The sequence below is a fragment of the Ranitomeya imitator genome, chromosome 5 (genome assembly GCF_032444005.1).
Source record: "Ranitomeya imitator isolate aRanImi1 chromosome 5, aRanImi1.pri, whole genome shotgun sequence".
Lineage (NCBI taxonomy): Eukaryota > Metazoa > Chordata > Amphibia > Anura > Dendrobatidae > Ranitomeya > Ranitomeya imitator.
The window spans coordinates 134,316,071-134,388,159 of record NC_091286.1 but is presented as its reverse complement, the minus strand read 5'-3'; the positions used below and the strand labels follow the sequence as shown (position 1 = coordinate 134,388,159).

The window sequence follows — 72,089 nt, the reverse complement described above, 5'->3', positions numbered from 1 at the left end:
CAGGGTGCAGGCGGCAGCAGTTCTGAAGCGGAGGAGGAGGGGCCGCAGCAGGCATCAACATCGCAACAGGTTCCATCTGCCGGGCCCGTATCTTGCCCAAAACGCGTGGCAAAGCCAAAACCTGTTGGAGGACAGCGTGGCCATCCGGTTAAAGCTCAGTCTGCAATGCCTGAAAAGGTATCCGATGCTAGAAAGAGTGCAGTCTGGCATTTTTTTAAACAACATCCAATTGATCAGCGCAAAGTCATCTGTCAAAAATGTTCAACTACCTTAAGCAGAGGACAGAATCTGAAAAGTCTCAATACAAGTTGCATGCATAGACATTTAACCACCATGCATTTGCAAGCCTGGACTAACTACCAAACGTCCCTTAAGGTTGTAGCACCCTCGGCCAATGAAGCTAGTCAGCAACGCAACATCCCTTCCGGCAGTGTAGGGCCACCATTTTCCGCACCACCTGCAGTATCTGTGCAGGTTTCTTTGCCAGGCCAAAGCAGTCAGGGTCAGGGAATCACCAGTTTCGTAGTAGGAAACACTGCATCTAGGGCACCGGCGGCAACAATACCATCTCCCACCGTCTCTCAGTCTGCCATGTCCACCGGCACCCCCGCTAGTTCCACGATCTCCAGCTCTCCAGTCCAGCTCACCCTACATGAGACTATGGTTAGAAAAAGGAAGTACTTAGCCTCGCATCCGCGTACACAGGGTTTGAATGCACACATAGCTAGATTAATCTCGTTAGAGATGATGCCCTACCGGTTAGTTGAAAGCGAAGCTTTCAAAGCCCTGATGAACTACGCTGTACCACGCTACGAGCTACCCAGTCGACACTTTTTTTCCAGAAAAGCCATCCCAGCCCTCCACCAGCATGTTAAAGAGCGCATCGTCCATGCACTCAGGCAATCTGTGAGCACAAAGGTGCACCTGACAACAGATGCATGGACCAGTAGGCATGGCCAGGGACGTTACGTGTCCATCACGGCACACTGGGTAAATGTGGTGGATGCAGGGTCCACAGGGGACAGCAAGTTTGGGACAGTTCTGCCTAGCCCACGGTCTAGGAAACAATTGGCTGTAGCCGTTCGCACCCCCTCCTCCTCCTCTTCGTCCTCCTGCAGAAGCGAGAGCTCGTCCACAGACCGCAGTCGCACAACCACTCCATCCGCAGCTGCCACTGTTGCACACCAGGTCTCCCATTATGGGGCAGCTACTGGCAAACGTCAGCAGGCTGTATTGGCTATGAAGTGTTTGGGCGACAACAGACACACCGCGGAAGTTCTGTCCGAGTTCTTGCAGAAAGAAACGCAGTCGTGGCTGGGCACTGTAGATCTTGAGGCAGGCAAGGTAGTGAGTGATAACGGAAGGAATTTCATGGCTGCCATCTCCCTTTCCCAACTGAAACACATTCCTTGCCTGGCTCACACCTTAAACCTGGTGGTGCAGTGCTTCCTGAAAAGTTATCCGGGGTTATCCGACCTGCTCCTCAAAGTGCGTGGACTTTGCTCACATATCCGCCGTTCGCCCGTACACTCCAGCCGTATGCAGACCTATCAGCGTTCTTTGAACCTTCCCCAGCATCGCCTAATCATAGACGTTGCAACAAGGTGGAACTCAACACTGCACATGCTTCAGAGACTGTGTGAACAGAGGCGGGCTGTTATGTTTTTGTGGGAGGATACACATACACGGGCAGGCAGTAGGATGGCAGACATGGAGTTGTCAGGTGTGCAGTGGTCGAAGATTCAAGACATGTGTCAAGTCCTTCAGTGTTTTGAGGAATGCACACGGCTGGTTAGTGCAGACAACGCCATAATGAGCATGAGCATCCCCCTAATGCGTCTGCTGATGCAAAGTTTGACGCACATAAAGGATCAGGCGTCTGCACCAGAGGAAGAGGAAAGCCTTGATGACAGTCAGCCATTGTCTGGCCAGGGCAGTGTACAGGACGAGGTAGCGGGCGAAGAGGAGGAGGACGAGGAGGATGATGGGGATGATTATATTTTTAATGAGGAAGCTTTTCCGGGGCCACTGGAAATTGGTGGCGCGGCAAGGCCGGGTTCTGGTTTTTTGAGGGACACAAGTGACGTGGATTTGCCTGAAACTGCCCCTCAACCAAGCACAACCGCAGATTTGAGAACTGGAACTTTGGCCCACATGGCGGATTATGCCTTGCGTATCCTCAAAAGGGACACACGCATAACTAAAATGATGAATGATGACGATTACTGGTTGGCCTGCCTCCTTGATCCTCGCTATAAAGGCAAATTGCAAAATATAATGCCACATGAGAACTTGGAACTAATATTAGCAACCAAACAATCAACTCTTGTTGACCGTTTGCTTCTGGCATTCCCTGCACACAGCGCCCGTGATCGTTCTCACACGAGCTGCAGGGGCCAGCAGACCAGAGGAGTTAGAGGGGCAGAAATCAGAAGTGGCGTTGGCCAGAGGGGTTTTCTGACCAGGTTGTGGAGTGATTTTGCTATGACCGCAGACAGGACAGGTACTGCAGCATCAATTCAAAGTGACAGGAGACAACATTTGTCCAGTATGGTTACAAACTATTTTTCATCCCTTATCGATGTTCTCCCTCAACCGTCATTCCCATTTGATTACTGGGCATCAAAATTAGACACCTGGCCAGAATTGGCAGAATATGCATTGCAGGAGCTTGCTTGCCCGGCAGCTAGTGTCCTATCAGAAAGAGTATTCAGTGCTGCAGGTTCAATACTAACAGAAAAAAGGACTCGTCTGGCTACCCAAAATGTAGATGATCTAACCTTCATTAAAATGAACCACAACTGGATTTCGAAATCTTTTGCCCCACCTTGCCCGGCTGACACCTAGCTTTCCTATGAAAAGGTCTTGCCTGTGGACTATTCTGAATGCCTTTTCCAATCTCGTAATTTTCTGCACCTGATTGTCCAGCATACGACATGTTTACACCTCACTAAATGGCCAAACTCCCCACACGGGGTCGTGGTATCGACACTTGGCGACAGCACCCGTGAGAGTGCAGTTTGTCTGAAGAGGTGGGTGAGCCCGCTTTTGGTCGACGGCACTGCCACTCGGTCCCTCCTAGTACAATAAAGTGTCTCTGGCGGTGGTGGTGCGCACCCAACGTCAGACACACCGTTATAATATGAGGGGCCCTGGGCCTGTACCGCCGGCCACAAGACAGTTCCCCCCCCAGCTCAAACAGTGCTCTACCACTTGCAAAATTATCTCACAGCTCCACCAATGTTTAGTCTATGCGCTGACATCCTTCAATGCCTGCCACTGACAATACCATTGTATTGACATTTTTGTTATGTTACGCCTTCGATGCCTGTCTGTGGTCCCTCCTTCCACTAGGCCTCCACTGACCACACCACTGCTGCCCGTGTACCCCTGGAACCAATTTAAAATTGCCTACAGCCATGTGTTATTATTTTAGGCCTTCGATGCCTGTCTGCGGTCACTCCTTCCACTAGGCCTCCACTGACCACACCACTGCTGCCCGTGTACCCCTGGAACCAATTTAAAATTGCCTACAGCCATGTGTTATTATTTTAGGCCTTCGATGCCTGTCTGCGGTCACTCCTTCCACTAGGCCTCCACTGACCACACCACTGCTGCCCGTGTACCCCTGGAACCAATTTAAAATTGCCTACAGCCATGTGTTATTATTTTAGGCCTTCGATGCCTGTCTGCGGTCACTCCTTCCACTAGGCCTCCACTGACCACACCACTGCTGCCCGTGTACCCCTGGAACCAATTTAAAATTGCCTACAGCCATGTGTTATTATTTTAGGCCTTCGATGCCTGTCTGCGGTCACTCCTTCCACTAGGCCTCCACTGACCACACCACTGCTGCCCGTGTACCCCTGGAACCAATTTAAAATTGCCTACAGCCATGTGTTATTATTTTAGGCCTTCGATGCCTGTCTGCGGTCACTCCTTCCACTAGGCCTCCACTGACCACACCACTGCTGCCCGTGTACCCCTGGAACCAATTTAAAATTGCCTACAGCCATGTGTTATTATTTTAGGCCTTCGATGCCTGTCTGCGGTCACTCCTTCCACTAGGCCTCCACTGACCACACCACTGCTGCCCGTGTACCCCTGGAACCAATTTAAAATTGCCTACAGCCATGTGTTATTATTTTAGGCCTTCGATGCCTGTCTGCGGTCACTCCTTCCACTAGGCCTCCACTGACCACACCACTGCTGCCCGTGTACCCCTGGAACCAATTTAAAATTGCCTACAGCCATGTGTTATTATTTTAGGCCTTCGATGCCTGTCTGCGGTCACTCCTTCCACTAGGCCTCCACTGACCACACCACTGCTGCCCGTGTACCCCTGGAACCAATTTAAAATTGCCTACAGCCATGTGTTATTATTTTAGGCCTTCGATGCCTGTCTGCGGTCACTCCTTCCACTAGGCCTCCACTGACCACACCACTGCTGCCCGTGTACCCCTGGAACCAATTTAAAATTGCCTACAGCCATGTGTTATTATTTTAGGCCTTCGATGCCTGTCTGCGGTCACTCCTTCCACTAGGCCTCCACTGACCACACCACTGCTGCCCGTGTACCCCTGGAACCAATTTAAAATTGCCTACAGCCATGTGTTATTATTTTAGGCCTTCGATGCCTGTCTGCGGTCACTCCTTCCACTAGGCCTCCACTGACCACACCACTGCTGCCCGTGTACCCCTGGAACCAATTTAAAATTGCCTACAGCCATGTGTTATTATTTTAGGCCTTCGATGCCTGTCTGCGGTCACTCCTTCCACTAGGCCTCCACTGACCACACCACTGCTGCCCGTGTACCCCTGGAACCAATTTAAAATTGCCTACAGCCATGTGTTATTATTTTAGGCCTTCGATGCCTGTCTGCGGTCACTCCTTCCACTAGGCCTCCACTGACCACACCACTGCTGCCCGTGTACCCCTGGAACCAATTTAAAATTGCCTACAGCCATGTGTTATTATTTTAGGCCTTCGATGCCTGTCTGCGGTCACTCCTTCCACTAGGCCTCCACTGACCACACCACTGCTGCCCGTGTACCCCTGGAACCAATTTAAAATTGCCTACAGCCATGTGTTATTATTTTAGGCCTTCGATGCCTGTCTGCGGTCACTCCTTCCACTAGGCCTCCACTGACCACACCACTGCTGCCCGTGTACCCCTGGAACCAATTTAAAATTGCCTACAGCCATGTGTTATTATTTTAGGCCTTCGATGCCTGTCTGCGGTCACTCCTTCCACTAGGCCTCCACTGACCACACCACTGCTGCCCGTGTACCCCTGGAACCAATTTAAAATTGCCTACAGCCATGTGTTATTATTTTAGGCCTTCGATGCCTGTCTGCGGTCACTCCTTCCACTAGGCCTCCACTGACCACACCACTGCTGCCCGTGTACCCCTGGAACCAATTTAAAATTGCCTACAGCCATGTGTTATTATTTTAGGCCTTCGATGCCTGTCTGCGGTCACTCCTTCCACTAGGCCTCCACTGACCACACCACTGCTGCCCGTGTACCCCTGGAACCAACATCAGAAAATATAAAAATAAGTATTTTGCTTATAAAAAAGAAAATACTGGAGAGATATCAAATGCAGACATTTTAACATTAAAAACAAACACATACAACAAAAATCTGGTACAGTACTAAAAATGGCCACCAGCTACAATAACTTTCTCCTGCAAGTAGTTAACTGAAAGGTTTTTTCAATTTTAAACACAGATATGGCATCCACCGAGTGTTGTCCTGTCGCGTCTTCTTTATATTATTGCCAAGAAGATGCAAAACAATGAAAATAATAAAATCATTATTTACCAAAAAAATAGAGTAAGTCAAAACCACATTGCAAATAAACATTCATTACAAATAAAGAAGCAGGGCGCGTCCGAGGGTGAGTATATACCTAATAAGAATATAATCACCCTCGGACGCGCCCTGCTTCTTTCCGACAGCCTTCCTTCCTAAGAATCAGCCCTTCCGTGGTGTAGAGAGAGGGTTTGTTACACTCCAAGGTGTTCCCCAGGTTGCCTTTCCTGAGCTTCGATCTTCCGGCTCTCGTTTAGTAGTTGTTGGAAACTACGCTGCATTGGGCCTACAAATTGGGTATGGGGTGTAGAGAGATGGTGTGTTCCACTCCAAGGTGTTCCCCAGGTTGCCTTTCCTGAGCTTCGATCTTCCGGCTCTCGTTTAGTAGTTGTTGGAAACTACGCTGCATTAGGCCTACAAATTGGGTATGGGGTGTAGAGAGATGGTGTGTTCCACTGTAGAGAGATGGTGTGTTCCACTCCAAGGTGTTCCCCAGGTTTCCTCGCCAATGCTTCGATCATCATGCTCTCGTTTAGTAGTTGTTGGAAACTACGCTGCATTAGGCCTACAAATTGGGTATGGGGTGTAGAGAGATGGTGTGTTCCACTCCAAGGTGTTCCCCAGGTTTCCTCTCCATTGCTTCGATCTTCATGCTCTCGTTTAGTAGTTGTTGGAAACTACGCTGCATTAGGCCTACAAATTGGGTATGGGGTGTAGAGAGATGGTGTGTTCCACTCCAAGGTGTTCCCTAGGTTTCCTCTCCATTGCTTCGATCTTCATGCTCTCGTTTAGTAGTTGTTGGAAACTACGCTGCATTAGGCCTACAAATTGGGTATGGGGTGTAGAGAGATGGTGTGTTACACTCCAAGGTGTTCCCCAGGTTTCCTCTCCATTGCTTCGATCTTCCGGCTCTCGTTTAGTAGTTGTTGGAAACTACGCTGCATTGGGCCTACAAATTGGGTATGGGGTGTAGAGAGATGGTGTGTTCCACTCCAAGGTGTTCTCCAGGTTGCCTTTCCTGAGCTTCGATCTTCCGGCTCTCGTTTAGTAGTTGTTGGAAACTACGCTGCATTAGGCCTACAAATTGGGTATGGGGTGTAGAGAGATGGTGTGTTCCACTGTAGAGAGATGGTGTGTTCCACTCCAAGGTGTTCCCCAGGTTTCCTCGCCAATGCTTCGATCATCATGCTCTCGTTTAGTAGTTGTTGGAAACTACGCTGCATTAGGCCTACAAATTGGGTATGGGGTGTAGAGAGATGGTGTGTTCCACTCCAAGGTGTTCCCCAGGTTTCCTCGCCAATGCTTCGATCATCATGCTCTCGTTTAGTAGTTGTTGGAAACTACGCTGCATTAGACCTACAAATTGGGTATGGGGTGTAGAGAGATGGTGTGTTCCACTCCAAGGTGTTCTCCAGGTTGCCTTTCCTGAACTTCTATCTTCAGGCTCTCATTAAATTGTGGTTAAACGGAACAACTGCATTTGGCGTACTAGTTGGTTTGGGGCCTACTATCGGTGTCTGCCGCTCCTTGCTGTTCTCCTGGTTTCCTGTCCTGAAATTCCGTTTTCAGGCGCTCGTTAAGTAGTTGTTAATGTTAGACTGCATTTGGCCTACTAGTTGGGTTGGGGCCTACTATCGGTGTCTGCCACTCCTTGCTGTTCTCCTCCACTGAACAAAGCTGTGCCGCCTGTTTACTACTGTTGCCAATTTTGAACTGCATTTCGACTACTTACTGATTTGGGCCTACTCTCTGTGTCAGCCTCTCATTCCAGTTGTCCTCCACTGCAATGCCCCCTGATTAGTCCTGTGTTACCAATTTTGAACTGCATTTAGCCCACTTTATTCTTTGGGCCTATATCTGTGTTTCCTCCTCATCCTGCCCATTGCCCAGCCAGTGATAGATGAGTCTGCTGGTACATTGACCCATAACGCAACATTTCCCGTGCACGCTACACTGCAAGATTGTGACCCTGCTGAAAGTCAGGTCCCCCTTCCCGCATACCATACCACCTTACACGGGGACAAACAGGAAGGTGCAGATGAAAGTGCAGGTTCCTTCATCAGGTGGGGGGAGGAATACTGGTTGGCGACGTCACTGGCACAGGGCCTCTCATGGTACGCAAAAGTGTTGCTGCCGGTGGGAGGCGCCCCCGCCGTGCAAACACACCGCTGTACTTTGAGGGGCCCTGTGCCAGTGCCAATGCCAACGAGTGGGCCCCCCCTGCTTGCTCAGGTTCACAGCACTTGCAAAGTTGAAATACTTACCTCTCCCTGCTCCACTGCCGTGACGTGGTCCAGATTTCCTGGGCCCACTAATTACTTGAACCAGCCCTACCCACCACAACTTTAGCCAAATGAACCCCAATTTCAAATGCCTTCCAATTATTATAAGGTAAATTACGCTTGACAAGCTTCATTAAGAAGAATGGATGGTTTTGACATTAAAATGGGCACTCTAGGTGTTTTCCTGGCCCCCACTCACTGCCGACTATGCTGCCCCATTGACTTGCATTGGGTTTCGTGTTTCGGTCGATCCCGACTTTACGTCATAATCGGCCGATTTCACTCGACCCGACTTTTGAGATAGTCGGGTTTCGCGAAACCCGGCTCGACTCTAAAAAGGTCAAGGTCGCTCAACTCTACTACTCAGTATTCAGGGTGGACAGCAGTGTGAGCAGCCTCTTCTTACCTCAGCTCCCCTGGTATCTCCAGTATTAGATCAGATAAATATATGGTAAACAGCAGTATGAGCAGCCTCTTCTTACCTCAGCTCCCCTGATATCTCCAGTATTAGATCAGATAGGTATATGGTGCACAGAAGTGTGAGCAGTGTCTTATCTCAGCTCCCCTGGTATCTCCAGTATTAGATCAGATAGATATATGGTGGACAGCAGTGCAAGCAGCCTCGTATCTCAGCTCCCCTGGTATCTCCAGTATTAGATCAGATAGATACAGTGGGGCAAAAAAGTATTTAGTCAGTCAGCAATAGTGCAAGTTCCACCACTTAAAAAGATGAGAGGCGTCTGTAATTTACATCATAGGTAGACCTCAACTATGGGAGACAAACTGAGAAAAAAAAATCCAGAAAATCACATTGTCTGTTTTTTTAACATTTTATTTGCATATTATGGTGGAAAATAAGTATTTGGTCAGAAACAAACAATCAAGATTTCTGGCTCTCACAGACCTGTAACTTCTTCTTTAAGAGTCTCCTCTTTCCTCCACTCATTACCTGTAGTAATGGCACCTGTTTAAACTTGTTATCAGTATAAAACGACACCTGTGCACACCCTCAAACAGTCTGACTCCAAACTCCACTATGGGGAAGACCAAAGAGCTGTCAAGGCCAAGAAAGCAAAAATTCTGCTGGGGTATGTAAACTTTTGAGCACAACTGTAATGGTGGCACTCATATTAACTAATCGATTAAAAGTTATGTTTTAATTTATTCTCACTTTTGCCATTTATCTATTTGTTGCTAATAAGTGTTGTCTTATCTAAACTTTTCAAAAATAGAACTAATTCTGCACGATAATGCAGAAGTCAGTGTCACAGGTTTACTGCGACAGAGAGGAGCCAGAAGACGGCAGCGTCTGATTTCTCCTACTCCTGCACTGATTAGAAGCACTTCATCTTCATATTAAATGGTGAAAATTTATTTTGGCAGTGCAGAGGTTAATTTGCTGTGTTTAGAGCTCCTGGAGCATTAAGGCTCTCAGCCATGCACTGTTAGCCACTCCCATCTCCTATATAATCAGGGCCCTGGCTAGCACTCATTTTCAGAGATAGCTTTTTGCTGCATGGCTGGAGGTGGTTGTTGGTGGTTATTGGAGAAGGCGGTTGGTGCGTTTATCTGTGACTGTTGCTAGGTTTTGAGTGTGTGATAATTCCATTTCTTTTCCTACTTTGGTTTAAACCCAACCTCCACTCCCCAATGCATTCCTCTGTTGTATGTGTGAATATATTTGTATGCTTGGGATTTTTCGTTATCTCTGTTCATATTACCTTGTTAGTCTGCTTGGTGTATTACGGTACACTACTACTCCCCTCTTCCCTGTGTGGGGGAAGGGTACAGAGTGAGGGCGAATTCAGGAGCTAAGGCAAGGTACATGACCCTGGCATCTTCACCATCAGAAGTAATATGGGGAACAGGGTGAGCTAGGGCACCCTTAGCGTTAGCGACAGAGACTCTGTTCCCGGGACACCCAAGAACGGTCATGACTGTCACATTGCTACAAATGTATCTGGTTAAAAGGCAAAAACTGCAGACGGTCAAATCCCTCCTACACCCCCACGTTGACACACTATTAGCTCAGACTGCTCCCCACAGATTATCACATTTATTCCATCACACTGGAGATTATTCCACTCCACAGATATCACTGGTGTTTATTCCACAACACACATATCACTGTCGTCTATTCCACCCCACACATATCACACATATCACTAGTATCTATTCCAAAACACACATATAACTCAGGATTATTCTACCACAAAAAATATAATTAGTGCTTATTCCACCACACACATCACCGGTGTTTCTTCAATCGACACATATCACGTATTTACTCCACCGCACAATCTCTGGATTTCATTCCAGCGCACACGTATCACAAGTGTTTATTTCACCTCATACAATTTCTGGAGCTTATTCCTCCACACACAATCGCAGGAGTTTATTCCACCCCAGACGTATCACTAATAATTATTCCACCACACACATCACTGGAGATCATTCCACCACACACATATCACTGGTGTTTTTCCACCACCCGTCATTGGAGTTTATTCCAGCACACACACCACTAGTGTTTATTCCACCACACATATTATCATTGAAGTTTATTCCACCACACACACATCACTGGAGTTTATTCCACCACACACATCACTAGTGTTTATTCCACCACACACACATCACTGGTCGATTCCACCACACACACATCACTGGTGTTTATTCCACCACACACATCACTGTGTTTATTCCACCACACACACATCACTGGTGTTTATTCCACCACACACACATCACTGTTTATTGCACCACACACACATCACTGGTGTTTATTCCACCACACACACATCACTAGTGTTTATTCCACCACACACACACATCACTAGTGTTTATTCCACCACACACACACATCACTAGTGTTTATTCCACCACACACACACATCACTAGTGTTTATTCCACCACACACACACACGTCACTGGTGTTTATTCCACCACACACACACATCACTGGTGTTTATTCCACCATACACACATCACTGGTGTTTATTCCACCACACACACATCACTGGTGTTTATTCCACCACACACACATCACTGTTTATTCCACCACGCACACACATCACTGGTGTTTATTCCACCATACACACATCACTGGTGTTTATTCCACCACACATACATCACTGTTTATTCCACCACACACACATCACTGGTGTTTATTCCACCATACACACATCACTGGTGTTTATTCCACCACACACACATCACTGTTTATACCACCACACACACATCACTGGTGTTTATTCCACCATACACACATCACTGGTGTTTATTCCACCACACACACATCACTGTTTATTCCACCACACACACATCACTGTTTATTCCACCATGCACACATCACTGGTGTTTATTCCACCACACACATCACTGTTTATTCCACCACACACATCACTGGTGTTTATTCCAACACACACATCACTGGTGTTTATTCCACCACACACACATCACTGTGTTTATTCCACCACACACATCACTGTTTATTACCACCACACACACATCACTGGTGTTTATTCCACCACACACACATCACTGTGTTTATTACCACCACACACACATGACTGGTGTTTAATCCACCACACACATCACTGTGTTTATTCTACCAACACACACATCACTGGTGTTTATTCCACCCCACACATATCACACATATCACTAGTATCTATTCCAAAACACACATATAACTCAGGATTATTCTACCTTTTTGGAAGTGCATTTGAACAGCAAGGTTGATTGCTGTTGAGGGGAACTAGGAAAAAAAAAAAAAAAAAAATCTCTATATATCTTCAGCAGAGCGAGTGTGAGCGAGCTGAGTGTGAGCTGAGCGTAAGTGTGGACGGCGGTAAGTGTGACTTGTGATTCAGTGAAGAGGTATTTGGAAAGCCTTTAACAAATACCTGTGTGAATTGGTGTGAGTTGCTGAATTGGGGGTAGCTATATTCATAAGGGTTAACTTAGGGTGGGGGCTCATAGTTAAGGGTTTATAAGGGGCAGCTGTTTGGGGCTCAAGTCCTTTTTGGAAGTGCATTTGAACAGCAAGGTTGATTGCTGTTGAGGGGAACTAGGAAAAAAAAAATAAAAAAAAAATCTCTATATATCTTCAGCAGAGCGAGTGTGAGCGAGCTGAGTGTGGCCTGAGTGTAAGTGTGGACGGCGGTAAGTGTGACTTGTGATTCAGTGACTTTGGAGTCAGGGAGTTTTCAGGGGAGGATTTACTGAATTGCTGTCTGATTTTTATTAATACTTTGTATTTATTTATTTTTTTATTGAACTGTTCTGTCTGGTGCAATCCCCATTAGGAAATGTGCTCCACGATTGTTAATGCCATCCAGTGCACATCTTGCCACATGTATGCAGTCCTTGAGCAGCCGATCGAGGGTGCATACTGCTGTGCGAGATGTGAGCACGTTGTGCATTTGGAAACCCAGATTCTGACTCTAAATGTGCAGCTGGCAACACTGAGATCCATAGACAACATGGAGAGGAGTCTTCTGCTCACGGAGCAGACGCTCAATGGGACAGATGAGGGGGGGGATGGTGGGATGGAGCTGCAGGACAATGAAGTAGCAAGCTGGGTGACAGTTAGGAAGCGGGGTAGAGGGAAGAGTGCCAGGGAGGCTAGTCCTGATCTGGAACACCCCAATAAGTTTGCTAAGTTGGCAGATGAGGGGGGTGCCAGTACAGGGGTAGCACTGCTGCAGCCAGGCATGTCCTCTGAAAGCCGGAGGAGTGACTGCTCCAGTAAGGAGGGAAATAGGAGAGCAGGGCAGGCCAGACAGGTGCTGGTAGTGGGCGACTCAATTATTAGGGGAACAGATAGGGCAATCTGTCACAAAGACAGGGATCGTCGAACGGTGTGCTGCCTACCTGGCGCTCGAGTCCGACACATCGCTGATCGGGTGGACAGATTATTGGGAGGGGCTGGTGAGGACCCAGCGGTCATGGTGCACATTGGCACTAATGACAAAGTTAGAGGTAGGTGGAAGGTCCTTAAAGATGATTTCAGGGAATTAGGCTGCAAGCTGAAAGCAAGGACCTCCAACGTGGTATTTTCCGAAATACTGCCGGTACCACGTGCCACGCCAGAGAGGCAACGGGAGATTAGGGAGGTTAATAAGTGGCTCAAGAATTGGTGTAGGAAAGAGGGGTTTGGGTTCCTGCAGAACTGGGCCGACTTCTCAGTTGGCTACAGGCTCTACGCTAGGGACGGGCTGCACCTCAATGGGGAGGGTGCAGCTGTGCTGGGGGAGAGAATGGCTAGAAGGTTGGAGGAGTGTTTAAACTAGGAATTGGGGGGGAGGGTATTCATTTTATAGGAGGGGAAGATAGTGCAGACAGAGTCCTGGGCACAAATAAGGAAGTTGGGGGTGGCGGTGGCATGGGGGGTGGGGTCAGAACAGTTAATAATTTAAGAAATAGAAGTACAGAGAGGAACATAAAGTGCATGTATACTAATGCCAGAAGCCTCGCCAACAAAATGGACGAATTAGAACTAATGTTGTTGGAGCATAATTATGACATGGTGGGGATATCAGAAACGTGGCTGGATGAGAGCCATGACTGGGCTGTTAACTTGCAGGGCTATAGCCTGTTCAGAAATGACCGTACAGATAAGCGAGGGGGAGGGGTGTGTCTGTATGTAAAATCATCCTTAAAACCCATCCTGCGCGATAATATAGGTGAATTTAATGAAAATGTAGAATCCCTGTGGGTGGAGATAAGGGGAGGGGGAAAAAATAATAAATTACTGATAGGGGTTTGTTATAAATCTCCAAAAATAATGGAAGCAATGGAGAATATCCTCGTAAAGCAAATAGATGAAGCTGCGACTCAAGGAGAAGTCATTATTATGGGGGACTTCAACTACCCTGAAATAGATTGGGGAACAGAAACCTGCAGTTCCAGCAAAGGTAATCGGTTTTTGACAATTATGAGAGACAATTACCTTTCACAACTGGTTCAGGACCCAACAAGAAGGGGGGCACTGCTAGACCTAATATTAACCAACAGGCCAGACCGCATATCAAATATAAGGGTTGGGGGTTACTTGGGAAATAGCGATCACAAAATAATAAGTTTTCATGTATCCTTTAAAAAGATGTGTAGTAGAGGGGTTACAAGGACACTAAACTTCAGGAGGGCAAATTTCCAAAGGATGAGAGAGGATCTTGGTGCAATTAACTGGGACGATATCCTGAGACACAAAAATACACAGAGAAAATGGGAGACGTTTATTAGCATCCTGGATAGGACCTGTGCACAGTATATACCGTATGGGAATAAACATACTAGAAATAGGAGGAAACCAATATGGCTAAATAGAGCTGTAAGGGGCGCAATAAGGGACAAAAAGAAAGCATTTAGAGAATTAAAGGAAGTAGGTAGTGAGGAGGCATTAAATAAATACAGAAAATTAAATAAATTCTGTAAAAAGCAAATCAAGGCAGCAAAGATTGAGACAGAGAGACTCATTGCCAGAGAGAGTAAAAATAATCCTAAAATATTCTTTAACTACATAAATAGTAAGAAACTAAAAAATGATAGTGTTGGCCCCCTTAAAAATAGTCTGGGTGAGATGGTGGATGAGGATGAGGAAAAAGCCAATATGCTAAATGACTTTTTTTCATCAGTATTTACACAAGAAAATCCCATGGCAGACAAAATGTCTAGTGATAAAAATTCCCAATTAAATGTCACCTGCTTAACCCAGCAGGAAGTGCGGCGGCGTCTACAAATCACTAAAATTGACAAATCTCCGGGCCCGGATGGGATACACCCTCGAGTACTGCAGGAATTAAGTACAGTCATTGATAGACCATTATTTTTAATATTTAAAGACTCCATAATAACAGGGTCTGTGCCACAGGACTGGCGTATAGCAAATGTGGTGCCAATATTCAAAAAGGGAACAAAAACTGAACTCGGAAACTATAGGCCAGTAAGCTTAACCTCTACTGTGGGTAAAATCCTGGAGGGCATTCTAAGGGACGCTATACTGGAGTATCTGAAGAGGAATAACCTCATGACCCAGTATCAGCACGGGTTTACTAGGGACCGTTCATGTCAGACTAATTTGATCAGTTTCTATGAAGAGGTAAGTTCCGGATTGGACCAAGGGAACCCAGTGGATGTAGTGTATATGGACTTTTCAAAAGCTTTTGATACGGTGCCACACAAAAGGTTGATACATAAAATGAGAATAATGGGGATAGGGGAAAATATGTGCAAGTGGGTTGAGAGCTGGCTCAGGGATAGGAAACAAAGGGTGGTTATTAATGGAGCACACTCAGACAGGGTAGCGGTTAGCAGTGGGGTACCACAGGGGTCAGTATTGGGCCCTCTTCTTTTTAACATATTTATTAATGACCTTGTAGGGGGCCTTCAGAGTAGAATTTCAATATTTGCAGATGACACTAAACTCTGCAGGGTAATCAATACAGAGGAGGACAATTTTATATTACAGGATGATTTATGTAAACTAGAAGCTTGGGCTGATAAATGGCAAATGAGCTTTAATGGGGATAAATGTAAGGTCATGCACTTGGGTAGAAGTAATAAGATGTATACTTATGTGCTTAATTCTAAAACTCTGGGCAAAACCGTCAATGAAAAAGACCTGGGTGTATGGGTGGATGACAAACTTAAATTCAGTGGCCAGTGTCAGGCAGCTGCTACAAAGGCAAATAAAATAATGGGATGCATTAAAAGAGGCATAGATGCTCATGAGGAGAATATAATTTTACCTCTATACAAGTCACTAGTTCGACCACACTTAGAATACTGTGCACAGTTCTGGTCTCCGGTGTATAAGAAAGACATAGCTGAACTGGAGCGGGTGCAGAGAAGAGCGACCAAGGTTATTAGAGGACTGGGGGGTCTGCAATACCAAGATAGGTTATTACACTTGGGGCTATTTAGTTTGGAAAAACGAAGACTAAGGGGTGATCTCATTTTAATGTATAAATATATGAGGGGACAGTACAAAGACCTTTCTGATGATCTTTTTAATCATAGACCTGAAACAGGGACAAGGGGGCATCCTCTGCGGTTGGAGGAAAAAAGGTTTAAGCATAATAACAGACACGGATTCTTTACTGTAAGAGCAGTGAGACTATGGAACTCTCTGCCGTATGATGTTGTAATGAGTGATTCATTACTTAAATTTAAGAGGGGACTGGATACCTTTCTGGAAAAGTATAATGTTACAGGGTATATACACTAGATTCCTTGATAGGGCGTTGATCCAGGGAACTAGTCTGATTGCCGTATGTGGAGTCGGGAAGGAATTTTTTTCCCCAATGTGGAGCTTACTCTTTGCACATGGGGTTTTTTTGCCTTCCTCTGGATCAACATGTTAGGGCATGTTAGGTTAGGCTATGGGTTGAACTAGATGGACATATAGTCTTCCTTCAACCTTAATAACTATGTAACAAAAAATATAATTAATGCTTATTCCACCACACACATCACCGGTGTTTCTTCAATCGACACATATCACGTATTTACTCCACCGCACAATCTCTGGATTTCATTCCAGCGCACACGTATCACAAGTGTTTATTTCACCTCATACAATTTCTGGAGCTTATTCCTCCACACACAATCGCAGGAGTTTATTCCACCCCAGACGTATCACTAATAATTATTCCACCACACACATCACTGGAGATCATTCCACCACACACATATCACTGGTGTTTTTCCACCACCCGTCATTGGAGTTTATTCCAGCACACACACCACTAGTGTTTATTCCACCACACATATTATCATTGAAGTTTATTCCACCACACACACATCACTGGAGTTTATTCCACCACACACATCACTAGTGTTTATTCCACCACACACACATCACTGGTCGATTCCACCACACACACATCACTGGTGTTTATTCCACCACACACATCACTGTGTTTATTCCACCACACACACATCACTGGTGTTTATTCCACCACACACACATCACTAGTGTTTATTCCACCACACACACACATCACTAGTGTTTATTCCTAATAACTAGAGCGGGGGCACCACAAAGGAAACGGGGATCCAACCTGGTCTATGCTATACTAAGCCATGAAAAAACAACACAAGAAATAGACCATAAAAGGGGATCACCCAAGGCAATGGATTAAATATGAAAATTACAAATTTTATTAGAATAACACTCATGGACATAGGAAACAACCACATGGAGCACACAATTTTAAAGCATTTAAAATTGGTCACACATAGGACCTAGAAACATGAACAAATGGCCCATAATAGAACCCTCCTCCTAGATGCGATCCCTCCCCAAACACACTGTAATGGCTAATAATAATATATAGTACAGTGTAAGATGTCTGCATGAACAGCACTATTGGAATATAGGGTAAAGCAACACAACCTAAGAAGTATAGTTGTGACCATGATATATAATGCACCAGTCTGAATACCTCACACCAGCAGGATTACCTATGTAACACAAATAAGCAGATATCCAAAAAAAAAAAAAAAAAAAAAATAACCTTTTTGCAATAACATAAGACATAGACAAAAGCTTAATAAAGCATACACAGTGAATCAGATTGATCCCAAACCACACATATAGCATGTAGGTCTACTCCATTAAGGTATAGAGTTGTATATAATGCAACGTTAGTTGTGTAGCGCTTCCACTGGTCTAGTCTAACGTGGTATATAACCTGTGCCATTAAGTTGCAAAAGCTCCCATAGTAAGGGAAATAAAAAGATCTGCTGAGGAGTGAGGATTCAGATCACCAATAACAAGAAACCAGTATGCAAACCCAGGAGCTGTTCAAGCTCTGTACATAGCCAAGGGGGGTATCAACAGGAGGAGCAGAGACCCTACGCGTGTCGCCACACCAGTTTATTCCACCACACACATCACTGTGTTTATTCCACCACACACACATCACTGGTGTTTATTCCACCACACACACATCACTGTTTATTGCACCACACACACATCACTGGTGTTTATTCCACCACACACACATCACTAGTGTTTATTCCACCACACACACACATCACTAGTGTTTATTCCACCACACACACACATCACTAGTGTTTATTCCACCACACACACACGTCACTGGTGTTTATTCCACCACACACACACATCACTGGTGTTTATTCCACCATACACACATCACTGGTGTTTATTCCACCACACACACATCACTGGTGTTTATTCCACCACACACACATCACTGTTTATTCCACCACGCACACACATCACTGGTGTTTATTCCACCATACACACATCACTGGTGTTTATTCCACCACACATACATCACTGTTTATTCCACCACACACACATCACTGGTGTTTATTCCACCATACACACATCACTGGTGTTTATTCCACCACACACACATCACTGTTTATACCACCACACACACATCACTGGTGTTTATTCCACCATACACACATCACTGGTGTTTATTCCACCACACACACATCACTGTTTATTCCACCACACACACATCACTGTTTATTCCACCATGCACACATCACTGGTGTTTATTCCACCACACACATCACTGTTTATTCCACCACACACATCACTGGTGTTTATTCCACCACACACATCACTGGTGTTTATTCCACCACACACACATCACTGTGTTTATTCCACCACACACATCACTGTTTATTACCACCACACACACATCACTGGTGTTTATTCCACCACACACACATCACTGTGTTTATTACCACCACACACACATCACTGGTGTTTATTCCACCACACACATCACTGTGTTTATTCTACCAACACACACATCACTGGTGTTTATTCCACCACACACACATCACTGTTTATTGCACCACACACATCACTGGTGTTTATTCCACCACACACACATCACTAGTGTTTATGCCACCACACATCACTAGTGTTTATTCCACCACACACACACATCACTAGTGTTTATTCCACCACACACACACGTCACTGGTGTTTATTCCACCACACACACACGTCACTGGTGTTTATTCCACCATACACACATCACTGGTGTTTATTCCACCACACACATCACTGGTGTTTATTCCACCACACACACATCACTGTTTATTCCACCACGCACACACATCACTGGTGTTTATTCCACCATACACACATCACTGGTGTCTATTCCACCACACATACATCACTGTTTATTCCACCACACACACACATCACTGGTGTTTATTCCACCATACACACATCACTGGTGTTTATTCCACCACACACACATCACTGGTGTTTATTCCACCACACACACATCACTGTTTATTCCACCACACACACACATCACTGGTGTTTATTCCACCACACACACATCACTGTTTATTCCACCACACACACATCACTGGTGTTTATTCCACCACACACACATTACTGTTTATTCCACCACACACACATCACTGGTGTTTATTCCACCACACACACATCACTGTTTATTCCACCACACACACATCACTGGTGTTTATTCCACCACACACACATCACTGTTTATTCCACCACACACACATCACTGGTGTTTATTCCACCACACACACATTACTGTTTATTCCACCACACACACATCACTGGTGTTTATTCCACCACACACACATTACTGTTTATTCCACCACACACACATCACTGGTGTTTATTCCACCACACACACATCACTGTTTATTCCACCACACACACATCACTGGTGTTTATTCCACCACACACACATCACTGGTGTTTATTCCACCATACACACATTACTGTTTATTCCACCACACACACACATCACTGGTGTTTATTCCACCATACACACATCACTGTTTATTCCACCACACACACACATCACTGGTGTTTATTCCACCACACACACATCACTGTTTATTCCACCACACACACATCACTGGTGTTTATTCCACCATACACATCACTGGTGTTTATTCCACCCCACACATCACTGTGTTTATTCCTCCGTATAACCAGCCGCAGCTCCCCGGTGTACGCAGCACACGTGCGGGCTGATGTGCGGCACAGCTGGGGGCTGTACACTCCGGCTCTTCTGCCATTATCGTATTGGTTGTCTTTATTATTCCACAATTATTTTTTTGACGTGACCCTGGTTGTGGTTGGCCACGTTCAGCCATGAAACTCTGTCACAGGCCAATACAGAAGGCGGCAGCCGCGTGTGCTGCACTCTCCTCTGCAGAGGCCTGAACCATGAGGCTCGGCGGGAGGAGACCGACATGGCGGCGGTGGCGGGGCCGTGCTGTGGGCTGCCTCCCTCGCCAGAGGAAACGAGACATTACACACAGAGAGGGGGAGGGGGCCTCGCCTCACACTCCCGGCGGGAGAGCTGTACAAGCCTCTCTGCACGACTGCCCCCCGCTGCCGGTCATGTGACCTTAACGTAACCGGACAGGAAAGCACCGACAGTTTTTTTTCCCTCTATTACCGCCCGCCTCTCGTAGAGGAAGAGAAGACGCCGCAGGAGGAGGCAGCAGGCACCGAGCACGGGCTCTGGGATCCGCAGCACACGCACGGCAGAGGTGAGCGCATCGCGGGCGGCGGGCACCACGTGTGACGAGCGGCTCGGGGCCGGTGATGGCCAACGCGGCCGCCGCTGTGCCATGCACGGGGTAGGACGGGCCTGGCAGGGCCTCGGCTGCGCGCACTCGGTGGTCGGTGCCGCGGGTACAGCCGCACGTATGTCCGCGGCACCGGGCTACAACGTGAACCGACGGCTGTGGGCCGAGAGCCGTGAGGTGGCGGCCGGACAAAGAGCCAGCGGCGGCCGCAGCCTCCCATCCCCCTCCGCAGTGCTGCCGCCGCCATGTATGTGAGCAGCGCGTCCTCCTCCACACCCCGCCTCCTCTCCCACCGCTCAGGCGACAGCCCCAGCCGGAGCCATCTTTGTTCGTTATGGTAGTCTCCCCTTCCCCCTCAGAGGCTTCTCCAGCTGCGCGGAAGTTACTGCGCCTCTTGGCTCCGCCCCCGGCCTCTGGCCTCACCACTCGGCGTATCCGGTCGGGTAGGGCAGCGTGTTCTCTGGTGGCCGCTGCAGTGCACACGCTCATACAACGTGCACACTGCCAGGAAGTGCCGAGGAGCAGGAGGCAAAACAGCAGCATCACCCATAAATATACACCTTCTGACCTAACACCCCCCTCAAGGCGGCAGTGGTTTCGTCCTCCGCGCCAGAGTTGTGCGTTCCAATCTCTTCAGTGAAAAGGAATCGGCGTGCGTCAGCCTGCGAGCTAGAAGAAGGGCAGGGGGGTCGTCCTGCGAGCTAGAAGAAGGGCAGGGGGGTCGTCCTGCGAGCTAGAAGAAGGGCAGGGGGGTCGTCCTGCGAGCTAGAAGAAGGGCAGGGGGGTCGTCCTGCGAGCTAGAAGAAGGGCAGGGGGGTCGTCCTGCGAGCTAGAAGAAGGGCAGGGGGGTCGTCCTGCGAGCTGGCAGGGCAGGGGGGTCGTCCTGCGAGCTAGAAGGGCAGGGGGGGTCGTCCTGCGAGCTAGAAGAAGGGCAGGGGGGTCGTCCTGCGAGCTAGAAGAAGGGCAGGGGGGTCGTCCTGCGAGCTAGAAGAAGGGCAGGGGGGTCGTCCTGCGAGCTAGAAGAAGGGCAGGGGGGTCGTCCTGCGAGCTAGAAGAAGGGCAGGGGGGTCGTCCTGCGAGCTAGAAGAAGGGCAGGGGGGTCGTCCTGCGAGCTGGCAGGGCAGGGGGGTCGTCCTGCGAGCTAGAAGAAGGGCAGGGGGGTCGTCCTGCGAGCTAGAAGAAGGGCAGGGGGGTCGTCCTGCGAGCTGGCAGGGCAGGGGGGTCGTCCTGCGAGCTGGCAGGGCAGGGGGGTCGTCCTGCGAGCTAGAAGAAGGGCAGGGGGGTCGTCCTGCGAGCTAGAAGAAGGGCAGGGGGGTCGTCCTGCGAGCTGGCAGGGCAGGGGGGTCGTCCTGCGAGCTGGCAGGGCAGGGGGGGTCGTCCTGCGAGCTAGAAGAAGGGCAGGGGGGTCGTCCTGCGAGCTAGAAGAAGGGCAGGGGGGTCGTCCTGCGAGCTAGAAGAAGGGCAGGGGGGTCGTCCTGCGAGCTAGAAGAAGGGCAGGGGGGTCGTCCTGCGAGCTGGCAGGGCAGGGGGGTCGTCCTGCGAGCTAGAAGAAGGGCAGGGGGGTCGTCCTGCGAGCTGGCAGGGCAGGGGGGTCGTCCTGCGAGCTAGAAGAAGGGCAGGGGGGTCGTCCTGCGAGCTGGAAGAAGGGCAGGGGGGTCGTCCTGCGAGCTGGCAGGGCAGGGGGGTCGTCCTGCGAGCTAGAAGAAGGGCAGGGGGGTCGTCCTGCGAGCTAGAAGAAGGGCAGGGGGGTCGTCCTGCTAGCTAGAAGAAGGGCAGGGGGGTCGTCCTGCGAGCTAGAAGAAGGGCAGGGGGGTCGTCCTGCGAGCTAGAAGAAGGGCAGGGGGGTCGTCCTGCGAGCTAGAAGAAGGGCAGGGGGGTCGTCCTGCGAGCTAGAAGAAGGGCAGGGGGGTCGTCCTGCGAGCTAGAAGAAGGGCAGGGGGGTCATCCTGCGAGCTAGAAGAAGGGCAGGGGGGTCGTCCTGCGAGCTAGAAGAAGGGCAGGGGGGTCGTCCTGCGAGCTAGAAGAAGGGCAGGGGGGTCGTCCTGCGAGCTAGAAGAAGGGCAGGGGGGTCGTCCTGCGAGCTAGAAGAAGGGCAGGGGGGTCGTCCTGCGAGCTGGCAGGGCAGGGGGGTCGTCCTGCGAGCTAGAAGAAGGGCAGGGGGGTCGTCCTGCGAGCTGGCAGGGCAGGGGGGTCGTCCTGCGAGCTAGAAGAAGGGCAGGGGGGTCGCTCTGCGAGCTAGAAGAAGGGCAGGGGGGGTCGTCCTGCGAGCTAGAAGAAGGGCAGGGGGGGTCGTCCTGCGAGCTAGAAGAAGGGCAGGGGGGGTCGTCCTGCGAGCTAGAAGAAGGGCAGGGGGGGTCGTCCTGCGAGCTAGAAGAAGGGCAGGGGGGGTCGTCCTGCGAGCTAGAAGAAGGGCAGGGGGGGTCGTCCTGCGAGCTAGAAGAAGGGCAGGGGGGGTCGTCCTGCGAGCTAGAAGAAGGGCAGGGGGGGGGTCGTCCTGCGAGCTAGAAGGGCAGGGGTAGTCCCAGGGCTGTGGAGTCGGTAAGCCACAGTTGCGACTCCTGGATTTTATCAGGTTCCGACTCCTTCATAAATGGCCAATTCGTAACAATAAATTTACTGTTGTCAGATACTAACATCTTGCTTATTCAGTTTCTCACCATCATATAAGTAATCAGATCACTTAGAGCAAAAACTATATTTATTAGAATACAATTAGAATATAGCAAATAACTTTTATAAACTTTTCTAAACTTTTGTAAGTAAATATGCAATAAACACTGTTGTGCAGTTAATAAGAAGAAATCTATAAATTTGTCCTCAGAAAAAGTATTGCATCAGATCCTCCTTCATGGATGCCCTCAAATCTGATCTAATTATTTTGAGAGCAGAGAACAACCTCTCTACACTATCTTGGGTTGGTGGCAAAGCAGTAACCACTCGGGCAACATCTCTGACAATGTCAGGACACAGAGGAATCGCTTGTTTGTTATTTTTGATGAACGGTCAAATTTCTCAATTTCTTTTAGTGCACATGAAAATTCTGCTGTAATGTTCTGGCTGTGTTCTTTGATGGGGATGACTCTTCTATGCGGGAACGCTTTGCACGGTCCTTGTGATCCAAATATTTTTCAAAATTAAATTCTTCATCAGTTGATGAGGGTGAAGATGTGGCAGGATGACCAAATTCTTCTTGTTCCTCCTGACTGTTCTCCAACCCTTTCAACCTTACTGCTATTTCAAACAGAGCTTCTTTTCCTTTAGTTAGCTGTTGATCATCTAGAAGAATCCGATGCATTGGGTCTACATAAACAGCTGCCAAAAGAATGTTATTTTGTAATAGTAGCTCCTCTCTCCGTTTCATTGATGTAGCAATGCCACTTGCAATTAACCCTCCTCTTTGGGACAGGCGAAACATCAGGTTCTTCCACTCCTTTAAGAAAACACCTGGAGTTAAGTCCCCTGCTTGTAATTTTTTAGTCACTGTAAATGGGTGCTCTAGCGATTTTTCCAGCTCAGTCACCTGATTCCACTGACTTTCATTTAGCGTCAGTTGAGGGTTAGCCATGTCTACAAGAAAGGTTTTCAGTTCAACCAAGCGCTGAATCATTAAGTACCGGTAAGTACTGCCCCATCGTGTGGCTTGATCAATAATTGCCCCTTTTCCAGCACGTCTCTTCAAAATTGAGTCAACTTTAGGGGTTCTGGCAACAGTAGCCAATTTTCTCACCTTGCCCATCAGTGCAGCAGCATGTCCTTCTTGCAGACTGTCTCTTATAGCCGCTGTAGCATATGCACAACATAGCGCATGTGATGCGTGAAAGAACGTTTTGACACAGTTTCAACAAGATCATCTAAACTGTCATGTTGCTGTTCATCTGAAGCAACTTCCGTTTTCTCCTCCGTTACAATACTGTGTTCCTCCATTTCAAACATTTCGGTGTCTGTGGACCCAGAATGTTCTTCTAGCTGCTGGTCACCATCATTACACTCATTCATTAGCTTAATAGTACTTATATTTAAAGCATTGTCAGTTACGACTGAAAGAACTTGCTCTTTTTTAAGTTCATTTTCTTGCAGAACCTTTTCCACCAAGACCTGGAGACACTCATGGTGTGATGAGCTTTGGTGTCTTTTACTGCCAGTGTCTTGGTAACTATTTCATTTTTGTCACAAACAAATCGGACTTTGATGGCAAAATAGTTCACGCTGTGATGTGTGCAGGCATCCATTTTAAGAAACAGAAAGCGTCCCTTGAGAGTTTTTTTTAAGTTCTTCCTTTTGTTTAAAAGCTTCTTCGATTACTAACTTTCTAATACTCTCTCTCTCCAGAGAAACACCAAGCTTGCGGGCCATTTCCCCATTCAGACACATAAAAGCTGGTCGTGAAAATAATGAAATAGGCACACTATCCTTTACAACAAGCTCTATGATCTGTTTTTTAAATGTATCTACTGTCATTGTCACAGTAACTTTGTCACTGACAAAATATCTTGCAACTGATGGCTGCAAAGTTCTCTGCTCCTCTGTTTGGCTGGAAAAGCTGGGCACTGGTTCATTGGTTTGGATGCAGTCTTTCTCATCCACTGCTTTCAGTACTTCTGGATGAAAGCGCTGAAAATGTCTCTTTAGATTAGAAGCTCTGGTAGGAGCATTTTTATCTTTGCCTGAATATGCACTGATCTTGGCTTCACAGCATTTGTTTTCGTCTGGATCATTTGTCATACACTGACAGACATAATGTTTTCTATCTTGAGTGATGGTGAAATGTTCAAATACAGCTGATTTAATGTGACGCTTCTTTGACATTCTCAGGTTTTTAATTCTGCATTCACAATCCAAATGACAATTGTTTTTCCTAAAAACAATTGTACAAAATTATTGCCAGGTCGTACAACTGATATAGTGGTCAGTAATACGGTTATTCCTCATGTACTCACAGTTAACTGATGCAAAGTTTGTTGAAAGGATAATACTTCTTACAGTCTTCCTCTTCTGAGTAGCCGCTGTTGGATGCTTGGAAGACGCACACCAAACATCTAGTCTAGAGGAGGAGCTTTACTACTAAGAATTTGCAACACATTTTCACTTTCAGTTTCATACATTGTAAGTAGGGGGGTTGGGGCAGCATGAGGTTAACCAAGTATAAGATTAGATAAGGGCAGTGGAGAACAGTGACACACAAGAAGTAAAGGTACCGATGTCGATCGCTGCAGCGTCGCTGTTTGGTCGCTGGAGAGCTGTCAGACAGCTCTCCAGCGACCAACGATCCCGAAGTCCCCGGGTAAACATCGGGTTACTAAGCGCAGGGCTGCGCTTAGTAACCCGATGTTTACCCTGGTTACCGTTGTAAATGTAAAAAAACAAACACTACATACTTATATTCCCGGTGTCTGGTCATGTCCCTCGCCTTCAGCTTCCCGCACTGACTGAGCGCCGGCCGTAAAGTACAGCGGCGACGTCACCGCTGTGCTTTACGGCTGGACGGCGCTCACCAGTCAGTGCGGGAAGCTGACGGCGGGGGACCAGACACCGAAATGTAAGTATGTAGTGTTTGTTTTTTTACATTTACAACGGTAACCAGGGTAAACATCAGGTTACTAAGCGCGGCCCTGCACTTAGTAACCCGATATTTACCCTGGTTACCAGTGAAGACATCGCTGAATCGGCGTCACACACGCCGATTCAGCGATGTCAGCGGGAGATCCAGCGACAAAATAAAGTGCTGGACTTTCCCCAGCGACCAACGATCTCCCAGCAGGGGCCTGATCGTTGGTCGCTGTCACACATAACGATTTCGTTAACTATATCGTTGCTACGTCACAAAAAGCAACGATATCGTTATGTGTGACGGTACCTTAAGAAATCTCCAGCAGAACTGCTTATCACTGTTGTTCATAGTTTGATAGTACATATATATTTGAGTAACATTTATAAAATTCATATGAAAGTTCAATTATGAAATATTAATACATTTTTTTGAAAGCTCGAGTCGGTACATTTCTACCGACTCCGACCAAAACTAACTCCAACTCCACGACTCCGACTCCACAGCCCTGGGTAGTCCTGCGAGCTGGGAGGACGGGGGGGGGGGGGGGGTCGTCCTGCGAGCTGGAAGGGCAGGGGGGGTGTCATCCTGCGAGCTGGAAGGGCAAGGGGGGGTCGTCCTGTGCGCTGGAAGGGCAGGGGGGGTCGTCCTGCGAGCTGGAAGGGCAGGGGGGTCGTCCTGTGAGCTGGAAGGGCAGGGGGGGTCGTCCTGCGAGCTGGAAGGGCAGGGGTTCACTAAACATGAAAACACCCTTATTCTTTGCTAAAACTACATTTCGCTGCAGTACCCCTCCCTCTGCTCTCGTGTGTGTGTGTGTGTGTGTATATATATATATATATATCACAAACAGCCGTATATTTTAGTTTTTCATAACCTTAATCTCCCCCATAGGTTTTGCTGTGCTTTGAGCTGAGTGTTATTGCAGCAGAGTTGTTGCTGGTACCATACACAACATGGTTGCACCAGCAGTCGGTGAGAGTTCCTCTGTGTAGCGCTGCTGGCTCTAATCACCCATGCGTGGCTCCAGGAATCACTGGAAGAGCGCTCTGTTCTGAGGGACCGTGCAGCAATAGATTAGGATGCGTACACTGGGCATGATTGACCTAGGCCATTAGAGTTAGGGTACCGTCACACAGTGGCATTTTGATCGCTACGACGGCACGATCCGTGACGCTCCAGCATCGTAACCATATCGCTCCAGCGTCGTAGACTGCTGTCACACTTTGCAATGTACGACGCTAGAGCGATAATTTCATGACGTATGTGCGATGTAGAAGCCTTTGGTTACTATGCGCACATCGTATACAATATCATGCACACCTTTGTTACACCATTCGATCATGCCGCCACAGCGGGACATTAGACGACGAAAGAAAGTTTCAAATGATCTGCTACGACGTACGATTCTCAGCGGGGTCCCTGATCGCAGGAGCATGTCAGACACAGCGAGATCGCTGGAACGTCACGGATATATCGCTGGAACGTCACAAATCGTGCCGTCGTAGCGATCAAAATGCCACTGTGTGACGGTACCCTTACAGTAGGAAGGTTACAATGACAATAGAGGGTGAATATGGCTGAGGGGGTTCTTCATTACTAGAGGGTAATCGCTGCTAAACTGTGAGGATTCATCAAATATCTATACTGGCACACTTTATTAAAAAATGATGAAAATAGCCCTGTAATGATCATTCTGTCCTCATCATTGTTCGTCGTCTGTGCAAATGTGCCAGTAAATCGGCTCCGAATATAGTGCGACACTCGCACTGACCCGACGTCGGCCGGTATAAATGGGTCATTAGACACTTGATTTTCTTCAGCTACTTATATCTGGGTGTGGGTGACAGGACGTCTGCTGTGTGCAGGAAGTGATCTCCCACAGTCACAAGCGTTTCATAGCAGGTCTTAACCTCTTATGTTTGTGAGGTTCCTATGAAAGTCACACTTATGTCTTATACAATCCCATGGACAACTCCTAATAACCAGATATTCAGTGCATCTCCATTTTTCAACTGATAAAAGTTGTCTAGAGAAGTTTGTACTTGGAGTAAATAATGGGTTACCTACCGTATATACTCGAGTATAAGCCGACCCGAGTATAAGCCGACCCCCCTAATTTTGCCACAAAAAACTGGGAAAACTTATTGACTCGAGTATAAGCCTAGGGTGGAAATGCAGCATTTACCGGTGAATTTCAAAAATAAAAATAGATCATTATTTCCCCATAGCTGTGCCATATAGTGCTCTGCACCGTTCATATTTCCCCATAGGTGTGAACCATATAGTGCTCTGCACCGTTCATTGTGCCCCATAGATGTGCCATATACGGTGCTCTGCACCGTTCACTGTGCCCCATAGCTGTGCCATATACGGTGCTCTGCACCGTTCACTGTGCCCCATAGCTGTGCTGTGCCATATACGGTGCTCTGCACCGTTCACTGTGCCCCATACATAGCTGTGCTGTGCCATATACGGTGCTCTGCACCGTTCACTGTGCCCCATACATAGCTGTGCTGTGCCATATACGGTGCTCTGCACCGTTCACTGTGCCCCATAGCTGTGCTGTGCCATATACGGTGCTCTGCACCGTTCACTGTGCCCCATAGCTGTGCTGTGCCATATACGGTGCTCTGCACCGTTCACTGTGCCCCATAGCTGTGCTGTGCCATATACGGTGCTCTGCACCGTTCACTGTGCCCCATAGCTGTGCTGTGCCATATACGGTGCTCTGCACCGTTCACTGTGCCCCATAGCTGTGCTGTGCCATATACGGTGCTCTGCACCGTTCACTGTGCCCCATAGCTGTGCTGTGCCATATACGGTGCTCTGCACCGTTCACTGTGCCCCATAGATGTTCCACATAAATTTGTGCCGCCGCTGCCGCAATAAAGAAAAAAAAACACATACTCACCTCCCTTGATTGCAGCTCCCGGCGTCTCGTTCCGGCGCCTCCATCTTCCCGGCGTCTCTGCTCTGACTGATCAGGCAGAGGGCGCCGCGCACACTGTATGCGTCATCGCGCCCTCTGCCTGAACAGTCAGAGAGCAGAGACGCCGGGAAGATGGAGGCGCCGGCCGGGAAGATGGATCGGCGCCCGGCGGCTGGAACGAGGACAGGTGAATATGCTATACTTACCTAGTCCTGGCGATCCTCGCGCTGTCCCCTCCTGTCTTCGGTGCCGCAGCTTCTTTCTCTATCAGCGGTCACCGGCACCGCTGATTAGAGAAATGAATAAGCGGCTCCGCCCCTATGGGAGGTGGAGCCGCTTATTCATTTCTGTAATGAGCGGTCCCACGTGACCGCTGAAGAGAGGAAGAAACTGCAGCGCCGAAGCCCGTGGGACGGCAGGGACAGCGCGAGGATCGCTGGGACTAGGTAAGTATACCTCAGCGCCCTCACCCCCTCACCTGCCGACCCCACCGCTACCGTGACTCGAGTATAAGCCGAGGGGGGCACTTTCAGCCCAAAAATTTGGGCTGAAAATCTCGGCTTATACTCGAGTATATACGGTATTTGACCATTCAAGTTCCCATGATGAGCTTTTGGTGTGTTTTTGATGCAGATTTTCTGCACCATTTCCACACCTTTTTATTTTATTATTATTATTTATTTATATAGCACCATTGATTCCATGGTGCTGTACATGAGAAGGGGTTACATACAAGTTACAGATATCACATACAGTAAACAAACTAACAATGACGAACTGATACAGAGGGGCGAGGACCCTGCCCTTGCGGGCTTACATTCTACAGGATTATGGGGGAGGAGACAGTAGGTTGAGGGTTGCAGGAGCTCCGGTGTTGGTGAGGCGGTAGCTTCGATAGTGATGAAGCGGTGTCAGTGCAGGCTGTAGGCTTTCATGAAGAGATGAGTTTTCAGGTTCCGTCTGAAGGATCTGACTGTGGTTGATAGTCGGACGTGTTGGGGCAGAGAGTTCCAGAGGATGGGGGATATTCGGGAGAAGTCTTGGAGGCGATTGGATGAGGAGCGAATAAATGTGGAGGAGAGAAGGAGGTCTTGGGAGGACCGGAGATTACGTGAGGGAAGATATCGGGAGATTAGTTCAGAGATATATGGAGGAGACAGGTTGTGGATGGCTTTGTAGGTCAGTGTTAGTAATTTGAACTGGATACGCTGAGGGAATGGGAGCCAGTGAAGAGATTTGCAGAGGGAGGAAGCGGAGGAGTAGCGAGGAGAGAGATGGATTAGTCGGGCAGCAGAGTTAAAGGGACACTGTCACCTGAATTTGGAGGGAACAATCTTCAGCCATGGAGGCGGGGTTTTGGGGTTTTTGATTCACCCTTTCCTTACCCGCTGGCTGCATGCTGGCTGCAATATTGGATTGAAGTTCATTCTCTGTCGGAAAGGGTGAATCAAAAACCCCGCCTCCATGGCTGAAGATTGTTCCCTCCAAACTCAGGTGACAGTGTACCTTTAAGGATGGACTGGAGAGGTGCAAGGGTGCTAGCAGGGAGGCCACAGAAAAGGATGTTGCAGTAGTCAAGGCGGGAGATGATGAGGGCGTGCACAAGCATTTTAGTAGATGGGGGTTGAGGAAAGGACGGATCCTGGAGATATTTTTGAGCTGGAGGCGACAGGAGGTGGAAAGAGCTTGGATGTGTGGTTTGAAGGACAATTTAGTTACTTGTGTTTCTGACGCTGTATTTATCTGTTGTCATGCCTTAAATAAAGTTGCTTTGTGTTTGATACTTCCTGTTTTTTTCTTTGACAACATTGATATACTTAGCAGATTACATGCATCTTTGATGCGCTTCTGCCTCGGAAATGCACTAAAAACGCATGAGCTTTTTTTGCTGCGGATATACGCACGTAATGTAAGTATATGGGGAAAATTGACATGCTGTTAATTAGAAAAACGCACCACGGGTGAGCTTATGCAGTGTTAAAAGGAAGCACAGTGGGCAGGAGACTTCTACAAAATCTCATTCACTTTGCTGTAACAGTAGGGCGCTGCATTCTCAACACCGCAAAAACCCGCAGTGTCAAAACCGCACCAAAAGCTCATCATGGGAACATAGCCTTGGGATGTCAGTTTTAACCATCATCTTGATATTTTGTTATGGAATAGTATTTTTTGTTATAGATGTCATACAAATTTTCAGAATGATAAAAATTGGCCATATTTGGTTGCTGTGAATTTTTGGTGCTGGTTATACACAGCCAGTCCTTGGCAAAGTGTAAGACCAGGTTCAGACTGCTGTATATTATGGGCCACAATGCCTGGAATAACCGCGGTTTCCTGAAGCAAACTAAGAGCGTCATAAGACCCATGGTCACTCCAGGCGTTGTGGTCCGTATAAGGTTCATGAATTATGGCCATCTGAACCCGGCCTAGTACATGTGACTGGGATCGGGAAATCCTATTCACACACACGTTGCAGATTGAGGGCATACTGCAGATTTCTGAACCAATTTACCACCTTCTGTGCTGCAGATTCTCAGTACATTTTATTCCTAGTAATGCGAAACATGACATTCACTGCAGAGTCCTTGTGTAAAGTGTTGGGCCCTGTTCAGATGGGAGTATGTTCTATCTAATGCTGTCCCACGTGCAAAACCAATAGCACACACACCGACCAGTGGCACGATACGATTGGTAAACGTTTATACAGGCAGACCAAAGAAAACGATGCACACTGTAGATCAGAGCACAGACACTGGCATATTTCCTGTTTACACAACACTGTGCACCATCTAGAACCATGGATGATCTTTTATGCTTCACCCGATGAACCAGCATTTTGTTCCTTCACTGAGTGATCGGCAGCCTGTTTACATGGCAAGATAATTGTGAAACCAGTGGTTAACACTGCTCATTAAGGATTACCTTGTAGTGTAATTGCCCCTTAATTGAATGTCCAGAATAATTCAGATAAGCGTGTCTGTTTTTTTTGTTTGCTTTTGTACATACAGTATGTAACTTTAAAAAAAAAAAAAAAAAAAATCAAATTGAAAAAACATAGAATATACTAGTTTTTAAAATTTTTCAAATCAGGCTCACCCACTCAAAAATAAAACTCAATTAAGTGCTTTAAAAACCCCCAGTGCTATACTGACACCATCCACATGGCAATAGTTTTAACGGATCCATTGTATAGATTACATAGGTTTCTTACCGTTTTTCTGTAAACGTAGATGTAAATAATTGGATGCCATACAAACTGACACTCCAAACACCATAGAGTGGCGAGAAAAAAAAAAATATTTTCCTGGTTGAAAACCTATGGGGTCGGTTGATTAGTTGTTCATGCCAGAAATCTGGAAACGCCTTTAATAAATCGCAGTTTCAGTTGCGCAAAAATATTGCAGCCTTTAGCATTTACACCGCAGTCCCCACCAACTACAGCAATATGGGCGTAGCATGAACAGGGCATGGTCACACACATTCAGTTTATAAATGACGCCATTAAAGGTACTCCAGAAATGTACACCAGTGGCACATGCTGGGTATCAGACGTGCCTGATTCATTAAACACCACATTATATATCGGGTCAGTCACGGTGTACTCCAGCAAGCGCTTCATTATGACGGGTGTGTGGTACGCCAGTCTTAATCAATCACCCCCTATGTTTTCACATTCCTCTCTGAACCTGGCTCTAATCTGCTCCTCATCCAGTTGATAGTTTTAAGGTGCTTGCCCAATTTTGCAAACTTGATTATTAAAGACAATGGACCAGATTCATTGCCAGTCTCAATTGAAGCACTATGCTGAAGTCAGATGCTCCTGATTCACGAAGAGGCGCACGCATGAAGATGCCAACAATCCAAAAATTTACACAAAACTCAAGAGTTGCACCTAAATTTAGCTACGTCTCAAAACTTTTACTCCACAATTTTGGCATGAAAGCTTTGATGAATCGGGCACAATGTGACAAAACACTTGGGCCCTGATTTATTATTTGTAGATTAAGTCGCATCCCTTTTTTCTTCGTTTTGAGGTATTAGTTGCGTTGTTTTTTTGTTTTGTTTTTTTTTTGTCCAAATTCATAAATTTGGCCCCAAGTAAAATAAAATAGGCTCTTTTTCCGTGTTGATTTATTTTTTATTTTTTTGCAACCATGGTGAACTATTTTTTTTTTTGGTGTTGTACTAAAATTTTTGCATACTCAAAAATACACTAGGTATTGGAATGAAGTTGTCCCAAATTTTGCAACTTTTTAGGCTGTGCACACGTATAATGGTCCACTGGATTTTTCCGCAGCGGGTTTGATAAATCTGCAGGGCAAAAACGCTGCTTTTTTGCTGCAGATTTACGGCGTTTTTTCTGTGGATTTCACTGTGGTTTTACAACTGCAGTTTTCTATTGGAGCAGCTGTAAAACTGCTGCGGAATCCGCAGAAAGAAGTGACATGCTGCGGAATGTAAACCGCTGCATTTCCGCGCGTTTTTTTCCGCAGCGTGTGCACAGCATTTTTTGTTTCCCATAGGTTTACATTGTAATGTAAACTCATGGGAAACTGCTGCGGATCCGCAGCGTTTTCCGCATTGTGTGCACATACCGTTAAAGTCGCAAATTGATCAGGCTAAGGCTCTGTGCACACGATGCGGATTTTGCTGCAGATCCACAGCAGTTTCCCATGAGTTTACAGTACAATGTAAACCTTTGGGAAACTGAAAACGCTGTGCCCATGCTGCGGAAAAAAACGTGCGGAAACGCAGCTGTTTACATTCCGCAGCATGTCAATTCTTTGTGCAGAATCCACAGCGGTTTTACACCTGCTCCATAATAGAAAACAGCAGGTGTAAAACCGCAGTGGAATCCTCACAAAAACCACGGTAAATCCGCAGGAAAAGCGCAGCGTTTTTGCCCTGCGGATTTATCAAATCCGCTGCAAAAAAATCTGCAGTGGACCATTGTACGTGTGCACATACCCTTAAACATCTGAAATGCTAAATCTGCCCACAAAAGGTAAAAATAAATAAAAAATAACACAATCTTCAAAAAAAGGCGCAAATCAATAATGAATTGGGTGCAAACAAAAAAAGGCGCAAGTCATAAAAAACTAGACAAAAAACAGGTACAAAAGCGATGATGAATCGGGGCGTTAATGCATTAATCTTAGTATTTCTTAGCCATTTTTCAGTTAGTGATTTTTACAGTATTTGTGGACCTACATGAAGTAAAGCTCTGAGGTTCCTGCACCTGAGCAGTAGCAGTCAGCCTGAAAAGCCCTGGAGTTAGATTCTGTGGTGTCATTTTCCCTTGGTCAGAATTTTGGGGATAATTGCTTTAGTGAAATGTTGCTGGAGGACAGAATCCTGTAAAGAATTCTAAGAATGTCTTATCGCCCATAATTATACATGATAGATCTGTAGACTTCAGTATAGTCAGTAAAATAATGTTATTAAAGTTTTTGTAATGCCCTTTTAGCTTTATAAGTCTGCTAATACTAAAAATGCTTTGGTCACTGTGGTTGCAGTCACTGGAGGAGGTGGGTTGAATCCTTCTCGATCATCCAAAAAATGGCAACATTATACTAGTGACAAACATGTCCTGCAACTTCAGGCCCGTGTCACGTGACCCTTTCCTACTTAGTCTCATTGGCTGCACGGTGGCTCAGTGGTTAGCGCTGTTGCTTTGCAGCGCTGGGGTCCTGGGTTCAAATTCCACCAAGGACAACATCTGCAAGGAGTCTATGTTCTCATGTTTGCGTGGGTTTCCTCGTGATACTCTGGTTTCTTCCCACAATCCAAAGACCTCCTGATAGGGAAATTAGACATTGTGAGCCCCAATTTTGACAGTGGTGATAATATCTATAAAGTGCTGCAGCATTAATGGTGCTGTAAGTGACTAAAATAATGCGTATTACTGTCATGCACCAGCCTTCTCCACACAGGAGCGATCGATTCGGGAAGGAGAATTTTGAAATAAGATCGCGCTGAAGTGTGGGAGCTGCAATGGTCAGTTCCTGGTCAGAACAAGGCTTCTCGGTACATTATATTACCCATATGAAAATATGTAGTCTAGTAAGTGGTAACATCACTGTATTTTTTTTTAATAAATTGAATTAATGATATATTTATATACCATAATTTTAAATTTCTAGATGTTTCTAAATTTCCCTGACCTTTTAGGTATGTGAACTACTAGACCACCCTTGCCTCATAATTTCTGGACCTCATTCCCGCCATGTCTACTGGACATTCCCAGCTTAATTTTTTAAAGAGCCAATTAAAATAAAAGCCTAGCCTACTCTGGAGCGCCACCTCTGTTCCCAGAGTGACCTGACCTTGTTGTCATGTGCAGGCCACATCCAATAAGCTGCTCGTCAGCTGCAGACTTCCCGATTTCATTAGAATGGGCGTCTGCTATGGTTGAATATTGATGAGCGGCTACTTATTGGCACGTGACACCACATTGTAATGCCACTCTCTAAGAATGACTGCGCTGACATCGCTGGAACAGGGCTGCAGAAGGGGAGTATACTGTTTTTACATCCTATGGAGTAGTCTTCAGTAGTAGACAACCCCTTTACTAAATTGACCAATATTAATGGGCATATTCTCAACGCTGCACATTTCTATAGTCTAACCAAACCTAACTGTGACTACATCTCTGTTAAAAAAAAAAATCACATTCCTCTTACTTTTGCTTTAAAAAATAATTTTTTTTTTCCTAAAATTTCCCCTAGGGTGAGTAACAAAATCCAAACCTCTTTTGTATAAACCTATAAATTGTACCTAGGATTTCACTCGCATGCCTAATCTGTACTTGTGGTTTGGACCCAGGACCCCAGCATTGCAATGTTACACTGACGTCCATCGCCTTCTGACTAGTGAGGCTACAATGGGTTCTGAGGCTGATGGATGGAGCTATGTAGGAGTTTCCTGTACAGTGCGCGGTCGGGGGCTCCACTGCGGAGGGATTAGACACCAATAACCTAGCATTCAATGTTGAAAATGGAAAACCCATTAAAAATGTTATTTCCATTATTGGAACAGAACATTGCCAGCACCACACAGACCCCATTCACTATATAGGGGGTCTGTCTGGTTTCTGTCATGGCCTGCGCCATTTTAACATAAAGTAGCGCAGCACGCTGCTCTGATTTGTTCAGTATTTTCTGGCTGGATTATGTAGATATGAGCAGCGCCTTCAGCTGCGGTCACACATCCCGTCGTTACATTGATCCACACACACATCAGTTTTACAACGGCTCTGTCCGATCCATAAACTCCGAGCATCCGGAAGGTATTAAGAAGGCATGCTTTCTATTTCCGAGTTCTATCCAGATTTCATCCATGATCACCTGATCCTTTGTGAAGATGAATCTGGTCCTACAGTCTTCCTGCTTCAGATGTAAATGGATGAGAAATAACCGCTGACAAATGGCCGGACTCTTAAGAAAAGGATGTTCTGTTTTACGCCCTTAGAGCATGGATGGATGTGTGAGGCCATGTTCCCATGTGCAAAACCGCTGCTTCACCTACTAAGCTCGTTTTCTTTCTGCACCAGGATATAATAAATGGTAATCTGCTCTGATTATCACGTTTGCTTCAATTTTTTTCTGCATGTTCCCTCTTTGTTTATTCATTTATGGTGCAGATTTGCACCAGGTTTCTTTTTATAGAAACGCTACAATTCTACACTAAAAAACAAAACTGCGTTTAACATGAGTTTATTCAGGCTATTGCAAAAAAAAATTGCATAAAAAAACCGCTCCGCAGCAGTTCACATCCACTTTGCTTGAACTGACAATCCCTTCTCAATCACTGTATTCTCCCTTATAAATTAGCTGCTGTGGGCGCCGTTCCAACAGTGTTGGCACTCGCTCTCCTGGGGCTGGCATGACATTATGCCACGTGATCCCTGCACCCAATCAGCGGCTGCTTTACTCTCCCCTCCTTTTGACAAACCAGACATCCAGAGAAAGCTGATTGGCTGCAGGGCTGACATGACATAACAATGTCACTGGGGAGCCAGCGCCACCCCACTGGAACATCGGCCACAACAGAGTTATAGTTATTATTTTATAAGGGAGTAACATAGGGATTGGAGAAGGATTTTAAGACTAGTGCACACCCCCTTTGAAATGCAGTGGGCCAAAAATTCAGTGTTTGTGAACATGGGCTGATCTTACTCTAACTTATTCCTAAATATTCTGGAAGAATGGTGCTAAGGAGAATGGTCCCACCTTGCGGTCAGAAGGAGTGTGCCCTTGGTCCCTGTACACACTGCTTATGCAGTGCATCCGGGGATATTTTTCAAATGAACTCGGTGTTTTGTTTTTTTTCCTACGATGTCTGTCTTTTCCGATATGCACTAACATGTGGTAGACTATGTTCTTGTGCCTGTACGAAAAGATGGACACAGGAGAAAAAAGCAAAAACTGAATCCGTTTGTGTGTATGGTTTCTGCCGAGTGGCAGGAGGCTGGTGCAGGGGCAAGACACTCCAAGAACAGTGTGAACAGGACCGTAGGCAATCTGCTAGCATTGATTGCACAGTGTACGGGTATGGTAATACATAGGGAAATAAAGGAATGGCATTGACTACAACAGACGTGTCGGGGGAACTGATAAGTCTCTAATAAACCAGAGTATCCCAAATAAAATGATCCTTTTTTTTTTTTTTTCTCTTTTGCTTTTCTACAAAGTGACCTTGAATGTTTGTTTGCTTTTCTGCAGACTCCGTTGAGAAGATGGATTTGGCCAACCACGGACTTATACTTCTGCAGCAGTTAAATGCCCAGAGGGAATTTGGGTTCTTGTGTGACTGCACTGTTGCCATTGGTGATGTCTACTTTAAGGCTCACAAATCAGTGCTGGCGTCTTTTTCCAACTATTTCAAGATGCTCTTTGTACACCAGACAAGGTAAGTGTCCTGTCTGCAGGTCTGTTATCCATCACCCTATGAGGAAAGGTGTTCTGCCCCACTGCTTCCACCTCCAGGTTTAACCCCTTAAGGACCAGGGCTATTCCCATTTTTGCGTTTCAATTTTTTGCTCCCCTTCTTCCCACGGCCATAAATGTTTTCATTTTTCCATCAATATGGCCAAGTGAGGGCTTGCTGTTTTGCGGGTCAAGATTTTACTTTTGAATGGCACCATTGATTTTACCATATCATGTACTGGAAAACGGGTAAAAAATTCCAAATGCTGTGAAATTGCAGAAAAAAAGTTAAATTCCGCAATTTTTTTTTTTTTTACCAAGTTCACTAAATGCTAAAACTGACCTGCCATTATGATTCTCCAGGTCATTACTAATTCAGACACCAAACATGTCCAGGCTCTTTATTTAAGTGGTGAACATTTTTTTTCACAGGTTGTAAATAAAAAAAAAAAAAAAAAAAAAAGGGTTGGAAATGCAGCAGCTACTGGTAAAATTTCAAAAGTAAAAATAGATACCAATAAAAGTAAAATTAATTGAGACATCAGTAGGTTAAGTGTTTTTGAATATCCATATTGAATCAGGAGCCCCATATAATGCTCCATACAGTTCATGATGGGCCCTATAAGATGCTCCATACAAAATATGCCCCATATAATCCTGCATAAAGGTTAATAATGTCCCCATAAGATGCTCCATAGAGATATTTACCCCATATAATCCTGCACAAACGTTGATTATGGCCCCATAAGATGCTCCATACAGACACTTGCCCCATTTGCTGTTGCTGCAATAAAAAAAAAAAAAATCACATACTTGCTTCTCATCGCTCAGTCCCCCGGAACTTTAAATATTCACCTTTCGTCTTTGTGGCCACCACTCCGTCTTCAGCGTCTTCTGCACTGATGTTCAGGCAGAGGGCGCGCACTAACCACGTCATTGTGCCCTCTGACCTGAGCGTCACTGCAGAAGACGCTGAAGACAGAGCGGCGGCTGGAACGAGGAGAGTTGAATATTGTTCAGCGCTCCCCCTCCCCATTATACTCACTCACCTGCTCCTGGCGTGGTGCAGTCCCTAGTTCCCTGGCGCCGCAGCTTCTTCCTGTATTGAGCGGTCACATGGTACCGCTCATTACAGTAATGAATATGTGGCTCCACCCCTATGGGAGGTGGAGACGCATTTTCATTACTGTAATGAGCAGTACTATGTGACCGCTCATTACAGGAAGAAGCTGAGGTGCCGGGGGAACCAGGGACCACGCCAGGAGCAGGTGAGTATTATTAGACAGCCCCCACTCCCCCTCCCCTGCCGACCGACCCCTGGGTATGACTCGAGTATAAGCCAAGAGAGGGACTTTCAGCCCCCCCCCCCCCCCAAAAAAAAAAGGCTGAAAATCTATCACAACCATGTATCAGTACATAGTGAGCTATGAGTGTAATCAGTGCTGAGATGCTTTTACAGCTACTGCTCAGTGTCCTAAGCTGCGCTCTGACTGAAAGCTGCCAGAACGAAAAACGTTAATTTCCTCTCAGTAGCTGGGCAGAGGACGCACAGCTTTGGAACGCTAGTATCTTGCAGATTAACCCCATATCTGCAGTTTAATAAAGGTTTTTTTTTTTTTTTTTGAGGGGGGGTTTCTTTAAATCTTCTTGCATTTTTCAACCTAGACTTTTACCATCTAGATTGTCTTCTAGTGATGAGCGAGCGTGAGCGGATAAGGTGTTAACTGATCATGTTCATGTCCTAATCAAGTATTTTGGCGTACTCCAAAAAAATGCTCAATTCACCGTTTCTGCATGTCTCGTGGCTGTTCAACATCCGCATCACATGCAGGGATTGTCAGTTTTAGTTAATCCCTGCATGGCCGCGAAATATGCAGCCACGGGGACTCGAGCATATTTTTTGAGCACCCTGAAAATACTCAATTAGGACATGAGCGTGCTCGGGTAACGCCTTATCCAAGCACGCTCACTCATCACTATTATCTTCACTAGTACGTTTTCCAACTTTTTTTCTAGTATATTTTAAAAGCTAAGAAACTGCTTTTTCTATGTCAATCATAGATTTCTGACCAATCAACTCCAAAGGGGATAGTCCAAAACAGCGCTCCTCTTTCTGCACGCCATCCTTTCAGCATGCAGAGCAGTTTTGAGACCCCCCCTGTGTACATGAGATAGATTCATTGGTGGGAAGTGCGATTTTTATTTATTTTTTTTCTTCCTCCACCACCCCTGCAATCTGCTGTGTTGTGTGCAGAGATCCTGTGCTGGCTGCTGTGACTGATCTGTGATCACTCCATCGGCAGTTCTCCAAACCCTGTCCCAGTTACCTCCCTTCCCCCACTGAAAATTGAATTTTCGGTGCACTTTTTGTGCGCGCGTTGTTCTGCGCTTAGCATTTGTGCTGCTTATCAAAGACTGCGCCAAGTGTAGCAGACGTCAGTGTAAGTGAAGTCTGATATTATTTTCTTGTTTTAAAAAAAAAAAAAAAAATGTAGGTAGGGAGGTAGCGTATCAGAGTAGCAGGACTGATGTCCGATTTTTGTTTTAGAGAAAAAAATTGTACAGAGTAGTTTTATAGGTAGTGTATCAGAATAGCGGACAGCAGTGTTTGACGTCCAATTTTGTTAAAGAAAAAAAAGTTAGAACAGAGCAGCTGTATAGGTAGGGAGGTAGCATCTTTTTTTTTGCAAAAAAATTTTTTTCACCAGGTAATTTCCAGTGCATTAGGGGAGCGCAAGTCTCATTGTTACTGATGTTCCTTTTTCTTTGGCAAAAAAAGTAATTGTTTGCATCGAGTACATTTTTAGGTAGTGCGTTAGGGGAGCCGACATTGCATTGTAAGTGATGTCTGTTTTTGTTTTGCAAAAAAAAAAAAAAGTTACCTCCTGGTAAATTTATAGGTAGGGCTTTAGTGTAGTGTTTTTATTTTACATTTCATTTTTTTTATTTTTTATTTTTTTTATAATTGATAGTACCCTTTACACAAGCCCCACACAATCCACATGTAAAATCACCACTTTAGCACACATCCCCAGTGTTTTGAGAGAAAAAAAAAATGGCCCATTTGTCAAGACTCTATTCACCAGAGGCGGCATACGCTTTCCTTGCCTCCAACACGAATTTAGCCAGTGAGGAAGATCTCACATTCCTTTATTCCTCCTCCTCATCAAGTGAAGGACCCCCACTAAGGCGCGCCAGGACCCAGGCAACCCCTCCAGCAATCGGTGGAGTCCACCACCCCCTTACCCCAACCTGAAATTTATCAGCCTGTTATTCTGGATTTCATTGGCTACTCAGGAATCCAATTTCGCACTACAGGCCTCACTGAAATGGACTTCTTCAAATTCTTACGGTGGGCCAAACAAACTTGTATGTCCATTAATTTTTCACCCAAAATCTCATGTCATCACATGCTTGATGGACCCCTGTAAATGCAGCCGAGATTAACCCCTTACCGGCATCGGACGTACTATACCGTCCGATGCGGGCTCCCCTGCTTTGATGCAGGGCTCCGCGGTGAGCCCGCATCAAAGCCGGGACATGTCAGCTGTTTTGAACAGCTGACATGTGCCCGTAATAGGCGCGGGCAGAATCGCGATCTGCCCGCACCTATTAACTAGTTAAATGCCGCTGTCAAACGCAGACCGCGGCATTTAACTACCGCTTCCGGGCGGCCGGAAATGACGTCATCACCGACCCCCGTCACATGATCGGGGGTCGGCGATGCGTCAGGATGGTAACCATAGAGGTCCTTGAGACCTCTATGGTTACTGATCACCGGTGGCTTTGAGCGCCACCCTGTGGTCGGCGCTCACAGCACACCTCCATTTCTGCTACAAAGCAGCGAACAGCAGATCGCTGCTATGTAGCAGAGGCGATCGAGTTGTGCCTGCTTCTAGCTTCCCATGGAGGCTATTGAAGCATGGCAAAAGTAAAAAAAAAAAAAAAAAAGTAAAAAAAAATGTGAAAAAAATAAAAAAAATATAAAAGTTTAAATCACCCCCCTTTCGCCCCAATCAAAATAAATCAATAAAAAAAAAAATCAAATCTACACATATTTGGTATCGCCGCGCTCAGAATCGCCCGATCTATCAAAAAAAAGCATTAACCTGATCGCTAAACGGCGTAGTGAGAAAAAAATTCGAAACGCCAGAATTACGTTTTTTAGGTCTCCGCGACATTGCATTAAAATGCAATAACGGGCGATCAAAAGAACGTATCAGCACCAAAATGCTATAATTAAAAACGTCATCTCGGCACGCAAAAAATAAGCCCTCAACCGACCCCAGATCACGAAAAATGGAGACGCTACGAGTATCGGAAAATGGCACAAATTTTTTTTTTTTTTTTTTTTTTTTTTTAGCAAAGTTTGGAATTTTTTTTCACCACTTAGATAAAAAATAACCTAGTCATGTTAGGTGTCTATGAACTCATAATGACCTGGTGAATCATAATGTCAGGTCAGTTTTAGCATTTAGTGAACCTAGCAAAAAAGCCAAACAAAAAAACAAGTGTGGGATTGCACTTTTTTTGCAATTTCACCGCACTTGGAATTTTTTTTCCCGTTTTCTAGTACACGACATGCTAAAACCAATGATGTCGTTCAAAAGTACAACTCGTCCCGCAAAAAATAAGCCCTCACATGGCCAAATTGACAGAAAAATAAAAAAGTTATGGCTCTGGGAAGGAGGGGAGTGAAACACGAACACGGAAAAACGAAAAATCCCAAGGTCATGAAGGGGTTAAAAAACAAACAAACCACATTTTGGGGCATTCTGCGGCATAATCAGAAAACCAGAGCATTGGTACTGGAGTACTGATAAACTCTACAATATTCCATATGGCCATGACAAGGACACGATTTGAAGCGATCCAAACATTTTTGCATTATAGTGATAATGTGCAGTGTCCTTTCCAAGACGATCCAAACTTTTATTGTCTATAGAAAATTTGGCCAGTGGTTGAACACTTCAGCAAAATATTTGCTGAGGCGTACAGCCCACAAAGAGACATCTGTATAGATAAATCGCTGGTTCATTTCAAAGGGTGGCTTAAATTCCAACTATACCTGGCTAGTAAGAGGGCCAGGTACAGAATTAAACTGTAAAAGATGTGCAAGAGAACCTGAGTACACCCACAGATCTAGGATCTACAAAGGTAAGGACACCTAGATTAACCCCCTGATTGCCACCCTGTTCTGGGGGTGAGTTGGAATATTGTGTAGAAATTGCTGCACCCACTGTTGGATAAGAGTTATTATATCTACATTGATAACTTTTACCTCCTGAGGCCGGTGAAAGACACATTGAAATCAATGTGTCTCTGCACATGTCAGCGTGTTTTCACGGACCGTGTGTCCGTTTGGAAAACACGGAGACATGTCAGTGTTCGTGGGAGCGCACGGATTACACGGACTCATTAAAGTCAATCCTTTTTTTTTTTTGTGGTTGTTGTGTTTATAATAAAGATCCATGTCCCCACCCCCCTCCCACCCCCTGTGCGCCCGCCCGCAGTCATTTCTGTAATGGGCGGCCCCACGTGACCGCTCATACAGTAGAAGGTGCGGCCAGGACAGGAAGCAGCGCCAGCTAGGGAGCCGGGTGAGTATTTTAATAACAGTGGGCGGGCGCACAGGGGGTGGGAGGGGGGTGGGGACATGGATCTTTATTATAAACACGAAAAAAAAAAAAAAAAGGATTATTTATATCTTCTCTACAGCAAACGCTGCTGCAGAGAAGATATGAATCGCGGCTTCAGCACCATGTGGGGGGGACAGCGCTTATCTCTAGCATTGTCTCCTGCACGGTGCGTGTGGTACCCAGTCGGCACACGTGTGCCACACTGATGTGCCACAGAAACGCACGGGCACACGGTCACGGATAATTCCGGTACCGATTTTTCCGGTACCGGAATTATCTGGACGTGTGGGACTGCCCTTAAGCCGCTGATTGGGCAACTGCTGAGAAAGGACGACAGTAGAGCCCAATGGAGTGACAACATGTAGGTGGTCAAGTATAAGGACAGAGGGATGTCCTTGTCCTGACCACAATACACCATGACACTCCCTTGTCACTGTCCGAGGTACCACAACACAAGTCCCCAAGCCAGATTGTATCTTGGATTATATAAGTACATAGGGGTTGTAGATCTCCCACATCTGGTCTTCAAACTATACAGTGCCATGCGAAAAGCCAAAGTATGGTACAAAAAAGCTGACCATGCACATCGTACAGATGGCACTGTACAATGCTTCTGAGCCGTTTCGATCTGCAGGCAATAAGGGACCTTCCTTCAGTTTCAGGAGGTAGTCATCAAGGCCCTAATGTTTGGCACTCAGGAAGGTGAGGGCCCCAGTACTTCTAAATCTGATAGTGCCCGTGTCGTACCTGGTCAACATTTTCCAGGAGACGATACTCAAACAGCAAAGATGATCACAAAAAAGGTACAGAGTATGCTCCAAGAGGGGAATCCGAAAATGGCATAACTTATCATTGTGAAACCCGGCCTTTGCATTCGGGATTGCTGCAATGTGTACCACATGTCCTTAAATTAATACAGTTCGTTTTTACCCTATCAAACCAACGCACTTTTATAATCTGAAGTACTCTGCACAACTTACACATATCACAACATTACAAGCTCATACACCAGTAAAGCCAAAAACATTATAGTCATTATTATAAAGCTATGCCTGTAGATAATTTCCTAGAGGGGGTATAGTTTCCAAAATGGGGTCACTTGTGAGGGGTTTCCACTGTTTAGGCACATCAGCATCAGGAGCTCTCCAAATGCGACATGACGCCCATCAAAGTCTGCATTCCAAAACATCACTCCTTCCCTTCCCTTTGCAGCGTTTTTTTTTTTTTTTTTTTTTTTTTTTTTTACCATCCATTCAAGTCAATAGGTGAAAAACGCTGAGAGAAGTGACATGCTGTGTCAAACAAACGCTACAAATCACAAAATCATGTTGACAAAAAAAAGTGTGTGCATGAGATTTCTGAAATCTCGCAGGCTTTGCTGGTACTGTAAAAAGCAGCTGAAAATTGGCATTAAGAAATGCAGCAAAGACGCCTAATGTGAACATACCCTTAGGCCCGGATTCATCGTTCTTTCTCCAGTTTTCTGGAGTATTTTGTGCTTTTATTAGTGGCTTTAGTATTTGCACCTTATCTGTTTCTCTACCTAAGTTGTTTGGAATTTTTAAAGTTGTCGGTCTTTTTTTTTTTTTTTTGTTCTTGACAACTTTAGGTTATCCTGATGTTTTAGGCACATTTATGATACGTACCTTTTTCACATGACAGCAGCATTTAACATGCGTTTCCGGCAAGCGCGCCGGAAATCGTCCCATCGGTGACCCCCGTCACGTTATCGCAGGTCACTGATGGGTTGCCATAACAACCAGAGGTCTCCTGCAGTCCTCTATGGTTGTCACTGCCGGATTGCTATGAGCGCCGCCCCGGTGGTCAGCGCTCTTAGCAAGTGATTAATTCTGCTACATACAGACGATCTGACCATCGCCTGTATGTAGCAGAGCCGATCGGGTTATGACCGCTTCTAGTCTCCCATGGAAACCATTAAAGCATGCAAAAAGTAAAAAAAAAAATTTAAAAATATAAAAAAAACAAGAAAATATAAAAGTTCAAATCGCCCCCTTTTCACCCCATTCAAAATAAAACAATAAAAAAAATCAAACATACACATATTTGCTATTGCCGGGTTCAGAATCTCCTGAACTATCAATAAAAAAATTAAAAAAAAGGATTAACCTGATCACTAAACGGCATAGCGACAAAAAAGGGGGAAAAAAGCCCAAATTACGTTTTTTTTTTTTTTTTTTTTTTTTTTGTTTGCTTGCCATGACATTACGGGCGATCAAAAGATCGTATTTGCACCAAAATAGTATCCTTAAAACATCAGTCCGGCGCTCAAAAGATAAGCCCTCAACCAACCCGAGGTCACGCTACGGGTATCGGAAAATGGTGCAATTTATTTTTTTTTTTTTAATAACAAAGTTTGGAATTTTTTTTCACCACATGGATAAAAAAAACCTAGACATGTTTGGTGTCTATGAACTCGTAATGACTTGGGGAATCATAATGGCAGGTCAGTTGTAGCTTTTTTCCTGTTTTCCAGTACATGATATGTTAAATGCAATGGTGTCGTTCAAAAGTACAACTCGGCCTGCAAAAAACAAGCCCTCACATGACCCATTTTGACCAAAAAATAAGAAAGTTATGGCTCTGGGAAGAAGGGGAGCAAAAAATGAAAATGCAAAACCAAAAATACCTCTGTTCACTAAGGGGTTAAAGCATTGTGACTTTTTTTGCGCTAAATACACAAAAACAGCTAAATGAAAAATAGAGCTCTTTTGATTTTATACATGTGTATATATCGCTTCCTACTTTATATTTCTGTTTTGCTCCCCAATATATTCTTGATTTAAAATAAATATTTATAAGCAATTAACACGATTTCATTAGTGTGCGGTGAAATTATATTTACTAGTATTTGGGATCATCTGATCCATTACACCAGCACCTCGCAATCCTGACCGAGTGCACTCTAACTTTATCTCTACATTTTTGATCTGAGTCACTGACCAAAATTACCTGTATCTCTCCACATCTGCAAATAAAAAAGGAACCTTTGAGCAGCTCCATAGTTTAAAATGTGTATTATATCAACGAAAAACTGACTTCTGAGACCGTAATGCCCCCGTACAGATTAGACTGTCAGCTGAGCCCAGCAATATCACCATGTTCAGCCCAATGTCTTAGGGTATGTCTCCACTATGCATTAAAACACGCATGCGGCATACCCGCAAAAACGCACATGCGGCGCGTCTTTTAAGAACGCAGCATGTCCTTACATTGCAGAAACAACGCAAGGACAATGCAGGTGACCTGCCAGTGACCTCTGGTGCAGATTTGGTCAGGATTTTACCTGCATAAAATCCTGACCAAATCCTATGCAATCCTGAACGTGGACACATACCCTAAAGCGGAGTCAGCCGACTGATTGTCGAGACAGATTTTAGTAGAACATGTCCACTTTTGGATTGCAAGTCGCATTGTTCTTCTGGAGATAAGCTGCCAGCCAATGTGTCAGTCAGCAGCTTTTTCGTACAAGAGCATCGTACAGCCAAGAGCTGCCGTATCGTGAATGGGAAAGTCGGCTGAGATGGCTGTCTGCCAAAGCATTGCTGACATTTGTAAAACCTGAAGGAACATGTACCAGGTATCAAGAGACAATATTGTTTCACATCCTTATTGTATTGGCCCTCACTGTAAGGCTGTGTTCACTTGCTGCGACTTGAAGCCTAAGTGGCCCTGTACGGCTGCGGTCTTTGTAATGTTTCCAAGCAGGGTCACTTAACACCTTCACCCCGGACGATTTTCAGTATTTAATTTTAGTTTTTTCCTTCCCGTCTTCCAAGAGCCATAACGCTTTTATTTTTCTAGCCATATGAGAGCTTGTTTTTTGTGAGACATCTTGTACTTTTGAATGACCTCATTCTGCCACATAGTGTACTAGAAAACATGGAGAAAAAGTCCAAGTGCGGTGAAACTCCACAATGTTTTTTGTGTTTTTATTCACCATCTATAGTAAAAGTGACCTGGCAGTAAGATTCCCCAGGTCAGTACGAGCACGCAGATACCAAACGTATGTTGTGTTTTTTTTTTTTAAGTGGTGAAAAAATAAATTCACTTTTGTCGCCATTTTCTGAGCACCTTAACAATCTAATTTGTCGGCATCTGGAGTTGTGTGAAAGCTTATTATTTGTGCCCTGACTTGACATTTTTACAGATGCCATTTTGGAGTAGATACAATGTTTTGATGGCCTCTTATTGTATTTTATTGCAGTGCTTCGACGACCAAAAAAACATTCACAGAAGGATTGTAATGACCGCCACAGGGGTCTTGAGCAGACCCCCAGCTGTCATGACAACCCATCAGAGCTCTGCAATCATGTGACAGGCGCTCTGATAATCTGGGATCAATAAAGTGTTTCCTATCTGTGCGATTTAAATGCTGCTGTCGGTGATTGACAGTGGCATTTAACTGGTTAAATCAGCCATCAAGTGCGGGAAAAGATGTGGACTCACTATGTGAGCGTGCATCAAAGGCAGGGACATGACCGATAACTTACATGTATGTTTGTCAGTGATCATGAATCATTGATCATTAATATTGCAGGGAAACGGCTATGTCATCTGAAAAGCTGTGAGGCCATTTCAACTGCCTCGCGATTTTGCAAGAGGAGCGGTTGTTTCCCTCTTAAGATTTAGTGAATGTGCAAGAAAACTGTAACAAGACTGCAGCAGTACAAATTTGCTGTGGTAATAGCCCAAACGTAACATTGCGTGTAAGCACAGTCAAACGCTACGTTCACATTAGCGTTGCGCGCCGGTGCGTCGGCGACGCAACGCACGACGCACAAAAAACGTGCGCAAAATGCGCGCAAAAACGCTGCGTTTTGCGACGCGTGCGTCGTTTTTTGACGAAAATCGGACACACGAAAAATGCAACTTGTTGCATTTTCTTGCGTCCGATGCTAGCGTCGGAAACGACGCACGTGTCGAAAAACGCAACCAAAAAAACGCACGCGTCCCCTATGTTAAACATAGGGGCGCGTCGCCACTGCGTCGCCGACGCAACAGCGACGCACATTAGCGGAACGCTAATGTGAACGTAGCCTTAGCATTGTTGTGGCTGTTAAAGGGACTCCGATCAGTCATTCTCGGCTGACAAACGAAGCCCTGCCGCTCTCACGGCCAATCAATTAACTACACCTTCATACCTGCTAGTTTTCCCTCAATCTCCTCCCTCAACTTTGATTGTCCTCTCTGGCTTCAGAGAGATATAAGGGAAACGAGCAGGCCGTAAGAATGATTGTCCCCGCCATGATGTACAGAGCGCCTGTACTTGGTTTGCATAGTCATTCTGCGCTGACTATCCCTTGAAGTAATACTACCCCAGTGCAGTACCCATAGTATGATCTGCAAGACAGTCCAAACATTTGGCTGATTGACATGTTTTCCAGCATCCAAAAATGTAATAACAAAGTGCTGCTCCTAATATAAATCACTGATGTAATGTTACAGATTAAACACTTAGAATTTGTTTATTTTCCTTTCATGCTATTTTTCTACTTCCTTATGTATTTTTTTTTTTCTTTTTTCACTACAGTGAATGTGTTCGCCTGAAATCAACAGACATCCAGCCGGATATATTTAGTTATCTCCTACACCTGATGTATACTGGAAAAATGGCACCTCAACTCATTGATCCTGTGCGCCTTGAGCAAGGCATAAAATTTTTACATGCCTTTCCATTAATTCAAGAGGCCAGCCTGGCAAGCCATGGTGGGTTTTCACACGCAGATCAAGTTTTCCCTCTTGCATCCTCTCTTTATGGAATTCAGATAGCAGATCATCAGATAAGACCTCCGGCAAAAGTTACTACTGCATCTGAGAAAAATAACCGTGAGACTCGACCACAGACCACCAGAATTAACCAGGATACGTTGTCGGACAATGTGCAGCTCCCATCATCGCTGCCTGCAGCAAATCGGACAAATTTAACATTTTCTGAGACTGCACAAGCACCTATGTCTCCAGAGCCAACATCTTCTGTTCTTCCTACAGCTTCTACTCTGGAGGAAAACAGCATGGAAGATTCGCCAAGTGAAGAACAAAACTCATCGCTAACTATTGCTCATGTGAAGCCAAGTATCATGAAGAGGAATGGAAGCTTCCCCAAGTATTATGCTTGTCATTTGTGTGGCAGGCGCTTCAATTTAAGAAGCAGCCTACGTGAACACCTTCAGATTCATACAGGAATTCCATTTATCTCCTCCGCTGGGCAGACAGAAGCCAGCATTTCCCCTTCTTTCTGTAACAATGGATCGGAAATTGAAAAAGAATCAATGGAAGCTGCTGAGGCCGGCATCATCAGTGACAGTGATATGCCACAGATCTCAGACTCCCCGATCATTGATGGGCAACAGCAGGCAGAGACACCGCCTCCTTCAGATATAGCAGATATAGATAATTTGGAACAAGCTGACCAGGAAAGAGAAGTCAAACGTAGAAAGTATGAGTGCACCATTTGTGGTCGCAAGTTTATCCAGAAAAGTCATTGGCGGGAGCATATGTACATCCACACTGGCAAGCCATTCAAATGCAGCACCTGCGACAAGAGCTTTTGTAGGGCAAATCAAGCTGCGAGGCACGTGTGTCTAAAGAGCTCTGACACCTACACAGTGGTGGATAAGCAGACTCTAGAGTTATGCTCCTTTGATGAGAGTAGCCAAATGGACAACATGTTAGTTCAAACAAATAAACGGTATAAGTGTAATTTATGTGACAAAACATTTTCTACGCCCAATGAGGTGGTCAAACACACGTGCCAAGGCCAAAATTCAGACGTCTTTGCTCTTGAGGATGAAGGAAAGTCCATCCTGTTAAGTAGTGGGGACTCAGAAGCTGCAGAAAGCGAGCACTCTATGCTGACGAGCATTAAAAAGGAGCAAGAAACTGTATTGGATTAGTTTTGATGGCTGTGTATATTCTTGATTTCCTACATTTTATAAATATATATATATATTTTTTTTTTTTACCTAGCGCATCTTTCATTTCTATTTCTTCCGTCCCTTTTACCCTTCTGAAGTGCGGCAGCGAGTTATAATTCAAACTTTGAGGACTTTTTTTCTTTCTTCTTTATGGAACTGGAACATTGTAACAGCCTCCCTAATATCAGTAGAACTACTGAAGTTTAGAAGAAATGTTTGTAGATGAAACACGTTTGAAATGTATTTGTGCATATTGGGGACGCAAGTATTTTTGGCTCGGAGAAATTAAAATAAATCTAAATGCATTCACATTTAATATATGATCGTTGATTTCCGCAATGCATGACCTTGACAACATAATGCTGGGCGAGCAGTGTCTGATACATTATATATAAATGGAGGATCGATTGGTAATTATGTAGGGAGTTTTAATGCTATTTTTTTGTTTTTCAATTCCTTTTTTAGGTTATTATATACTGTTGTTCAGCCCATTTACAATTTTAATAAATTTATTTTCTAATGTTTCTTTTTTTTTCTTAACAAAACTAACCTGTTTTAGAAGTCGCTGTTAACTAGGACTATGTAGACAATGGCTCTGATATGTTTTCCAGCTGTCTTCAGATCAAAGTGTAAAATTAGTATTTGATGTAGTCAAAGCATAAGGTTGGTTTGTCAGAAAATATATTTTAGCATATAGTTAACAGAATGGGTCACCAAAAACGCCCCTTACAAGTAGATTCTCATTTGCCAATGATTACTTGCTTGTGTAGCAATTTTTTTTTTTCAATTTTATTAGCGGATTTACATAAGCAAAAAAAACAATGGCTATAACTTTTAATTTTCTCTGTAATTCACTGACTATTTCTAATTATTTTGATAAACCGCAAACTTCACATTACAACCTGCTGTGCCTTACTGCTTACAAAGGTGATAATCCTGAGGACCTACTTCCAGTGCAACATCTTACCGCATCAAGGTAGTGGTGGCCAATCTCTTAGCCGATTAGCAGAACTTATTTTTTTTGATCCTTAAGTGATTCACCTCTTTACAAATATAGAAAGTCATTGTTATGTTCATGGGTTCAAGCAAATGCTGCTTTCCTGGATACTACATGAAACCGTAAAAAGAATGTTTGTTTTTTTTGTTTGTTTTTTTTTCCATAGTTAATCTTCTATCTGGCTATTTTTTTAATTGCCAGAAAAACAGATTATCATTCTAAGCCCAGCATAATTTTTTCTTTAAAATCTTTCAATTTCTCATTTGTTTTCATTCTTAAAGTATTTCAAGTAGCAATGTTTTAGAAGTCGATTCAATTAACCTGTTAGTTGATATCCGTTGTCACATACAAACTTTATTTTCTTCAAAATAAATCAATTTTTTTCAAAAAAAAAAAAAAAGTAGCTTGTCTTGTTGTTTTGACTGATTCATACTCTTTTCCCTTAAAGAGAAATGTGGTAGCTGACAGTCTTTATTACAATAAGTGCCTAGCTAAAACTGCGCTGCTGTATGATGCTCCGATGGGCAGACGTGTGAAGCAATGCATCTGAGACAAATATGCCAATAAATGGAGCACCCCATGGCTAAATTTCTTTTTTTTCCCAGTTTGACCAGGATTGAACAGAGCATTAGAAGGTGCTTTTTGTTTTGGTGTGGAATTCAAGAATTCTCCGTATTTAAATTTAAGACCCAAATAAGTACAAGTATTCCTATTTAAAAGAAGGTTATTATAGAATTTTTTCCCAATATCCACTTTACGACTCGTATAATGTAAATGTATGTCAAATGGACACAATGAGTTTATAGAGTAAGCTCAAGAACTGAACCCACACTATACGCAGCAGATGCCATCTGTTATACAGCCAGGATCTGTCTGTAACAGCAGTGACCGGAGCAAGTGCTCATCACTGCTGTTTAACCATTTAAATGTCCACCAACGCTCATTGCTTGCCTTCCCCCATGAGAGCAAAGGCGGGAGGGAGGCTGCTCAAGGCTTACACAATGTTCCTCCTTATGAAAGGAGGGTAATTTCAATTAACTATACCATACCTTAAAAAAGTATTCATATCCCATGGCCTTTTTCACATTTATTAATTTTATACCCACAAACTTAAATATCTTTTATTTGGGCTTTATGTGATATTACCAACACAAAGTTACAAGTTCTGAAGTGTAAAGGAAGTATTACATGGTTTTTTTAATTATTTTAGACCCCTTTATTCTGATATCCGTAAATAAAATCCTGTGACCAATTGCTTCCAAAAGTCACGTAATTAGTAAATTGAGTTAATCTGTGAGTAACTTATTCTTGATATAACTACAACAATTCTGTGAAAGCCTAAGAGGTTTGTTTGAAAATTTTGGGGGTAAAATGGCATCATGAGAACCATGGAACTGTCTTGGCTCGGTTTCAGAACTCAATACGATCGATGACCTTTTGCTGTGTGGTTTGTTACCCCTCTGATTCGTGTCCTGTCCAAATTCTGATGGTTCATTTGTACTTGCTTTCCTTTTCTTGGTTTTGCTCTCCAGCTGTTTTCCATTTTCTCTGTTGGTTCTGTATTATCACATTTTAGGATGGGCTTTATATAATCACCTTTCACTGACTTTCTTTGCTGGCTATACAGGTCCTTCTCAAAAAATTAGCATATAGTGTTAAATTTCATTATTTACCATAATGTAATGATTACAATTAAACTTTCATATATTATAGATTCATTATCCACCAACTGAAATTTGTCAGGTCTTTTATTGTTTTAATACTGATGATTTTGGCATACAACTCCTGATAACCCAAAAAACCTGTCTCAATAAATTAGCATATCAAGAAAAGGTTCTCTAAACGACCTATTACCCTAATCTTCTGAATCAACTAATTAACTCTAAACACATGCAAAAGATACCTGAGGCTTTTATAAACTCCCTGCCTGGTTCATTACTCAAAACCCCCATCATGGGTAAGACTAGCGACCTGACAGATGTCAAGAAGGCCATCATTGACACCCTCAAGCAAGAGGGTAAAGGTACCGTCGCACATAGCGACGCTGCAGCGATACCGACAACGATCCGGATCGCTGCAGCGTCGCTGTTTGGTCGCTGGAGAGCTGTCACACAGACAGCTCTCCAGCGACCAACGATCCCGAGGTCCCCGGTAACCAGGGTAAACATCGGGTAACTAAGCGCAGGGCCGCGCTTAGTAACCCGATGTTTACCCTGGTTACCATCCTAAAAAGTAAAAAAACAAACGCTACATACTTACCTTCCGCTGTCTGTCCTCGGCGCTCTGCTTCTCTGGTCTGGCTGTGAGCGCCGGGCAGCCAGAAAGCAGAGCGGTGACGTCACCGCTCTGCTTTCCGGCTGACCGACGCTCACAGCCAGAGCAGGAGGAGAGCAGAGCGCCGAGGACAGACAGCGGTAGGTAAGTATGTAGTGTTTGTTTTTTTACTTTTAGGATGGTAACCAGGGTAAACATCGGGTTACTAAGCGCGGCCCTGCGCTTAGTTACCCGATGTTTACCCTGGTTACCAGCAAAGACATCGCTGAATCGGTGTCACACACGCCGATTCAGCGATGTCTACGGGGAGTCCAGCGACGAAATAAAGTTCTGGACTTTATTCCCCGACCAGCGATCTCCCAGCAGGGGCCTGATCGCTGCTGCCTGTCACACTAGACGATATCGCTAGCGAGGACGCTGCAACGTCACGGATCGCTAGCGATATCGTCTAGTGTGACAGTACCTTAAGACCCAGAAAGAAATTTCTCAACAAATAGGCTGTTCCCAGAGTGCTGTATCAAGGCACCTCAATGGTAAGTCTGTTGGAAGGAAACAATGTGGCAGAAAACGCTGTACAACGAGAAGAGGAGACCGGACCCTGAGGAAGATTGTGGAGAAGGACCGATTCCAGACCTTGGGGAACCTGAGGAAGCAGTGGACTGAGTCTGGTGTGGAAACATCCAGAGCCACCGTGCACAGGCGTGTGCAGGAAATGGGCTACAGGTGCCGCATTCCCCAGGTAAAGCCACTTTTGAGCTACAGAGAAGCAGCACTGGACTGTTGCTAAGTGGTCCCAAGTACTTTTTTCTGATGAAAGCAAATTTTGCATGTCAATCGGAAATCAAGGTGCCAGAGTCTGGAGGAAGACTGGGGAGAAGGAAATGCCAAAATGCCTGAAGTCCAGTGTCAAGTACCCACAGTCAGTGATGGTGTGGGGTGCCATGTCAGCTGCTGGTGTTGGTCCACTGTGTTTCATCAAGGGCAGGGTCAATGCAGCTAGCTATCAGGAGATTTTGGAGCACTTCATGCTTCCATCGGCTGAAATGCTTTATGGAGATGAAGATTTCATTTTTCAGCACGACCTGGCACCTGCTCACAGTGCCAAAACCACTGGTAAATGGTTTACTGACCATGGTATTACTGTGCTCAATTGGCCTGCCAACTCTCCTGACCTGAACCCCATAGAGAATCTGTGGGATATTGTGAAGAGAAAGTTGAGAGACGCAAGACCCAACACTCTGGATGAGCTTAAGGCCGCTATTGAAGCATCCTGGGCCTCCATAACATCTCAGCAGTGTCACAGGCTGATTGCCTCCATGCCACGCCGCATTGAAGCAGTCATTTCTGCCAAAGGATTCCCGACCAAGTATTGAGTGCATAACTGAACATTATTATTTGATGTTTTTTTTGTTTGTTATTAAAAAACACTTTTATTTGATTGGATGGGTGAAATATGCTAATTTATTGAGACAGGTTTTTTGGGTTATCAGGAGTTGTATGCCAAAATCATCAGTATTAAAACAATAAAAGACCTGACAAATTTCAGTTGGTGGATAATGAATCTATAATATATGAAAGTTTAATTGTAATCATTACATTATGGTAAATAATGAAATTTAACACTATATGCTAATTTTTTGAGAAGGACCTGTACTTTTATGTAGATGTGTTAGGAGTTGCATTTCCTCAAATAGGTATTATCATGCTTGATTAACACCAGTTGCTTTTCCTCTGCTGTCTGAGTCCTCCCCAGCACCCTTCCCTTTCTGTTACGTGTGTGAGTCTGAGAGTTTTTTCATTTAGTTTGTTTATTTTTTAGTTCTCTATTTTTCCCTATTTTGTGTGAGCGTGTTTTTAGTTTTTTACCCTGGTTTCATGTCTCCCTGCACTCTCTCCCTTTCTCTTTTGTAGGATTTGTGTTGCGTTCTCCCCTCTTGTTCCTTAGAGGTATGCGATAAATCCCTTTATGGCCTTTTAGGGATCCGGGACAGAGGTGGGGTTTTAAGTTGTGTGGTTAGAGACTTTCCTAGTCTGTATAGGGACCGGTTGGGTGCAGGTGTACTGCGTCTTTGTAAGTCCTTTCTACCCTTACCCCGTGTGAGTGTGTGAACACTTTCATGACAGAACATATCAGACAGGTCAGGAATAAAGTGGAGAAGAGTAAAGCATGTTTATGGTATTAGGAAAAAAAAAAACAATATGAACGTCTCGCATAGCACGAGTGAATATACTCGTTACTCGAGATTTCCCGAGCGCGCTCGGGTGTCCTCTGAGCATTTTTTAGTGCTCGGAGATTGTTTTCATCACCGCAGCTGAATGATTTACATCTCTTAGCCAGCTTGATTACATGTGGGGATTCCCTAGCAACCAGGCAACCCCCACATGTACTTATGCAGGCTAACAGATGTAAATCATTCAGCTGAGGCGATGAAAACTAAATCTCCAAGCGCTAAAAAAATGCTCAGAGGACATCCGAGCGTGCTCTGGAAATGTCGAGTAACAAGTATATTCGCTCATCACTACATAGCACTTTTCAAACCATCATCCATTACCAAGAAATGGCCGTCCACCTAACCTGACATCCCAAGCAAGGAGAGTACTAATTAGAAAAACATGAATAATATAAATATTCTCCAAGTCATTCTATACAATATATAAGGATGCACTTGGTTGCATCTATATGCTATTTGTATATTGTGAATAGCGACTCAATGCCATTTAAAAAAACTAAGAGAAAACTGAGTCTGTGCTAAATATCAAAAATCTGTATACTTTATTTCATTACAAACATTTAATCACACAATTTTAGTTGAATTATAAAATCTTAAAGGGAGTCTGTCACCCCCCAAAATCGTATATGAACTACGGCCACTGGCATCAGGGGCTTATCTACAGCATTCTGTAATGCTGTAGATAAACCCCCGATGTAACCTGAAAGATGAGAAATAAAGGTTATATTATACTCACCCAGGGGCGGTCCCGGTTAGTTTCGGGTCTGATGGGTGTCGCGGTCCAGGTCTTGCGCCTCCTATCTTCATACGATGTCCTCTTCTCGCCGCGGCTTCGGCGCAAGCGTACTTTGTCCTGTTGAGGGTGGAGCAAAGTACTGCAGTGCGCAGGCGCCAGGAAAGGTCAGAGGCCCGACGTCTGCATCCCAGCGAACCCAATGTTAAAGATCGGTACGCAGGCACCGCAGGATGCAAGGAGATGTAGGTGGAGCGTAGGCGTGGTTTCAGGGAGGAAGTACGCTGCCATCTGCAGCACTCCCGTAGCAAGTCGGAAACCAGCCTTAGGCCGGGATCACACATGCGAGAAACACGTCCGTGTATCGCATGTGAAATCCAAGCTCTGGCGCCGGCATTCCAGAGCGGAGCGTGCGGCTCCATGTGTTGCTATGCGGACGCATGCTCCGCTCTGGAGTGCCAGCGCCAGAGCTTGGATTTCACATGTGAGACACGGACGTGTTTCTCGCATGTGTGATCCCGGCCTCACCTGTATACTATACATTATACACAATGTTCCAAATTATTATGCAAATTACATTTTTCTCGGATTTTCCTAAATGGTCGGTGCAAATGACAGTCAATCTAATAAAAGTCCTCACCCGTTAGAGTATACATCGAATTTTATTGAAGAAATCTCCCAATGATGATAGTATCTCCAAAATGAATAAAAACTCAAAATGCACTGTTCCAAATTATTAGGCACAGTAGAATTTCTAAACATTTGATATGTTTTTTTTTAAAGAACTGAAAATGCTCATTTGTTGAATTTGCAGCATTAGGAGGTCACATTCACTGAACAAAAAAGCTATTTAACTCCAAAACATCTTTACAGGCCAAGTTACATGTTAACATAGAAACCCTTCTTTGATATCACCTTCACAATTCTTGCATCCATTGAACTTGAGTTTTTGGAGAGTTTCTGCTTGTATTACTTTGCATGAAGTCAGAATAGCCTCCCAGAGCTGCTGTTTTGATGTGAGCTGCCTCCCACCCTCATAGATCTTTTGCTTGATGATACTCCAAAGGTTCTCTATAGGGTTGAGGTCAGGGGAAGATGGTGGCCACACCATCTCCTTTTATGCCCATAGCAGCCAATGACTCAGAGGTATTCTTTGCAGCATCAGATGGTGCATTGTCATGCATGAAGATGATTTTGCTCCTGAAGGCACGTTTCTGCTTTTTATACCATGGAAGAAAGTTGTCAGTCAGAAACTCTATATACTTTGCAGAGGTCATTTTCACACCTTCAGGAATCTTACAGGGCTCTACCAGCTGTTTCCCCATGATTCCTGCCCAAAACATACATAGTAACATAGTAACATAGTTAGTAAGGCCGAAAAAAGACATTTGTCCATCCAGTTCAGCCTATATTCCATCATAATAAATACCCAGATCTACGTCCTTCTACAGAACCTAATAATTGTATGATACAATATTGTTCTGCTCCAGGAAGACATTCAGGCCTCTCTTGAACCCCTCGACTGAGTTCGCCATCACCACCTCCTCAGGCAAGCAATTCCAGATTCTCACTGCCCTAACAGTAAAGAATCCTCTTCTATGTTGGTGGAAAAACCTTCTCTCCTCCAGACGCAAAGAATGCCCCCTTGTGCCCGTCACCTTCCTTGGTATAAACAGATCCTCAGCGAGATATTTGTATTGTCCCCTTATATACTTATACATGGTTATTAGATCGCCCCTCAGTCGTCTTTTTTCTAGACTAAATAATCCTAATTTCGCTAATCTATCTGGGTATTGTAGTTCTCCCATCCCCTTTATTAATTTTGTTGCCCTCCTTTGTACTCTCTCTAGTTCCATTATATCCTTCCTGAGCACCGGTGCCCAAAACTGGACACAGTACTCCATGTGCGGTCTAACTAGGGATTTGTACAGAGGCAGTATAATGCTCTCATCATGTGTATCCAGACCTCTTTTAATGCACCCCATGATCCTGTTTGCCTTGGCAGCTGCTGCCTGGCACTGGCTGCTCCAGGTAAGTTTATCATTAACTAGGATCCCCAAGTCCTTCTCCCTGTCAGATTTACCCAGTGGTTTCCCGTTCAGTGTGTAATGGTGATATTGATTCCCTCTTCCCATGTGTATAACCTTACATTTATCATTGTTAAACCTCATCTGCCACCTTTCAGCCCAAGTTTCCAACTTATCCAGATCCATCTGTAGCAGAATACTATCTTCTCTTGTATTAACTGCTTTACATAGTTTTGTATCATCTGCAAATATCGATATTTTACTGTGTAAACCTTCTACCAGATCATTAATGAATATGTTGAAGAGAACAGGTCCCAATACTGACCCCTGCGGTACCCCACTGGTCACAGCGACCCAGTTAGAGACTATACCATTTATAACCACCCTCTGCTTTCTATCACTAAGCCAGTTACTAACCCATTTACACACATTTTCCCCCAGACCAAGCATTCTCATTTTGTGTACCAACCTCTTGTGCGGCACGGTATCAAACGCTTTGGAAAAATCGAGATATACCACGTCCAATGACTCACCGTGGTCCAGCCTATAGCTTACCTCTTCATAAAAACTGATTAGATTGGTTTGACAGGAGCGATTTCTCATAAACCCATGCTGATATGGAGTTAAACAGTTATTCTCATTGAGATAATCCAGAATAACATCCCTCAGAAACCCTTCAAATATTTTACCAACAATAGAGGTTAGACTTACTGGCCTATAATTTCCAGGTTCACTTTTAGAGCCCTTTTTGAATATTGGCACCACATTTGCTATGCGCCAGTCCTGCGGAACAGACCCTGTCGCTATAGAGTCACTAAAAATAAGAAATAATGGTTTATCTATTACATTACTTAGTTCTCTTAGTACTCGTGGGTGTATGCCATCCGGACCCGGAGATTTATCTATTTTAATCTTATTTAGCCGGTTTCGCACCTCTTCTTGGGTTAGATTGGTGACCCTTAATATAGGGTTTTCATTGTTTCTTGGGATTTCACCTAGCATTTCATTTTCCACCGTGAATACCGTGGAGAAGAAGGTGTTTAATATGTTAGCTTTTTCCTCGTCATCTACAACCATTCTTTCCTCACTATTTTTTAAGGGGCCTATATTTTCAGTTTTTATTCTTTTACTATTGATATAGTTGAAGAACAGTTTGGGATTAGTTTTACTCTCCTTAGCAATGTGCTTCTCTGTTTCCTTTTTGGCAGCTTTAATTAGTTTTTTAGATAAAGTATTTTTCTCCCTATAGTTTTTTAGAGCTTCAATGGTGCCATCCTGCTTTAGTAGTGCAAATGCTTTCTTTTTACTGTTAATTGCCTGTCTTACTTCTTTGTTTAGCCACATTGGGTTTTTCCTATTTCTAGTCCTTTTATTCCCACAAGGTATAAACCGCTTACACTGCCTATTTAGGATGTTCTTAAACATTTCCCATTTATTATCTGTATTCTCATTTCTGAGGATATTGTCCCAGTCTACCAGATTAAGGGCATCTCTAAGCTGTTCAAACTTTGCCTTCCTAAAGTTCAATGTTTTTGTGACTCCCTGACAAGTCCCCCTAGTGAAAGACAGGTGAAACTGCACAATATTGTGGTCGCTATTTCCTAAATGCCCAACCACCTGCAGATTTGTTATTCTGTCAGGTCTATTAGATAGTATTAGGTCTAAAAGTGCTGCTCCTCTGGTTGGATTCTGCACCAATTGTGAAAGATAATTTTTCTTGGTTATTAGCAGAAACCTGTTGCCTTTATGCGTTTCACAGGTTTCTGTTTCCCAGTTAATATCCGGGTAGTTAAAGTCCCCCATAACCAGGACCTCATTATGGGTTGCAGCTTCATCTATCTGCTTTAGAAGTAGACTTTCCATGCTTTCTGTTATATTTGGGGGTTTGTAACAGACCCCAATGAGAATTTTGTTACCATTTTTCCCTCCATGAATTTCAACCCATATGGACTCGACATCCTCATTCCCTTCGCTAATATCCTCCCTTAAAGTGGACTTTAGACAAGACTTTACATAGAGACAAACCCCTCCTCCTCTCCGATTTTTACGATCCTTTCTAAACAGACTGTAACCCTGTAAGTTAACTGCCCAGTCATAGCTTTCATCTAACCATGTCTCGGTTATTCCCACTATGTCAAAGTTACCTGTAGATATTTCTGCTTCTAGTTCTTCCATCTTGTTTGTCAGGCTTCTGGCGTTTGCGAGCATGCAGTTTAGAGGATTTTGTTTTGTTCCAATCTCCTCACTGTGGATTGTTTTAGAAATGTTCTTACCTCCCTTCTGAGTATGTTTTCCTGGGTCGTCTTTGTTCGAGTCTAATGTTTTTCTTCCCGTCCCCTCTTCTTCTAGTTTAACGCCCTCCTGATGAGTGTAGCGAGTCTTCTGGCGAATGTGTGTTTCCCAGGTTTGTTGAGGTGTAGTCCGTCTCTGGCGAGGAGTCCATCATACCAGTAATTCACACCGTGGTCCAGGAATCCAAATCCTTGTTGTCTGCACCATCGTCTTAGCCAGTTGTTTGCATCAAGGATCCTGTTCCATCTCCTGGTGCCATGCCCGTCTACTGGAAGGATAGAAGAAAAAACTATCTGTGCATCCAGTTCCTTTACTTTCTTCCCTTTCAACCTCCTTGCTAACATCGCAGCCTTGTTGGGACATGGTGGCAATCCACTACTCCATCCACCTGGACCATCCAGGGTTGCTCGACACTCATCAGTAAGCAAGACTGTTTGAAAATTAGTATTCATGTATGTCTGGGCCCACTGCAACCATTTCTGCCTGTGAACACTGTTTAGGGGTGGCCGAACAGTAGGTTTATTAACCAAAGCAAGCCTTTGAAGGATCCTACACTTTGAGGTTTCAGGGACTCCAGAGGCAGCGGCAGCTTCAGATATCTGTTTGCTGGTTTGTAATGGCTTTTTAGCAGCTGCTCTCTTAATCCGATGAACTTGCCTGGCAGAAACCTTCCTCATTATGCCTTTATCATCACGAACACGTCTGTGCTCAGATTCAGCCACAAATCTCTTAACAGTACGATGATCACGCTTAAGTTTTCAGGAAATATCTAATGTTTTCATCCCTTGTCCAAGGCATTGCACTATTTGATGCTTTTCGGCAGCAGAGAGATCCTTTTTCTTTCCCATGTTACTTGAAAACTGTGGCCGGCCTGCTTAATAATGTGGAACATCATTTTTAAGTAGTTTTCCTTTTAATTAGAATCAACAGGAAAACTAATTATCACATATGTTTAAGGCCATGTTCACACGATCCTTTTTTTCATGCGGAATTGCCGCGATTTTCCCGCTGCGGGTCCGCAGCTGTTTTCCATGCAGGGTCCATTACATTGTACCCTATGGAAAACAGGAACTGCTGTGCCCACAATGCGGAAAATTAAAAAAAAAGCCGCGCTGAATAGCTGCGGGAAAAAATAAGTACCATGTCACTTCTTTTTTCGGAGCCGCAGCGGTTCTGCACCCATTGACCTCCATTGTGAGGTCAAACCCGCAGTAAAACCCGCAGATGAAAAAAATATCTGCGGGTTTTACTGCGGTTTGTGGTGCAGAACCGCTGCAGCAGGAAGTGCGGGGAAGCGGGCGGAAGTGCGTGGGCGGAGTGTGGCTGCCCCCTGTGCTCCGATCCCGCCCCCCCGTGCTCCAATCCCGCCGCCCCGTGCTCCGATGCCCCCCCCCAGTGCTCCGATGCCCCCCCGTGCCCTAATCTTCCCCCCTTATACTTACCCGGCGTCGCGGTGTCCGTCCGGCCGTCTTCTCCCTGGGCGCCGCCATCTTGCAAAATGGCGGGCGCATGCGCAGTGCGCCCGCCGAATCTGCCGGCCGGCAGATTCGTTCCAAAGTGCATTTTGATCACTGAGATATAACCTATCTCAGTGATCAAAATAAAAAAATAGTAAATGACACCCCCCCCTTTGTCACCCCCATAGGTAGGGACAATAAAAAAATTAAGAATTTTTTTTTTTTTTCCACTAAGGTTAGAATAGGGGTAGGGGTAGGGTTAGGGTTAGGGGTAGGGTTAGGGTCTTTTCAGCCATTTTAACCCTAAAAAACTTCCTAGAAAACACACAGACTCTGCATAGAAAACTGCATAAAAAAAAAGGATCAAAAAAAGGACCAAAAAAAGACCTGCGTTTTCTGCCAAGAGCTGCAGTTTTTTAAAAAACAGTCCTGAAAAAAAAGGATGGATATCAGGAACGTGTGAACATACCCTAAGATTGATTTCAGTGATCCATTGAGCCCCGAGAGACAATACCATCCCTGAGTTTATTTGAAAAACAAAACAATTACATTTTTATGACACTTAAATCCAATTTGCATAATAATTTTGAACATGGTGTATATACCGTATACAGGGATCCTGTGTAGAATATCATCGGTAATCACTATATTACCTGTACACTATATACAGAGCTCTCTTGTGTATAATGCCACCACTTGTAATCTTAGTGTTATTAGTATTTTTATTCTTATTCATGATCAGTATTCTTGTATTTTTCAGTCACTACATAGTGGTAATATATGATCTGGTTGTGGTGTGGCGCATTTGTCTTTTCTATACTGCCTCTGCCTTATACTGCCTCTGTACAAATCCCTAGTTAGACCGCACATGGAGTACTGTGTCCAGTTTTGGGCACCGGTGCTCAGGAAGGATATAATGGAACTAGAGAGAGTACAAAGGAGGGCAACAAAATTAATAAAGGGGATGGGAGAACTACAATACCCAGATAGATTAGCGAAATTAGGATTATTTAGTCTAGAAAAAAGACGACTGAGGGGCGATCTAATAACCATGTATAAGTATATAAGGGGACAATACAAATATCTCGCTGAGGATCTGTTTATACCAAGGAAGGTGACGGGCACAAGGGGGCATTCTTTGCGTCTGGAGGAGAGAAGGTTTTTCCACCAACATAGAAGAGGATTCTTTACTGTTAGGGCAGTGAGAATCTGGAATTGCTTGCCTGAGGAGGTGGTGATGGCGAACTCAGTCGAGGGGTTCAAGAGAGGCCTGGATGTCTTCCTGGAGCAGAACAATATTGTATCATACAATTAGGTTCTGTAGAAGGACGTAGATCTGGGGATTTATTATGATGGAATATAGGCTGAACTGGATGGACAAATGTCTTTTTTCGGCCTTACTAACTATGTTACTATGTTACTATATGGTATTTGTCTTAGTAGAGTGGATTGTGTTGGGTATGGCGGTCCTTTGTTCTCTGATGCTATTTAGGAGATGAATATTTATTTCCATTACAGATTAAATACTTGGAAGTTTAACCCCTCTCTGTCCTTTTGACATGCTGCTACACAGTAGCAAATATACACTTACAGGGGTTCTGCGGTGAAAACAAGTAACCACCTCTTCATAGGATAAGTGATAACTTATTGATTGGTAGGAGTCTGACTACTGGGACCTGCACCGATGGGCGGAATGGGGAACTTTTAACTTTTAGAATTGAGCGTCATGTTCGACTCGACCACTGTTCCATACATTCTTTAAATCGCGGTGAGCACTGCACGTGGCTTTTTCTGGCAGACCCAAAGAGGATAAATGGAGCTGCCGTCAGACATCCGACCTGCCACTGCACTTCAAAATAGAAATAAAAGTGCCCTGTCAGGCATAAAAGTTCCCCATTCTTCCTGTCTGTCAGATTTACAATGGTCAGATTCCACCGATCCTGTGGATCGATGAAAACATGTCACCAAAAAAACCTATTTAATGCAAACTATTGTAATTTTACATCCCAGTTATAGTATGTGCATAGTAGATGTGCAGGAACCCTACCTGTATTTTGCACTCGACCCTCTGCGATAATGGGTTAATGGCTAAACAGGTATTTGCATATACCTGTAGTGTGGACCCTAGAGTCACTTGTCCTGTGGGCCCCAGACATCCAAGTCCGACACTGTCTGTACCTCAAACGGTAAAATAAATAACATGTTTTGGGTTTTTTTTTCATCATGACTGATGTAATTTAAAAGTACAGTTTGTCCTGCAAAAAAAAATCAAGCCCTAAAGTGGCTATGTTGAGTTAAAAAAAAAAAACTTGCCCAGCCTTGAGAATAAAATACTTTGTGTCATCATTACATGTAGACTTCTGGAATTTGACTTTGCCCTCTGTGTAACGTGAGCCTTTTAGCTGAAAGTCCTCTTTTAGGTACTTTGCAGGATAATTTTGTAAGCTATGGAGTCCTTTTGACATGGGGGAAATATTTTTCGTGTTAGTGCAAGTTTGAAGTTCAAATCTGCAATCTTCATTGAAAGGCAGTTTGCAACCTTATCCAAGTTTCCAATATGTGTCCTTAGTACCTAGTAGAGCATCAGTTGGCTGGTGCAAATGTGTAGCTTCCGGCTTCATTTCTGAGGAATATTAACTCATTCCTCTAGCCTCCAGTACACTAATATTCTTTGGTTATTAAGAGAGTGGTTCAAAAAGTTAAAGGGATTAGCTGAGAAACTACAGAGCAGCTCTTTCTCATCGACTCCTGAGTTCCATGCATGATCGTCAGGTAAGGTGCACTTGTCATAATGTACAGGCCACATGGATGAGTCTCTGCAGGTGTGTGGGTTGTAATGTCATTGACACCACTTAAAAGGGTTGTCTGGTCCAAACCGATAAGTCTGCAGTCACTCTGTGTGACTGCAGATTTATGAATCCCCCTTCCCCTCCAAAGCATGCACTGTGCACTTTCAACAACTTCAGGCCAGGGAACGGAGGGTATGTATGAGTTACACATACCCCCCGGGCCAGTGGGCGTGGCTTAGCTCAATACACTTTTATTGAGCCACGGCTGGCCAGTGGACATTGCCGACTAGAGGACTTGGCCTCGCTCCATAATCGTGTATGGAGAGCTAGGTCACGCCCACTTGCCAGGGGTATGTATAATTCATACATACTCTCTTCATGGGTCTGAGAACATTGGCGACTCACAGTGCGGGGAGGTTCATAAGTCTGCAGTCACACAGAGTGACTGCAGACTTATCAGTTGGGACCGGACAGCCCCTTTAAGGCTGCCGTCACACTAGCAGTATTTGGTCAGTATTTTACATCAGTATTTGTAAGCCAAAACCAGGAGTAGGTGATAAATACAGAAGTGGAGCATATGTTTCTGTTATACTTTTCCTCTAATTGTTCCACTCCTGGTTTTGGCTACAAATACTGATGTAAAATACTGACCAAATACTGCTAGTGTGATGGCAGCCTAATTTTGATGCAGAAGAGATTGTTGCCTTATACAATCCAAAAATGATAGCAAATGCATTGAATATTCCTAGAAATACAGTTGGAAGCACAGTTCACAAGTTGAATTGTAACAGAACATTGGCTACACTTTCTGGATATGGCAGAAAGAGGAAGTTGCCATCCGATTCCTGAGAAGGCAGTGGTCAAAAACCCTTGAGTGAATTAAAAGAAACCTGCAGCAAGATGTGGTGATGGCAGGCACTGAGGTTTCACAGGACAGCTTTAAACTAGAGCAATATGAGATAGGAAATGTGCGGCCAGGAAGAAATATGCAGCTAATTAATTCTTTTGAGAACCCTACTGTTAGAAGTGGAAAGGAAGAACAAAAACAACAAACTTTGAATTAAAATAGAGGATACAAAAATGTGTCTACACAAATGCACAGAGCATGGGAAACAAACAGGGAGAATTGGAGCTGCTAATGTGGTACCCTAGCCTGTAGCGCTACAACATGCCTGCTTGTGTAATATAATTTATCTGTATTGCCAGCTATTGTGAGGGCTAAGTTCTCTACTGTTATAACTGCATCCACACATTTTACCCGATCCCTTAGGCTACGTTCACACTAGCGTTGTGCACCGCTGCGTCGGCGACGCGACGCACAACGCACCGAAAAACGCGTGCAAACGCACGCAAAAACTCTGCGTTTTTCGACGCGTGCGTCGTTTTTTGACGAAAATCGGACGCAAGAAAAATGCAACTTGTTGCGTTTTCTTAGTCCGACGCTAGTGTCAAAAAAGACACACGTGTCGGAAAACGCAACAAGCAAAAACGCATGCGTCCCCCATGTTAAACATAGGGGCGCATGACGCGTGCGTCGCCGCTGCGTCGCCCGACGCTAGCGCGACACACACTAGCCGAACGCTAGTGTGAACGTAGCCTTACTGCGAGATTGAGCACTTTTACTTGAACCAGGAAGTGTGCAGGATCTCTCAGAGGGAAGGAGGTGCTTCTGGGATGCTGCAATGTGCCTAGCAGTGAAGATGTAGAAAGATGGAGGTCCACAGGCAATGGAGGATACCCACTCTGCCAGGACAAGCTGCCAGAGGCAGGGTATCAGTCCCTAGTGCACAGAGACTTTCAGGGTCCATGCTAAACTGAAAGACTGCTCTATTTCCATGTAAGGAGCAGGAGTGTGTGTTATTACCCAGGAGATCAGCAGCGCGTAGAACCAGGGACACTGATGCAAGAGACAGTGCTTTCCACAGGATTCGAGATGCCTGCTTGCTGGAAGGGATCACGAATCCAGTATCTTTACCTTGGACCCCTAGGGATCCAAGGAATCGTTTACATAGGTATAATTAGCAGCAGGAAGGCTATATTACGTCACAGCAGAGAAACTGGACCCTCACCATTCAGGCCTGACCAAAACCCTGTGTGTGAATTGTATGGAAACTTCTGGAACTGTTTACAGAACTTCAGTAAAGGGTACCAACTGCTCATTTCCCTGTATAAGGTTGATTATTCTCTGCTGCACCATTCCCCTTGGAGCCAGCACCAATTGGGAAGGGGTTAATCATCTGGCACTGTCCATCACCACCTAACTCCCAGGGGCCCTCATCAGTGGCCGGCCATACCAGGCCGAACATCCCAACTGGCGTCGCAAACCTTTTTATTCATTATTAATCCCCACTAGGGTTGTGTGAAACGGAACGGACAAATTCAAAAATCGACGACTTTCGACAAAGTCGGGTTTCGTGAAACCCGACCCGATCCTAGTGTGGGATCGGCCATGAGGTTGGCGATCTTCGCGCCAAAGTCGCATTTCGCATGACGCTTTCAGCTCCATTTTTCAGCCAATGAAGGAGGACGCAGAGTGTGGGCAGCGTGATGACATAGGTCTCGGTCCCCACCATCTTAGAGAAGGGCATGACAGTGATTGGCTTGCTTTCTGCGGTGTCACAGGTGCTATAGAGGGGCGTGCACGCCGACCGCCATCTGCCGATCGTAGCATAGGGAGAGGTTGCCGCAGCTTCATCAGTAGAAGGGATATAGTTAGGGAGGGAAGATTATCCCCGAAACTGCTTGTGCTGTAGCGATTTCCACTGTCCAACACAACCATTTGTTTGCAGGGACAGTGAAGGCTATATTTTTGTGCATCAGCTCTGTAGCTTATTAGGCTGTCTTATAAGGCTCTCTGATAGCTGCATTGCTGTTTGCACGCTGCTGTGCAAACCAACTGCTTTTTTAAAAGCAAAAATCCTGTTGCTCCTTTCTGCACAGTTATCTTGTTTATTTGTCCACACTTTTGTGTGCAGCAGTCCTTTTTATTGCTGCCATATTTTTCCTGAGATCATTGTAGGGAGATTGAAATTGTACTACAGTCCTGGTATTTTTTCATATATCTTCCAGCCACTTTCTGCCACTTTCATTGTGTTGTTTTATACACTGGGCCTGAGTTTTGGTTCAGTAGTTATATAGAAAATGTTCAGCACAGCCAAAAGGAGGAGGTGCACGGTCATAGGTTCCCAAGCCTTTATGTAAAATGCAAGTGACTAGCACACTCCAAAAGTGTTGTGATGCAAAGTGGGGGTTTTATTTACATGCAGTATTCACAAACGTTTTGGTCGTTACTGGACCTTCATCAGTGTGCTAATATACTAGTATGCTTAGAGAAGCCCCGAGTAGCAAAGTTAGATTACATCAATAAGAAGCCTGAAGACATATAGGTCGCGGGGGTAGGCACAAGCCGCAGATATACAATGGTGTGTCACAAGTGACACTAACTGCTGGATGGAGCAGGAGCCACGCGGAATGTACTGCCAGTATGGGCTGCAAAATAGTGCGCATGAGGTAGAAACAAGCTACTGAGATAGGGTAGTGTGTCACGGACTGACACTATCTGCGGAATGAAGCAGGAGGCACGTGGTATGTACCGCCAGTATGGGCTGCAAAATAGTGCTCAAGGGGTAGGCACAAACTGCTGAATGAAGCAGGGGCCACACGGTATACACCGCCAGTCTGGGCTGCAAGAATAGTGCGCACTATCCGCCTCATCAGCAACAGGAAGCACGCGGTGTCCACCGCAAGTGCAGGCTCTGAGCCCATACTGGCGGTACATACCACGTAGTTTTGGCTTTCCTTGCTGATTCAGCCTCTAGCTATTTCGCCTCCTCTTCAAAAAGTTCCAAATATACAGGTCCTTCTCAAAAAATTAGCATATAGTGTTAAATTTCATTATTTACCATAATGTAATGATTACAATTAAACTTTCATATATTATAGATTCATTATCCACCAACTGAAATTTGTCAGGTCTTTTATTGTTTTAATACTGATGATTTTGGCATACAACTCCTGATAACCCAAAAAACCTGTCTCAATAAATTAGCATATTTCACCCATCCAATCAAATAAAAGTGTTTTTTAATAACAAACAAAAAAAACATCAAATAATAATGTTCAGTTATGCACTCAATACTTGGTCGGGAATCCTTTGGCAGAAATGACTGCTTCAATGCGGCGTGGCATGGAGGCAATCAGCCTGTGACACTGCTGAGATGTTATGGAGGCCCAGGATGCTTCAATAGCGGCCTTAAGCTCATCCAGAGTGTTGGGTCTTGCGTCTCTCAACTTTCTCTTCACAATATCCCACAGATTCTCTATGGGGTTCAGGTCAGGAGAGTTGGCAGGCCAATTGAGCACAGTAATACCATGGTCAGTAAACCATTTACCAGTGGTTTTGGCACTGTGAGCAGGTGCCAGGTCGTGCTGAAAAATGAAATCTTCATCTCCATAAAGCATTTCAGCCGATGGAAGCATGAAGTGCTCCAAAATCTCCTGATAGCTAGCTGCATTGACCCTGCCCTTGATGAAACACAGTGGACCAACACCAGCAGCTGACATGGCACCCCACACCATCACTGACTGTGGGTACTTGACACTGGACTTCAGGCATTTTGGCATTTCCTTCTCCCCAGTCTTCCTCCAGACTCTGGCACCTTGATTTCCGATTGACATGCAAAATTTGCTTTCATCAGAAAAAAGTACTTGGGACCACTTAGCAACAGTCCAGTGCTGCTTCTCTGTAGCTCAAAAGTGGCTTTACCTGGGGAATGCGGCACCTGTAGCCCATTTCCTGCACACGCCTGTGCACGGTGGCTCTGGATGTTTCCACACCAGACTCAGTCCACTGCTTCCTCAGGTTCCCCAAGGTCTGGAATCGGTCCTTCTCCACAATCTTCCTCAGGGTCCGGTCTCCTCTTCTCGTTGTACAGCGTTTTCTGCCACATTGTTTCCTTCCAACAGACTTACCATTGAGGTGCCTTGATACAGCACTCTGGGAACAGCCTATTTGTTGAGAAATTTCTTTCTGGGTCTTACCCTCTTGCTTGAGGGTGTCAATGATGGCCTTCTTGACATCTGTCAGGTCGCTAGTCTTAAGGTACCTTCACACATAACGATATTGTTAACGATATCGTTGCTATTTGTGACGTAGCAACGATATCGTTAATGAAATCGTTATGTGTGACAGCGACCAACGATCAGGCCCCTGCTGGGAGATCGTTGGTCACTGAATAAAGTCCAGAACTTTATTTCGTCGCTGGACTCCCTGGAGACATCGCTGGATCGGCGTGTGTGACACCGATCCAGCGATGTCTTCACTGGTAACCAGGGTAAACATCGGGTAACTAAGCGCAGGGCCGCGCTTAGTAACCCGATGTTTACCCTGGTTACCATCCTAAAAGTAAAAAAAAACAAACACTAGATACTTACCTACCGCTGTCTGTCCTCCAGCGCTGCGCTCTGCACTCCTCCTGTACTGTCTGTGAGCCGGAAAGCAGAGCGGTGACGTCACCGCTCTGCTTTCCGGCTCACAGACAGTACAGGAGGAGAGCAGAGAAGCAGAGCGCAGCGCTGGAGGACAGACGGCTGTAGGTAAGTATCTAGTGTTTGTTTTTTTTTACTTTTAGCATGGTAACCAGGGTAAACATCGGGTTACTAAGCGCGGCCCTGCGCTTAGTTACCCGATGTTTACCCTGGTTACCGGCATCGTTGGTCGCTGGAAAGCGGTCTGTGTGACAGCTCTCCAGCGACCAAACAGCGACGCTGCAGCGATACGGATCGTTGTCGGTATCGCTGCAGCGTCGCTCAGTGTGAAGGGGCCTTTACCCATGATGGGGGTTTTGAGTAATGAACCAGGCAGGGAGTTTATAAAAGCCTCAGGTATCTTTTGCATGTGTTTAGAGTTAATTAGTTGATTCAGAAGATTAGGGTAATAGGTCATTTAGAGAACCTTTTCTTGATATGCTAATTTATTGAGACAGGTTTTTTGGGTTATCAGGAGTTGTATGCCAAAATCATCAGTATTAAAACAATAAAAGACCTGACAAATTTCAGTTGGTGGATAATGAATCTATAATATATGAAAGTTTAATTGTAATCATTACATTATGGTAAATAATGAAATTTAACACTATATGCTAATTTTTTGAGAAGGACCTGTAAAAGCAGCGAGTCGTCAGTGGATGCTCCCGGTCAGGAACAAGACGTTTCCTTGTGTCCTTCACCCAAACCAAAAGTGAAGGATGCCTCAGGCGACACTACAGGTTACTCCATGGAGCTCTTTACACATACCGTGCCTGGGTTAGAAAGGGAAATTGTTAACTGCCCATTACAAGATGAATCGGACATGGAGTGCACTGATGCACAGCCACAGCTAGGTTATTGTATTGCTGTTCCATTGACTCAGATCACTACATTGCCCTCGCAGTGTACTGAGCCAGAAGCTGACCCTGATGAGACTATAGTGCCCCATCCCGAACGCTATAGCACCTTACACGGTGACACAGAGGAAGGTGCACATGACATTGAAGAGGAGGTGATAGATGACCCAGTAGTTGACCCAGATAGGCAGCCACTGGGGGAAGAGGGTGCCGCTGCCAGTAGCTCAGAAGTGGAGGAGGA

General features: G+C 45.0%; 1 protein-coding gene across 1 annotated transcript; it reads left to right on the top strand.

Annotated features, from left to right (window-relative positions):
- The first annotated feature begins 20,111 nt into the window (after positions 1 to 20,111).
- ZBTB2 (zinc finger and BTB domain containing 2) lies at positions 20,112 to 51,820 on the top strand. The gene is made up of 3 exons (XM_069769170.1): positions 20,112 to 20,651; positions 37,888 to 38,074; positions 49,282 to 51,820. The coding sequence occupies exons 2-3, from the start codon at positions 37,902 to 37,904 to the stop codon at positions 50,642 to 50,644; spliced, it is 1,536 nt and encodes a 511-aa protein (XP_069625271.1). The 5' UTR covers positions 20,112 to 20,651; positions 37,888 to 37,901; the 3' UTR covers positions 50,645 to 51,820.
- The last annotated feature ends 20,269 nt before the right edge of the window (positions 51,821 to 72,089 follow it).

Bases quoted from the DNA above. Each gene is read 5' to 3' on its own strand.
- ZBTB2 (XM_069769170.1), top strand. From the start codon at position 37,902: ATGGATTTGGCCAACCACGGACTTATACTTCTGCAGCAGTTAAATGCC. The intron at 38,075-49,281 runs GTAAGTGTCCTG...TTTTCACTACAG, and splicing joins CTCTTTGTACACCAGACAAG to TGAATGTGTTCGCCTGAAAT.